The 72,089-nt window shown below is 41.3% G+C and overlaps 1 protein-coding gene across 1 annotated transcript; it reads left to right on the forward strand.

Annotated features, from left to right (window-relative positions):
* The first annotated feature begins 263 nt into the window (after window positions 1-263).
* RBM27 (RNA binding motif protein 27) lies at window positions 264-52,847 on the forward strand. The gene is made up of 21 exons (XM_048489965.1): window positions 264-449; window positions 6,330-6,448; window positions 7,367-7,491; window positions 11,171-11,262; window positions 12,528-12,739; window positions 13,458-13,715; window positions 14,502-14,732; window positions 20,034-20,168; window positions 22,519-22,668; window positions 23,777-23,924; window positions 24,172-24,325; window positions 27,744-28,004; window positions 28,123-28,266; window positions 30,535-30,657; window positions 31,636-31,710; window positions 31,831-31,995; window positions 37,068-37,172; window positions 37,570-37,758; window positions 45,016-45,102; window positions 45,605-45,715; window positions 48,967-52,847. The coding sequence occupies exons 1-21, from the start codon at window positions 391-393 to the stop codon at window positions 49,051-49,053; spliced, it is 3,030 nt and encodes a 1,009-aa protein (XP_048345922.1). The 5' UTR covers window positions 264-390; the 3' UTR covers window positions 49,054-52,847.
* The last annotated feature ends 19,242 nt before the right edge of the window (window positions 52,848-72,089 follow it).

Consider the following 72,089-nt stretch of genomic DNA (forward strand, 5'->3'; position numbering starts at 1 on the left):
AACCCGCGTGGGACATCCCTCTGCTCATCCCGAATCTTCCCCCTCTCACTTCACTGCTGTACCGAAAGGGTTTCACGCAAGCTGACTCGACCTAACCTGCTGCGGCCTTCTTACCAGTGACCCCCGCCCTTACTATCAGCAGCTTCTGATTGGCTGGAATGTCTACGTATCCTGTCATACGATTGGCTGCATCGTGAGGCCGGGCTCCCGTCCCCTGTCCGGCTCCCAGCACGTTCGGTTGCGCCTTCGGTTGGCTAGTTCCTGGTCTGATTCTAGGCCTACGCTCGGCAAGAGCGGGGAGGAGGAGTGGGGGAGGTCGCTGGTCGCGGGGCAGAAGGGTGCGCAACAAGGCGATGCGGCCCGGAGCGTAGCCGTTGCAGCGCCATCATCATGATCATAGAGAACGTGGACGCGCTTAAGTCCTGGCTGGCCAAGTTGTTGGAGCCAATGTGAGTGCGGGAGGGGGGGGGGGAAGAGGAGGAAAGCGAGGGGCTGGGGGAGGCGGGGGGGAGGGCTGCGCAGGAGGGAGGGGGAAAGGTCTGTTCAGGGGGCTCATTGGACCGAGCGCATGAGGAGGGGTGGTTGGAGTTCGTGATTACGGGCACGAGGGGGTCCCTGGCCTCTGTGGGGAGGAAAGCGCGTTTAAGGAGTTGTTGCGTTTGGAAGGTCCGGGGTTGTGGAGCAATTTGAGAATGAGCGGCGGGGGTGGGGGGGAGTGACGAGGACCACTTTGCATGAGAGGGTCCCGAGTCTGACTTGCTTACTGGGGAAGGAGAGGGGATGTGATGGGAATCTGTGGAAAAAGGTGAAAGAGGAGGTTGTGGGGCTGGAGGGCTGCTATGCACTTCCCGAAGCGAATGCTGTTCTCTTTCTTTGTGGGGCTTCATGCTGGGTCTTCCCTCTGTAGAGAGCTGTCGAGTGGCTAATTTATTAACAACACATGACTACTGTTAGATGTCAGGAGCGCTGCAAAAACTTATTGGGAATAGAAATGTTCAGGCTGATTGTGCCCCAGTGCTGGAATTATGTTGCATGGGCAGTGCGCTGCCCCATCACTTTTTCTGTGCCCTGCATAATATCAGAGCTAGTGGTAAGTAGTAGGGGACTGCAAAGTGTTCAGGAAATAGGGGGCAGTCTTTATTATTTAGCAGTTCTGAGCTTCAGGATTTTGACAGTCTTGTGCCTGGTTTTTGTGAGGCTGCATTCTGGCTGCTTGTCTCGAATTTTTCATACCCCCTCCCCCCTTCAAGGGTGCACTTTGAATCTCCATTTAAGGCGAAGAGACTTTTGGGGTATGCTTTTAGTGGACTCTTAAACCAGTTATACCTAGACTAGTACCCTACCAGTCACTGCATAATACAGGGCATTTCAAATAGTTTTGGAAAACCAAGAAACCCGCAAGGGGTTTCCTCCTTTTGCTCTGTTTCTCTTTCCCTTCTCTGAAAGCTTCTATAATCTCGCTCCTTTTCTTGCTTCCTTCTTACCCAACAGCCAATATGTCTTTATTTGCACCCCCATCTTGAACTTTCACACTGCCCCCCAAATCCTGTACCTGGGAAAACCATGGTCCAGTTGTGTGGTGCTGGCCACTGGCCCAGGCCCACTTGCATAATAAGAAACCTGTAAGGACTTGCAGAATGTACTTCACCTTACCTGTATCCCCATCCCCACACTATTTTATCTCATCCTTTGCCAGGCAACCCCTCAAATGTTCTTTCCTTGCCTCATCCTCTCCTTTTCAGCCATTCACCTGTCTACTTTTTATCTTGCTCACATCTTCATCTATGTTTATTATTTATTTACTTTGTTTATATCACACGTTTCTCCACAGTGCAGGCCAAAGCAGCTTACAACATTTTCCTCTTTTCCTTTTTATCTGCTCAACAACCTTGTGAAGTAGGTGAGGCTGAAGGTATGTAATTGGCTCAAGATCACTTAGTGAACTTCCATGGCAGACTGGTGATTTGAACCAAGGTCTCCCAGACTAGCCTGAAGGTCTGCTCACTACATCACATGGCTTTTTTAAGGTGGCTGCTGGTCAGTCATGCCAGTTAAGTGGTAGCAAGTCACACGGTGATTGCTGTTGGGCCAAAACAGACCCTGCTTTTACTGACAAAACCCTGACCTGGAATGCTGTGGTTGCCTAGCAATTGCCATTGAGGGCATCTTTCTCTTAAAGCTACAGGCACTACTTTTATCATGTTGGGTTTTTTAACTTCCCATTTTTATCTTTTAAGGTGTCAGATTTTTCTGCAAACCTAAAGTGTTTTTCAGATTTTAGCCCATTGTGGGCTCCAGTCACTCAATTTAAATATTTTCAGATTTGGCTGAGTTGAAAATTAGAATCCGCAAGCCCATAAAGACTTTTTTTTGGTGGGGGAAAATATCATTTTTTCTTCCCCCACTGTTTTTCTCTTTCTCTTTCCTGGAAGCCCCTGTAGCATTTCCCATTTTGCTGCTTCCTTCTGTCCTTCCCACCTTCCAGCCAACCTACCAGTATGGTGTAGTGGTTTAAGAGCAGGTGGATTCTAATCTGGAGAAGCGGGTTTGGTTCCCCACTCCTCCACCTGAGTGGCAGAGGCTTATCAGGTGAACTAGATGTGTTTCCACACTCCTTCATTCCTGTTGGGTTACTTTGGGCTAGTCACAGTTCTTCAGAACTCTCTCAGTTCTACTTACTTCACAAGGTGTCTGTTGTGGGGAGAGGAAGGGAAAGGAGCTTGTAAGCCACCTTGAGTCTCCTTTCAGGATAGAAAGGTGGGGTATAAATCCAAACTCTTCTACCTTTTTCTGTCCAGTCCCTTCAGCTTTTTCTCCTTCTCTTCCCCTGACAGCCCCTGTCCTGGAAAATGCCAGTCCACAGACATTGGCCATGTTGATAATTAGATACATTGATGATAATGATAAGAAAGATACCCGGTGCCTATTTTAGTCATGAGGGCCATTACTGCAAGATACCGAAGCCTCTGTGCCTTGCTTATAGACCTTCTGGTGTCATCTTATTGGCTACTGTGTGAAGCAGGATGCAAGACTGGGGTATCTATTGGTGTGATTCAGCACAGTTACTTACATTCTAGTTTTCTATTTTGATAGTTTCCAAAATAAACGAAGATCTTAGATTCTTGAATGATTGTAAAGTTATGATCAGGCATTGAATTATGTTATGGCTGTGTGGTTGTTATGGTTTCACCCTAGTGTGTACATACCCTTGCAACTAGAGTTTGTAAATTAATCTGATTATTCTGTCAGCTGGCATTTAAATGTAATAAGCATGACTGCACTGGATTTAAAGTGGCAAGTGGTTAGAAGTTCTGATTAGGATCCTTAAATTGTTGTGATTCCTAACTTCTTGGATTTGGATTGTTAAACTTTCCCTTCTGAAACTGATATTCCACTTGCTTTCAATTAGGTTCTGAGTTCAATGAAGGGCAGCGCAATCTGAGGTGGGGGGGATTCTTTTCTGAAGGTGGTGCAGACTTACACCAGTGGATTTGCGCTCTCAAGGGCACTTATACTTGCTGAGGGCAAACCCACCAGCACCCGGCCTCAGTGGGATCCTGGGGCGCCCAGCCATAGCACCCAACTTTCCAACGGCACACTTGCACTGCCCAGAGCTACATGAGCATCGTGGGGGCGTTCTGGGTGGGGCCAACCTTAGTCAACCTCCAGAGTCCTCTTGGCCCCTGTATCCCAGCAGGCCTACCGGCAGAGATAAGCTGTGTTTTTTGAAGCATTTCTCTATTCTTCCTTATGAAGGAGTTTCAGGTAGGATTTTTTAGACTCTTTTGGGGCTTCCCGCTCCACAGGAAAGTCCTTTGGAGCAGGTGGAGCTTCACTCAAGTGGTTCTGTTCTTGCCTGTCAAGCAGCTCTGGACTTAGCTGTTAGATTTTCTGCCAATAATTTTATGTCACAATGAAGTGAGTTTCCTTAGAAAAAGTGATCCTCAACAGTATTTGTATGAGCAGATAGCAATGTTTCTATTTCATTCATGGATTTTAATGTGTATTTTTCTTTCACATAGAGTTTTGGAAGATTTTCTACATGTCTGCCAAGTTCTTTGAAGATAATTTAAGTGTTATTATTCAGTCGTGTGTATTGTTGCCTTTAGTGTGCATCACATATCCACCACAATGCTAATTTATCATTCAACAATGAAGTTTTTATATATATGAGAATGATTAAAATTATAATTGGAAACTTCACCCCCAAACATCTGAATAATTTTGACACTTATTTCATAATTGCAAGGTATTGCCACAGCTAAAGAAGTCCTCACTCCTTTGTATTGTGCATAATAATCATAGAATAAAAACATGGTTAGAATCTGTACAGCAGGACATTGGGCTAAAATTGATATTTGAAAAAGTATAGTTACGGTCTTTCTGAAACCTGCTTTTGGGTCACAGTATACATGTTGGAGAAGGTGCCTATATCTCTTTTCATTTTTTGCTTTTTTTGCCAAACTGAGTTTTGAATAAAACTGAGTAAATACAAGGTTCACTTAAATATAATGTATGCATATATAAAACAGTATTTAGTTGTTCCTATTTTATGCATGCTCAAAGGAGGATGACTGGGATAGGCAATAGTGAACCAGCGCGTAGACATACTCTGCCTAGTCAACGTGGTAATATATCTCCCCATTTTTCAGTAACGACTCGGTACCTGCACAGGAGACTACCTTTACCTGAAGCAGGAAACTTGTATATTGAATCATATTATTGGTTCTTATATTGAATTTGACTGTTACTCATTACTGTATCTTCTGACTGGCAGTGGTTCTCCACTAGTTGAGGGATAGTACTTTTTGAACTGGGAGAAGGAATAATTTTAGATTGCTTGTTTAGACAACCAAGGCTAGACAAACCGTTTGGCCTGGTCCATGTATGAAAAAATATTATCAAAGTTTAGAATACTTGAAACGTGTGACCTGACAAGGGTGGAAACGCTCTATATTTATACATAGTTTGGAAGTTTGAAACTCTGTATATTTGAAATATTTGTGTGGATTATTAAAAGTCCTACATATGAACAAATTAAATTGTTAATGAGAGATTTCTTACTAGCAAAATCTTTCTCCCCATCTTTCTGTATGTGACATCTGTATTATCCTGTACTTATGAAGCAAACAGGGTTAGTATAGTATGTGAAATCACTTGAATATGTTTTGTATTTAGCTTCTGTGAGGGCAAGGAGGTCTGTTAGTATAACTTCACACAGATTGTAGCCTGAGAAGAGGCTTCAGTAGAGATAAGGAGAAAATAAAGAGGACGGAAGGAAGGAAGGAAGGAAGGAAGGAAGGAAGGAAGGAAGGAAGGAAGGAAGGAAGGAAGGAAGGAAGGAAGGAAGGAAGGAAGGAAGGAAGGAAGGAAGGAAGGAAGGAAGGAAGGAAGGAAGGAAGGAAGGAAGGAAGGAAGGACTGATTGGGAAACAGGTGAAGAATAATGCTTGAGGAAAAGACAGGAATTTAAGATCTGGGACAAGAAAGAGCTAATCAGTGAGAAGAAACATCAGTCACAAATGAGAGATTGTATACTATTGAGTGGCTAGTATTAGACAGGCTGATAAAGAATAGGGTTGCTAAATAAGCTGGATCAAAATAGGAAGAGGACTGAAAAGGTAGGATCTGAGAAAACAATAGGTGACAGAGACATCAACTTGAAAGTGGTTCTGAGGTGAAACTATGCCTGGGACCCAAGAATAGGGCGGGCTGTGCACTACTGGTAGGAACGTAGTTGGCAGGCAAGGCAGAGGGCAAAAGGGCATGAGGTTGGTATGTTTACATCCTAACAGGGAATTCTACCTGTTGTGGTTTCTGCCATGGCTCCTTCATTGCAGTAATGTGACTTTACAATCTGAATGAGTCCACAAGAGCCAAGAAGCAGTTGGGTGATAGATGCTGAATTTCATCATCCAGTTATTTGACTGTAAGGTTTTAGTCTACTTCTAACAGAGTTTAAACTCTTAGCAATTATACACTAAAAATAAAATTACAACTTCCACTATGAGTACAAAATGTGCAGATGCCACATTCTGCATTATAGCATGTAATGCTATGGATTTTTTAACGTAGTTTTCCAGTTCTATAATCTTAGTCCTGTTGTACTGGTAATTGGATATTCTATGCTGTTTGAAATGTTTTCTATATTTTGTAATCTGCTTTTAGTCTCAGCAAGAAAGTAGACCATGAATGAAACAAAATAACATAAAATGTGTGCTGGTTCTTCCACTTTGATGTCAAGCATGCACATTTAGAAATAGGTTTTACCAAAATCATGACATAAGGGAACTTAAGTTACATGTTCATAAAACTACTTTTTTTCCTTAGATGTGATGCAGATCCCTCAGCCTTGGCTAACTATGTTGTGGCGTTGGTCAAGAAAGACAAGGCAGAGAAAGAGCTGAAGGCTTTCTGTGCTGATCAGCTAGATGTCTTCCTACAAAAAGGTATTGTGTGCTATTTTGTTAATAGTAGCATTTTGTTAATATGGTAAACTAGTTATGCAGACGAATTGTAGCGTGCCAAATATAAAAAAGCTGTTTCTTCTACAAAATGACTATATTACACTTAAGAAAACTTAACTACAAGTACAGGGTTTTATATATCACAGATAGTTAAACTTAAGAACATAAGAACTAGCCTGCTGGATCAGACCAGAGTCCATCTAGTCCAGCACTCTGCTACTCTCAGTGGCCCACCAGGTGCCTTTGGGAGCTCAAGTGCAGGATGTGAAAGCAATGGCCTGCTGCTGCTGCTGCTCCTGAGCACCTGGTTTGCTAAGGCATTTGCAATCTGAGATCAAGGAGGATCAAGATTGGTAGCCATAACTTAGAAACCAAAGCAGTGAAAAGGTAAATGCCCTGTGGAGTAGCTTTGCTAATGTATGACAGCAGTAAAACAAAAAATTGCTGTTGTAAATTTAGACGTTAACTGTTATAGTTGCACACAATATCTTGTCAGCTACGTAATAAAAATACTTGCTCCTAAAAGACTCAAATTTGATTGACAAAACACTTGATTTTTTTGTACTACCGTCTGACCTGGTCTTCTTGATTTCAGGAATATTTAACTAGTATTTATGTTGCACTTGGAAGTTTAGAAAGCATTTTGAGGCAGTGAAGGGGCAACTTAAACGGGCAGTTTAAAACAATATTTTGAAAATAGTTTAATCATCATTGTAGAATACAATTATTTAATAAATGATGTTCATTTTCTTCTAAAACGTTCAGTTTTTCAAGTGGAAAAACTGATAAAATGCTCTGAGAGCAGGAAAGAAAGGAAAATAAGTGTTTCCCTTCTGTTTTCTTTCCAGACTTTCATATTTTCATTCTTGATTGATCTTTTCCATATGCTTTTTCTGCCAGAAACTTCAGGATTTGTTGATAAACTCTTTGAGAGCCTATATACTAAGGATTACTTATCTCCTAATGAACCAGCAAAACCAGAACCTAAGACTGCAGGACAAGGAAAAGAGGAGATCAAAGAGGAGGTAATATTAAATTTCTCTGTATCCTGCTTGTAAGTTAACCTGCCTTTATATATATATATATATATATATATAATGTTTTTCCACATTGTATATTAAAGCAAACAATGAATCTGTTTGAAAACAGAAAGGTTAGGTAATTAAACCTCTGTTTCCGACATATTTGAGCAACAAAATAAATAATCTGGGGGCCAGCTTGTCTACACATTAAAAAAATAATAATGCCAAGGGGGCCATTCTTGCACTTTTTTGAATCCATTTGCTAGTATTCTTCACTGTGGTGATCAATATGTGTTTGGAGACTAGGTTGTTGACAGGGTTCCTATTCATCTTGAATGAACAAAGATAAGTGGCTAAAACTAAGTCCCTTGCTGGCAGTTCTTGTCTGTGCTGCTAAGAAAGAAGCTTGACTTGCTGTATAGCTTCAGATCTGCAGTCATTCAATCCTCGCTCAGGAAACAAAAATATAATGTTGATTCTGTAGTTAGTTGTAAAAATGTAAAATTTAGGAAACTGGGGGTGAATTATTTAGAGAATTTGTATTCCTCTTCTCCAGAGCTGTCTTGAGGTAGCTTGCAGCTAATACAAGCACTGCAAGGGCATAAAAGCAGAATGAAATAACCATACATTTTAAAAATGTTCAGGCTCTGAGCAGATGATAAAGCCCCTGAGTTAAAAGCTTGGCTGTCTATCAGTTGCAGTCCTCCTCTAGAAGGATTTATTGAAGCCTGAAATACTTCCACATACTGGTATATTTTTCTGTTTGGGTGGTGTTTCAATTGTCAGGATTTCAACTGATAGTAAAGGTGTGTTTCATACTGTGTGGGTTGTCCCAGAGGTGGAGCTGGGCAAAATGGAGCCCAGGGTGGACTCCAAGTTTTCTGCCATGAACCCTCATGCCACCCCACTGATCTCGGCCCCCCGTGCCCCACTTACAGGGGAGCGAGGCATAGCTATAAGGGGGCAGGGTTGGGATCAGCCCTCACCCAAGCCTAGCTATAAGGTGGTGGGGTGGGGGCATGGCTGGTCCCCTCCCGCTCCCTTATAGCTACGCTGGGGCAGGGATTCGAGGCTGGCCCGGCAGTGGCTTCTGCTGGCTAGGGGGAGGGGTCTGGGGCTGATTTTCCATCCCCCATGTGACCCACTGGCACGTGCCCAGTGCGCCAGTCCCCACCCCATCTCCTTATAGCTACGCCTTTGGGTTGTCCTAAAATGTTTTAATTCTCCTCTGTCCTTTTACATGATATAAAGTAATAAATCCAAATAAAGTCTTTAATAATAATCGCTACTTTTGGAATAGTGCTATGAAGATGGATTGCACAGGAAAACAGTACCGTTTTGAATATCTTTATGTAATCTTCTTTATTTAAATACTTGTATCCCACTTTTCTCCCCAACCAAGAATCTAAATAGTATCTTCCAATGTTATTTTCCCTTACACTCAAGACAACCCTGTGAGATAGGTTAGATTGAGAGATGGTTACTAATCTAAGGAGGCCCAGCAAACTTTCATGTCCGAACTCGGGTATGAATTTAACCTCTCAGACATAGACTCTAGTCACTAAATGTCACTTCATTTTATGCTGTCAGAAAAAAGTGCAGAGACTTGCTGCTAACTTTCTTTACCTCTTATTCTGGCCATTACCATCTCAGGATAGGGGTTCTTTTTTAAAGATTATGTAGTGCAGAGCACAGTGGCTCAGTCAGGGAGTAAGTATACCAGAATAAAGTACAGTAGTGAGTATTCTGTTAGCTTCAGATGGCTGCTCTAGTTTAAATGATGAACACATTACTTGTAAAGAACTTTGCTATACTTAGTTAAGGTCAAATGAGAGATGATATCTTTGCTTCATGCAGTTCTGCCCCACCCCCATCTCATAGGCATGTATCTCCTGTAACGTTAAAGGAGAGTTTTTATTCTAGTTCTAAATGTTTTCCTTTACTATAAAATGATTAATTGAGGAATACTTTAGTTATGTTTAGAACAAGCTTTTGGTCTTTCTGTAGACTTATTCAGTATCCTTTATCTCTGTTTTGCTGCATTCCTTTCACAAATATTATGACTAGTATGATGACTGGCATTATGTGGTGAAAATTAAATGGCTTAGAGACAGCAAAACTAAATTTCTGCAGTTCATTCTCTACAGAATCGCTATGAGTGACTGCAACTTTTCTGATTTTGGGAATTAATAAGTTGCTATTTTTAAAACTCTGTTAAAAATAGTTTAGTTCAAAGGTCAGGGAAGTTTAGTTCAAAAGTCAGGGAAGCTGTGCACTGTGTGGGGAGCATTTTTTGTTTGGCTCTGGACAGTTGCTAGTTGAGAACAGGTTTTACTCACATAGTTGCACAGTTTCAAAATGTGATAGATTATGAAATGGGAAAAAATAAAAGATGCAATTAAGGGGAAAAAATCGCAATTTAATGTTTCGTATGCTTTTCAAAGACCTACTTTTTCATATTTGTGAAACCTGCTAAGAAGAATACCGTCTTAGTGCAAAATATGCACTCTCTGTAATTCATTATTCAATGTCATCCAAAAGAACAGGCATACCATAGTTTGAGAAGGTTCTGGAGATATTTAACATAATTCCTTATCCCCAGAGTGAAGCCAGTTTGGGCTTGGTCCGTGCCTACATGGAGAACACATTGCTACTTATTTGAGCCTACAGAAAGAATAGTTGACTCTTCGGCTTACAGAGTGTCAGTCAAATTATAGGAAGTCAGATAACATCAAAGCCATATGACTGGAAGAGGAGAACTAGAGTTATGACCTCATGGGTGTCATTATGGGCAGTAGAATAACAGAGTCATGGACAGGAAATACAAATCAAGCATCAGGATGTATGCCACAATGAGGAACAAACCAAAGGTTGGATCCATGGAAGAATCCTTTCCCCCTACTGAAAGACCTCATCTGGGTATTCTGTTGCTTTTCTCGGCATGTGTGAAAATAGAATCAAGGAGCCAGGTACCCCTGCTTTCTGTGACTGCTAGCAACAGGTCCTTGCAAAAGGCCACAAGAGAGGTAGCAACTCTACAGGTACTTTGGCCGTTTCTGCACAGGCGGAATATGGCGGCCTGGGGACGGCAAAAACGCCGTCCCCAGGCCACCATTCGCACAGGGGGTCCAGCTGCATCGCAGCTGCGCCGCCCAACCACCGTGAAGCCAGCGTTTCCCCAGTGCGCTTAGAAGCGTACTTGTTGGGGAAACACCGCCTCGGCAGCGGCTTCAAGACGCCTCCTCCCCCGCACTCCCTCCCGGCACTTACCTTGTCCCCGGGCCTCCGGCGCGTCACCGAGGCCTGGGGACACGCCCCCCTGCCCTGCGCCGCTGGAGCAGGTGCGCAGGGCGGGGGGAGCGTGTCCCCAGGCCTCGGCGACGTGCCGGAGGCCCGGGGACCCGCCAGGTCGGCCGGGCGCCAGCGCTCCGCGGCGCCGGGTCCTGGCTCTTTTCAGGACCGTCCGAAATGCGCCGACCTAGCCGTTTCCTCCTCCGTGCAGAAACGGCCTTACAATCCAATTGAGTGTCCGAGCCCAACGGCTGAAGATCACCGCTGTAACTTTTATCATATTTCTCCTGCTTGTGAATTTAAGTGTCTATTAGGGAAAATGTCCAAAGCCTTTTTTGTATTTTTGCAAGGGAGAACCAGTAGAAGAGAATGATTTGTTATTTCTCTTTAGACATTTCAGGAAACCTTTGAAGAAGAGCGAGAGGGCAAAAAGAAGAAATTCACTAGCCCACAGAAAAATCGTTCAGATATTAATGAACAAAGGTCAGTGTTATTTATTTTGATCAGACGTTCTTACTGTTTGTTTGTTTTTCTGATCCTTTTAAGAGAAATGTTATTGTGGTAATCATTTCCCCATGTGGATTTGCTGGGCACAGAGGAACAAATGGTTGCTACCTGGAGTGGGGAATGGGAGAGAAATTCCCGTACTTTGCAACCTCTCTGTGCCTTTGATAGAGCAGTTCCAGGAACATGCAGTCTTGCCTGATCTATTTTTGGTCCTTTTTTTGATGTGTTCAGTCATCTTAAATAAATTCATAAAAATATTAGAATTCAACATGCAAACCGTGCATATTACTAAGAACCAGGTGAGTAATACTGAGTAGAGAACAGCAGCCACATGAAAATCCTTAGGCCTGTCACTGGAAGCTGCATAGGGAAGTTGCTTTGAGGATCTTATTAGCTGGCAAGTTCTGCAATATAGTTGTAACATCCTTTATGCTGTCAGGATTTCTTTGAAAAGCTCTTGACACTGCTGATCTAGAATGGAGGGGATGGCCGGAGTGTACTTGGACTGAACGCAGGCTCCTTCTTTAACTGCTTCTGACACACCTGAGAGTTCATGGGAACTGCAGGTGGCTTCTTCAGTCCAACTGTGATCATTCTTTGAAATAGCAAGTGCAGGTGTCTGGTGCTTATTGTGGGGAAGCTTTTCAATTTACATGTGATGGCTATAAATACTTCTTTCACCCTGTTGTTATTTTGCATGACGCCTCACAAAAGTGTCTTTTGTACTGCCTCTGAGATTTGTAAATCTTTGTCATTCCAAATAATTCCTTGTACTTTAGGAATAGTCAAGAGAAGTACTATCTTAATTCACCATTACTGAGTTGCATTGGTTTGAACCTCTAGTGACTGTTACTTAAAATTGTTTTTTTTATGTATGAGATTGAAACCTGGGTATTTAGCATAGTTTGCTGGTTGTGCCGACATAAATTAACGTGGTTGGTTTTCGTGTTTCATTAAGCATCCTTTGGTGGTACAGAGAACTCAAGGAGTGAGTTTTAAAACTGGTTTGCCTGTCAGGCTTTGAAACAGTTTCATTTAATTCTATTTATTTTCATTTTGGTTTCAATAATTTTCCTTGATGGATCTATGCATGCATGTACAAAGAAATTCATATTTTCATATGAACAGTCTTGTTCTGTTCTGGTTGTTGATTTTGACAGTGCAAGGGCAAAGCCACAGGTATTTCAACTTCCTTGCATTGTCGAAATCCATTTTTCTTTTCTTTCATTCTCTTTGAACAGAGCAAGAGAAAGAAAAAGAGAAGATGGCAAATGGAGAGACTATGATAGATACTATGACCGGAATGACATGTACAGAGACAAATATGATTGGCGGAGGGGAAGAAGTAAGAGTCGCAGTAAAAGCAGAGGATTGAGTCGCAGCAGGAGTCGCAGCAGAGGTAGAAGCAAAGACCAGGATGCAAACAAAGAGCGGGATACAAACAGAAATGTTGGTGAGTTGCCTGAATATTATGGCTGAAGAATTTCTGATCCCAGTTGCATGGCAACTAATTTAAAAGCTGTTGGGGGAAACCCTGCATAACGCTTGCTTTTTCAGAGAAGGATGGCATCACCTGGATCCCTTAACAACTTTAGCTTCATACTGGAATTGATTTGGAAAAGTAGTGATTTCTGACTTCATTAAAGCAGACTTAACCCTGTGTTGCGCAGAGTAAGCTAGTCAAGGGACTTGCTCTGTCTCTGTCTGTGTCTCTCTTTTAATTTGTTCTCAAGAGTATTTTGGTAAAACTGAACCTTCTATTATACTTTGCCTGCTGGTGGAGACCAGTGCTGTAAGCTGCTGAGTTTTTTCAGCAGGGAAGAGGTTTTTATTTACTGGTGGATTCTGTTTTTTAAGAGTTTACCAATGCAGCAGGCTTTTGTTGGGGTGGAAATCTGTTCATTTGAAATCAATCACAAACGGGGAATCTATTTTTTCTCCTAAAGATGGTTTTGTTGGTGTGAGTATTGACAGCAGAGTGTTAACATTCTATTTTAAGAATAAGCCAAGTATACTGTTGACGCCTTGCAATAAAATAAATCAGTCAGAGCTTTTTAATATACCAAGCAGGCATATGTGGTATTCCTGTTATGTGCAGTTGTCTTGGAAAAATGTAAAAAATGCGGACAGAGCATCTAAACTTACCAAATTTGTTGCGTTTTTTTTAACAGAGCACAGAGAGAGAGCAAAATTCAAGTGTGAAAGGGGTGACATGGAAAGCTCATATAACTCGGTGTCTTTGTCTCTTGCTAAATCTACGGAGCAGTATTCCTCTGGAGCACAGTGTATTCCCAGTGCTGTTACTGTGATTGCACCTGCTCACCATCCTGAAAACACAACAGAAAGCTGGTCAAATTACTACAACAATCATTCTTCTAATTCGTTTGGCAGAAATGCTCCACCAAAAAGGCGTTGTCGAGATTATGATGGTAAGTCTTTCTCTTTCCTCCTAGTCGATCCTTCCGCCTCCAGTCTCATGTGAGGTTTTCACTTTTAATATATTTTCAAGCCATTCTTGTATTGGCAGGTGCTAATACAAATGAAATGTTGATGTCATGTTTGTTTTGTTTTTTAATTGCTACCTTATTTTATGCGAGTGGGGCTTTTTTGATCTGATTCTAGATTAGTTTTTTTCCCTTCAATGTTTCATTCTAACAAGAGTAAATGTTTGCTCATAAATTTGGCACATATCATGTAATATGTAATTTAGATAACTTTGGAGGAGTCAAATGTTTAGCTATATACAACTCTGTTTGTGCCATGCTGCAGGGTAAGCGGTTGGCATGACTTCAATTTGGTTTTTCCCTTTTTATCCACTTAATTTATTCAAATTTAAACTGTTGTGCACTTTCACAGAGTTGTGACTCCCTTTGTTCAAAAGCCAGTTTCTGACGCAAGATAACTTACTGCTAATACTTTATTTGGTCTAAAATGGTCTAAACAGTATCAGTACCATTCAGAGAATTTCAGTTGATGCTACTTAACAAGATTGTGTGCACTGGACTTAGTGCCAGTCTGCAGAAAGGTCAATTGCAGATGCTGCCTTTTTGAATTATTCTGAACTTTACCTTCTAACATAGAATCATTTGTTAATTCATGTAGCACAAGAAGAAGAAAAGTTCAGATTTATAACATCTTTTGAAGATACTCCAGCTAGTCAAAAGATTGCTTATTGCTATTAATATTAAAAGTGTTGCTTGTGCTTTGTTTTGCAGAACGAGGGTTTTGTGTGCTTGGTGACCTCTGCCAGTTTGATCATGGAAATGATCCACTGGTCGTAGATGAAGTGTCTTTGCCAAGCATGATTCCTTTCCCACCGCCACCTCCAGGACTTCCTCCGCCTGGAATGTTAATGCCACCTGCACAAGGCCCTGCTCACAACATGAGAATGCCAGGACCACAAGTACATCATCGGCCACCACCTCCTGTTAGAATTCCTATACCAAGTAATTTTTAAAAAATCAAATATAGCACTCTAAAAAGTTATCTACAAGAATTACTGTACTTGTTTACTATGTACTGTTGAAATGTTGAAAAATTTGTTATAGGAATCAAAAAATTTCTTCACTGATAAGGCTATAATCCTGCACACGTTGACTAAAAGGTTGTCACCTGTATATATTCTGCTGCTGCAGCCAAAGCTGTCTTTTGATAGTATGATAATACAGAAGTAATGAGTACTGCTGCTGAGATCAAATGGCATGATGCATTTTTGGATTTTGACTACTGCTTTTAAAGAGTTTGTAAAATGTAAGATCCTTATTTAGCAGTTCGCTTCCAAAAGAGTTTTTCTTCCCAATAAGAAGAATAAAGTAGAACTGGGTAGTCTTTAGGGTAAAGGAACATCTGAATGAGAGACTCATTGAGCTGGTGGGGGAAGGAGGGGTGGGCGGAGAATTGGCACACAGATCTCTGGTTCATAGATCATAGATGGCACCATAAGGGAGATTACAGGTTCTGACTGAAGAACAACAGGATCTGTTGAGGACAGTCTTTATATTGGCAACATTGTGATCCAAGCTCTGTGCTGAGGATGGCACTTGAGGAAGGTAAAGACACGCATAAGGAAGGTAAAGACACGCAAAAGGGAATTGTTGCAGGTGTAGTGGTGGATGAAGGGACATATCAAAAACTCATTGCACACCTAAGGCTGATAAATGGCAGTCATCAATGTGTATTCAAATAATATATAATCTTAATTACTAATATTTCAGCATTTTACTAATATTGCTGTCAAAAGTCCATTAATTTCTCACCAGTTTTGCTGTCAAAAGTCCATCAATGTCTTTCAAACAGTTTTTGCAATAGAATATTCACTATAAATGTAAATAATGATATCCAAAACCGGATCTTTCTATCTTCATAAATCTTAACAAATTCACCATACATAGTCTTTTAGTAGGCACATATACATGTAGTCCATATTTCTATCACTGTTCAATTGAATTCTTGTGGTCCAATGTAAAGGACTCCTTAAAGGTCCAACTTGGAGTTCTCTCCTACAAGTGTATGTTGAGAGAGCTCTGGTGTGATGCCTATCTGCCACCAAACTTGGAAACTTCTTCTTCAGTCAAACAACATTCTTAACCTTTAGTCAGACACCAAGGGGTTATATCTATAAAGTATAGATTCAGAAGTAATTCAGAACACAGCTTTCTATAAAAGACCTCAAATAACAGGAAGCAAAAAATGGTTACAGGAGAATGTATTGTCGAAGGCTTTCACGACCAGATTCAACTGGTTCTGGTGGGTTTTCTGGGCTGTGTGGCCATGGGCTGATGGATCTTGTTCCTAACATTTAGCCTTCATCTGTGGCTGGTATATCACAGAGGGAAGTCTGTTACACACTGTGTCCAGTGAGAGGGGAATGTTTAGTGGGGTATATATTGTCCATGTCCCAGGGTGGGGAACCAATCAGTAAGTGTTTGGGTGGAACTTGTTATGCAAAGATGTGGTTGATAGTATTGTATTGCGAGTGGAGTTTATCAGTCCAGGGAGTGATTCACATTTTCATACCCTCCAGCAGCAGCAGTATTGGTGAATGCAAATCCTGTGTTTGGGTGGAGTCCATTGTTCATGAACTTAGCATGTCCTTGGGGTTTTCTTTTGGTGTTTTTAAGTACTGGTAGCCAAGCTTTGTTAATTCTCAGAGTCTCTTCTTTCCTGTTGAAGTTGTCTTGGTGTTTGTGAATTTCAGTCGCCTCCCTGTGCAGTTTGACATAATAACCTTCTGAATTGTCCAGAATTTCAGTGTTTTCAAATAAAATGTTATGTCCAGTTTTGTTTAAGACATGTTCTGCAACTGCAGATTTTTCAGGATGGTTAAGTCGACAGTGTCTTTTGGGTTCCATAATATGAGTCAGAATGCTGCATTTTGTGGTTCCTATGTAGACCTTTCCACAACTGTAGGGTATGCGATAGACTCCTGCAGAAGTGAGGGGGTCTCTCTTGTCCTTTGCTGAACGTAGCATCTGCTGTATTTTCCTGGTAGGTTTGAAGATGGTTTGTAGGTTATATTTCTTCATCAGTTTCCCTCTTTGATCAGTGATTCCCTTGATTTACGGTAGAAATATTTGTCCTGTGGTGGGCTGTTTCTCCTCAGTCCTCTGGGTTTCTCTTGGTCTTAAAGCTCTTCTGATTTCTGTGGAGTAGCCATTAGCCTGCAGATCCCAATCTAGATGATTGATTTCATCACGGAGGAGGTGAGGTTCACAAATTCATTTTGCATGATCTGTCAGAGTTTTGATTATACCCCTTTTCTGTTGTGGGTGGTTATTGAAGTTTTTATGTAGATATCGGTCTGTGTGAGTTGGTTTTCTGTATACTGTGTGGCCCAGTTGATGGTTCGGTCTGCGACATCTAAGACATCTAAGAAAGGCAGTTTTCCTTCTTCCATGGTAAATTGGATGTTTGGGTGGATGCTGTTAAGGTGGTCCAGAAAGTTTAGCAGTTCCTCCTCACCATGGCTCCAGATTGTAAAAGTATCATCCACAAATCGGAACCAAGTTGCGGGTTTCTTGGGTGCTGTTTTGAGGGCATGTTTCTCAAAATGTTCCATGTAAAAATTGGCTATCACTGGGCTGAGGGGGCTTCCCATGGCTACCCCATCTGTCTGCTCATAGTAATCATTGTCCCATTGGAAGTAGCTGGTTGTTAGGCAGTGTTGAAACAAAGCTGTGATGTTGTCTGGAAAAATGATTCAGAAAACCTTGGCTGTTTAATATTAGCTGCTGACTATGTCAGCTTTTTTTTCTATTGCTAGTTTCCATTAAGAGTGTTATAATAGAAAAATAACTTTTCCAATTTACTGTTAAGATGGCAGTACAAATTACCTAACAGAACTGTAAAAGAGGAGAAATAAAAGCTAAGCCATTTGAGTTGGACTTGGCTAGTGATTCTGGTTCAAAAGATAAAAGCATCAAAAGATAAAAGTATCTCACTGGTCACCTGAACACATCACTGCAATTCTGCGCTAAGCATTTTTAAAAACATTTTGATTGACAGAAGGTCAGTTTTTTAACATTTTTCAAACATGGACCAACATTTCAGTATCAGTTGCTATTGTGAAACATCCAGTTGTTTCTTTTCTTCGTTAAGAAAGCCAGTATCGAGTAGTAGTTAAGAGAGTTAGACTAGGATCTGGGAGGACTCAGTTCAAATCCCTGGCAGTACCATGGAAGTTCAGTGGGTGACCTTGGGCCAGTTAAACTCTGTCAGCCTTACTTAATCCACTGAGTTGTTTAAGATAAAATGGAGAAAAGGAGAACTATGTAAGCCACTTTGGTTCCCCATTAGGGAGAAAGGTGAGACACAAATGAAATAAAATACAGTAGTAGCACTGGTTGGAATGGGTAATGGTGCTTTTTAGAAGAGGTAGGGCAGTATTTGGGACTGATTCATTTTTAATTGTCTTTTTAAAAAATCTGGCCATTTCAAAAATAATTGTTCTGGAATAGCTGTATTAGAATGTTTGATTTTGTGTTTGGAGTTTTTTTGTTCTTTTTTTAGCAATAAGGATTTTGCAGTTGGATTTTTCTCATAGATTCTTGGGCAGATTCCGCATGGGCCAAAAACAGCAGTGTGAAAATGGTGTAAACCCTTTTACACCTTTTAAAACCCTTTTACACACCGCTGTTTTTGGCCCATGTGGAATTGTTGGAACAGCAAATGCAGCTGAAAGTATTCTCATTGGTCATCTTTAAACATACTCCTTTTTTCACTCCCATGGCATGTGATGAGATTGAGAATGGCTCTCCAAGTTGATGATGATTTTCACTTTACATTCAGGGAGATTTCTGATCAAGTAGATCCCTTGGCTATTTGAATGTGGGTTTTCTTAATGTGAGGAAGCCTGCGCTAAGGCAGGACTTCCAAGTTTCCCAATCTCCTGGATTTTTTCCAAGAGGGGTTCCAGTTTCAACCCAACCAACCAGTGAGGTCAGCCAGTAGCATAACCAGTGGACTCATCAAGTCAGTAAGAACACAAGAGAGTTTAAATACAAAAATTTATTACAGGAAGGAACACACAAGACAATAACCTACCTAGCCCTGTTTTCGGGCACGAGCTAAAGCCTTCTCCAGCCACAAGACAAATGGCAGACTCAACTGGCAATTGATCAGCCATAGCTTTCCAGTCCAGGCAGTGATGTATCAGGCCTAAATGGCATCCAGGGGCATGACCGGCTCCCCGTGCCCCCCCCCCCACTTATGGGAGCCAGCAAGGAGGCTGGGAAGGGGCACCATAGCACCTGCCTGGGCCGCTCACTGCCAAGACTTTCCCTCCAGCCTCCCTGCAGGCTGGCTCCTGCCTTTCCCAGGGCCTGGGGAGGGCTGAAACCGGCCTGCAGGGAGGCCGGGGGGTGGGGCTCAGTGGTGAGCAGCCCAGGTAGATGACTCATGACAAATGGCGGGTGCCCAGGGATATGGGATACCCCATGTCCCCATGGGCAGCTCCTGAGTCCAGGTTCTGCTACGCTACAAAGATTCCTCCATACGCAGCAGTTCTACCTACTCCAAACCCACTCCACCAAATCTGTTCCTTTTATCTAAGCCATGGGCAGTCTCCTTTTCAGCTGGCTCCGTCGCCCTTTGTCTCACGGAAACATTTTAATTACTCAAGATGATACTCCTTCTTGACACTTAACTTTGAAGGTACTAAAGTGTTAGACAGGTAACAGCTTTCCAGGTCACATTTTAAGTAGTAATAGGTGCTGCTTATCCTGGACTTTATCCATCTTTGTAACTCACTGAGATTTAATCAGGCTGCAATACTTAACATTTCTTTTTGTACAGTGAGAAATTCAGATCGAAATTTTGTTTACTGTAACTATTCAGACTCTAATCGATGTACAAATCATCGTTAAAAAACCCTGAATAACCTTGACTGTCATTACCTGAGGGAACACCTTCACCCATAAAATGCCCTGCAATTTAAACTGAACTGCTTTAAAATGCTTTATGTTCCAACTCTTATTGGCACTAAACTGGTTTCCAGAGGAAGCAGGAATTTTCTGTTATAGGCCAGGAACTTTGAAATGAGCCTTTAAATAATGCCAGTTTATCTCACTGAGTACTTTTTTTCCATCAGAGCACCTCTGTGGTGCTGTTTTAAAACAACTGAAAACTATTGAAATTGGCATTTTTATTCTTACATCAAATTATTTTAAGGTTCCTGTATGCACTGCTGTGTGAACTAAATTTGGTATGGCTAAATAAATCTGACTTAGTTTTTTATCATTTCATTACAGGGCCACCTTTGCCACAGTCAAGTCTGATAAACAACCGTGACCAGCCAGGCACAACTATGGTGCCTAGCCTTGCACCCGTGGGAGCAAGACTACCTCCTCCTCTATCCCAAAACCTGTTATATACAGTATCAGAACGTAAGCAAATGTAGTTCTCTACTTGTGGTTAGTGTCGTATTTGAGACTGCTGACATTGCCCATCATTAGCTTTTCTTGCATTGTTCGTAAAGGATGAAAGGAAACTATGTACCATATATACTAACGTATAAGTCGAGTTTTTCAGCACATTTTTTGTGCTGAAAAAGCCCCCCTCGACTTATATACAAGTCAGGCTATTTTTAAAAATATTTTAGAGTTTTTACTTCGTTGGCCGCTAGGGGGCGCAATTTTTAGGCTAGCGGCACCAACATTTCAGGGTATCATCAGGTGACACTCCTGATGATACCAGCCAAGCTTGGTAAAGTTTGGTTCTGGGGGTCCATAACAAAGGGAGTGCCCCCATCCCCCATTGTTTCCAATGGGAGCTAATAGTAGATGGGGCTACATTTTGAGGGTCCATAACTTTTGACCCCTTGCACCAAACTTCACTAAACCTGGGTGGTATCATCAGGATAATCTCTTGCTGATATCAGCCAGGTTTGGTGATGTTTGGTTCAGGGGATCCAAAGTTATGGATCCCCAAAGTGGGTGCTCCCATCCCCCATTGTTTCCAATGGGAGCTAATAGTAGATGGGGCTACATTTTGAGGGTCCATAACTTTGGACTCCTTGAACCAAACTTCACTAAACCTGGGTGGTATTATCAAGAGGGTCTCCTAAAGATACTCTGAAATGTTGGTACTGCTAACATAAACATTCCTCCCCTGACAGGTTGTGTGAATGTCCCTTCTAAAATGACACCTGCCATGTGCAATTTTAAAAATATGTACACAAAAATAATGAACTATTCTTTTAAAAAGCAGGGTAGTTTGGAGTCACAGTGAACAGGCATGTTCATTCCAGTTTTTATTCTAAGATCCATTGTTTAAAACCCTTCCTTACAAAAAAGCTAAGGTTTTTGTACTTTTAACGTTATTGTTGATACCATATTGTTCTTGTTGACCCTCTTTTCCACTTACAGAGCTGGTTAACTGTTTTTCTTTGAAATAAATATTCAAAAACATTTAACATACTGATGCCTCAATTAATGTAATTTTATTGGTATCTATTTTTATTTTTGAAATTTACCAGTAGCTGCTGCATTTCCCACCCTCGACTTATTCGTGAGTCAATACGTTTTCCCAGTTTTTTGTGGTAAAATTAGGTGCCTCGACTTATATGTAGGTCGACTTATACACGAGTATATACGGTATATTATTTCTTGCTCCAAAATATTATACCCTTATTTACATATGCATTTAGCATTCATCCATTTAGGGTTTATGTCATCCCTAAACCTTAAAGTGAGTATATCATATGTTTTTTGTGTTGCAAAGATTGCTAGCAGTACATTTTTCTGTCTAAACATTTTTTAGGATGCCAGTCATCTCTGAAATGAAGTAGTGTGAAGTAAAATACCAAATACAAGTCTCCTAGTAGGTAATGGGGAAAGAATCACAATAGTTCCCAAAATTACAGTAGTGCTGCTGTAGTATGCAAATTTAACAACTTAATTTACCTCAGTTTTATTGAGTCAAAAACGAGTATACACAATTAAAACACTGCTTAAAATTTTCAACTACAATGATAAAATAGTTATTAAGATACAGTGTAGCTAAAACAATAACATTTAATCTTCAAATATTAAAACCAAGTAAATTCTTAAATAGTAATCACCCACAGAAAACTGTAAAACTATGCCTAGCTTACTTTTGTGTTTGAACTTAGCCCTTTTTAGTCTCCTGAGGTTTGACAATTTCTTCAGGCCCAAGTGTTGCTGGTCCCCTGCCTCTCTGTTGGTGGTTGAATAATAAATATTCCAAAATACTTGAAGATTCTTTCAGGTCATTAATTTTGGCTCTTTGGCACAGTCATCTTATTTCTTTGGTAATACATGAAATATTAAGGGAGAGTTATGGTCTTTATTTCTTGTGCTGAAATGAAGAGCCTACCATAGCATGCATTCATTTGAATTTTTTAAAGCTCACCACAGTTTTTTTCAATAGGAATGTGTCAAAGCTCATAGAAACCTATCAGTGTTTTCTGAAATTGAAAAGCTACTACATCCCGTAGTAGTTTTTTCTGAATCCACAATTTCGGAATTCCCATCTTCCTCCTAGATCTGCAGAAATTTGTGAAGTAGAACTTGAAACTTTGAAATAATTTTATTGTATTTATTTTAATTTTAATTAAGTTAATACCCCACCCTCCCGGCCAAGCCCAGGATTAGGACATTTAGCATGTGTTCCAGTCATGTGCTTTATCAGAAACCCTAGCCTAAGAACATAGAATTGCTTACTTTTAACTAATCAGTAATGCATCCCACATTTTTCTTCTCTCTCTAATAATAGATACATACGAACCAGACGGCTATAATCCAGAGGCTCCTAGTATTACCAGTGCTGGTAGATCACAGTATCGACAGTTCTTTTCAAGAACGCTAATGCAGCGTCCAAATCTTATTGGTCTGACTTCTGGTGAGATGGATACAAATCCAAGAGGTAAGATCTTGTCTCCTAGTTCCAGCCTTCTGGCATATGCTTTAGGAGGCAGCATTACAGTCTTGATAATTCTTGGAAGATGGACAAAGTTGTAATTGATGAATTGGGTTTTTTTCTATATACTACGCTTTTGTTTCCTACACATCTTTAATCTGACAAAGGTGGGCAACGGAATCATACTCCTTAGCCCTAGAAGAGGTAACTGCACTCAGTATTAGTTTTCAACTAAGCTGAAATAGTCCAGTATTATACTGATGTCTTCTGAGACTTTTTCATAGAAGAATGTTGTGATGGTGTATAAAATAAGTCTTCAGGGTTCTGCATCTCCAGCCATATGCTAGATCGTGTCTGTCCCCCACAGTTCAAGCTTCTCTAGGAAACGTAAAAATGGAAAACCCATTGGACCGGTCCAAAAATGTCACTTAATTTAACAGTTCTGATCTTTTTTCTTTTTAATATTTTTTCATTTTTCAATATTAACAAAATATAAAAAGAAACGCAACACAATAATTGTCTCATTAGAAAATGAGACAATAAATTAGAACTGTAAAAATCAAATAAATCTTTCCTAACCAACAATTCTGATAGTGAGTCAACACTGATATAGTTCTGATTGGTTTCGTTGGTCTGGGGTTTCAGTCCCTGGTCTAAAAAAGTGTCTAGAAGGAAGGGTGTATGTCTAGGGATTTTGCTAATATTGTATTAAATCAGAAAATATACTTTTATCTTTATTTGCATTCTTGATCTTGATATTTGTCTGTGCTTAGAATAAAGCTGTTAGAGGTTGTTTTTGCTAATTTTCCATCACTGAGCCATTCAGTTTTATTGCAGCTTTAGAGCACAGGAAATAGGTTGGGCTGTCAGTCTTCCAGAAATGAGGAGCACATCCTCCATGGTATCAGCCATTAAAGCAGTGAGTAAAGATTGTTCAAGTCATGGCAGAGTTATGATTTCAAAGGAACAGGAGCAGGAAATGTGTATGGGGTGCATGATCTTGTTTTTACGGAAGTGCATGGGTAATCAGAAAAGGTCAGTCCTATTCATTTTGCCATTGTATGAATATTCTGCTAGTCCATTACTGATAATGCACTTTTGCTTTCTCCCCCAGCTGCTAATATTATCATCCAGACTGAGCCTCCAGTTGGCATAGTGAGTAACAGCACTAACATATCTAGAGTGGTGCTTGAGCCAGACAACAGGAAGCGAGTTTCTAACACTGTAGAAGGACCATCTGTAAAGAAACCCTGGATTGGAAAGTAAGACTTTGTGTACGGAACAAGTGATACCAAGAAATTAACTTTGTTTCCTTGTAATTATTTGATTTCACTTAATGCATAGATCTGTTCTGGATAGTATGCACTTGATAAAATTGACTGTAGTTTGACATGGCAAGGCTGTTATTAGAGTAATAAACTGTTTTGCAGAAGCAAGCATTACTTTAATGCCCAAATATCGCAAAAAATGGTCTGTTTAAATTAATGAGTCTTCTTTTTATTTCTTCAGACAAGCTAATAACAATCAGAATAAGCCAGGATTCCCAAAGAAAAACCAGTATACAAACACCAAGCTGGAAGTTCGTAAAATACCCCCAGAACTGAACAATATTACTCGGCTTAATGAACACTTCAGCAAATTTGGAACAATTGTCAACATTCAGGTAAGCCAACAGTGAAATACATTATGGGAAAGGGAGCATACATCAGAAGGCTTGTCATGCAACTTGCAGCTTTTGTAAGAACATAAGAACAAGCCAGCTGGATCAGACCAGAGTCCATCTAGTCCAGCTCTCTGCTACTCGCAGTGGCCCACCAGGTGCCTTTGGGAGTTCACAACAGCCTTCTGCGGCTGTTGCTCCCGAGCACCTGGACTGTTAAGGCATTTGCAATCTCAGATCAAAGAGGATCAAGATTGGTAGCCATAAATCGACTTCTCCTCCATAAATCTGTCCAAGCCCCTTTTAAAGCTATCCAGGTTAGTGGCCATCACCACCTCCTGTGGCAGCATATTCCAAACACCAATCACACGTTGCGTGAAGAAATGTTTCCTTTTATTAGTTCGAATTCTTCCCCCCAGCATTTTCAATGAATGCCCCCTGGTTCTAGTATTGTGAGAAAGAGAGAAAAATTTCTCTCTGTCAACATTTTCTACCCCATGCATAATTTTATAGACTTCAATCATATCCCCCCTCAGACGTCTCCTCTCCAAACTAAAGAGTCCCAAACGCTGCAGCCTTTCCTCATAAGGAAGGTGCTCCAGTCCCTCAATCATCCTCGTTGCCCTTCTCTGCACTTTTTCTATCTCTTCGATATCCTTTTTGAGATGTGGCGACCAGAACTGAACACAGTACTCCAAGTGCGGTCGCACCACGGCTTTATATAAGGGCATGACAATCTTTGCAGTTTTATTATCAATTCCTTTCCTAATTATCCCCAGCATAGAGTTTGCCTTTTTCACAGCTGCCATACATTGAGTTGACATTCCCATGGAACTATCAACTAAGACGCCCAAATCCCTTTCCTGGTCTGTGACTGATAGCACTGACCCCTGTAGCGTGTATGTGAAGTTTGGATTTTTTGCCCCTATGTGCATCACTTTGCATTTTGCTACATTGAACTGCATTTGCCATTTCTTAACCCACTCACCTAATTTATCAAGGTCCGCTTGGAGCTCCTCACAATCCTTTGTGGTTCTCACCACCCTACATAATTTGGTATCATCTGCAAACTTGGCCACCACGCTACCCACCCCTACTTCCAGGTCATTTATGAATAGGTTAAAGAGCACTGGTCCCAATACGGATCCTTGGGGGACACCACTCCCGACATCTCTCCATTGTGAGAATTTCCCATTTACACCCACTCTTTGCTTCCTGTTTCTCAACCAGTTTTTAATCCATAGGAGGACTTCCCCTCTTATTCCTTCATTGCTGAGTTTTCTCAATAGTCTCTGGTGAGGAACTTTGTCAAAAGCCTTTTGGAAATCCAAGTAGACAATGTCCACTGGTTCCCCCTTATCCACATGCCTGTTTACATCCTCAAAGAACTCTAGTAAGTTTGTAAGACAGGATTTGCCTCTGCAAAAGCCATGCTGACTCTTTCTCAGCAGGTCTTGCTTTTGTACATGTTTTATAATTTTATCTTTAATGACAGATTCTACTAATTTACCAGGAACAGATGTCAAACTGACTGGCCTGTAATTTCCCGGGTCCCCCCTAGTTCCTTTCTTAAAGATTGGTGTGACATTGGCCATCTTTGTCATGCATTATGCTGTTTTATCTAGAAGCTATTTAGTCTTCATATAAAATCTTGATTGAAGACCAGTGGATATTCAAGCATCCAGTGAAATGACTCAATCCCATATTTCATTACTAATTAATAGATCAGTTAGCTCTTCAGTACTAGTCGTTATATTTGTAGGAAAGCACAGTATAATTCATGTAGGAAACCACAGTATAATTCAATTGTTAGAAGCTGAAATCCCCATCATTTTTTGGAAAATTTCTTCAAGATAACCTTGCTTGCACACACACAAATACTGGCACCACACACACAAATACTGGCACCACACACACCACATTGATCAAATATAAATCTACACAATCCACACTATGGCCAAATCTGGCAGTAATTAAATCCAGAGATTGAAGCCATGGACACACTGATCATGTCATTCTGCAGATGTGAAAAATGCTACTGAAGTCAAATAAAAATTGCAGGGTCCTTCCAAATAATGAAAGCACAAATGAATACACTCAGTTACCATTACTAGGCAACCATAATAGTATTGCCAACCTTTGAGCCTTGCTTTCTGTCTGTAAAAGTCAGGGGGATGGCCAGGTACTCTCCTGGACTGTTTTGGCCTTTCAGGGGAAGACTCATTGGGACCAGGTCCACCAGCAGGCACTGGGTGACTTGCCACGACACAAGATGCATCTCTCACCCAGGACTTGCTATTTGCTTCTGTTCAACAAAAACTCTGTCCCAAAAGCCAGTGTTGTATTGTGGTTAGAGTTTCAGACGAAGAAGCTAACAAGATGACCTTGGGCCAGTTCCACATTCTCAGCCTAACCTCCTTCGCAAAGTTATTGTGAGAATAAAATGATGGACAGGAGAAAGATGTCATCTACTTTAGATCCCCATTGTGGTAAAAGGCAGGTTGTGAAATAAATGACCATATATCAAGATAACCATGGAAGGACAAAATAAAAGATCGTATAATGGATGGGAAGGAGAGAAAGGAGGAGAGAAAATGGGAATAAGGGGGCTAGCAGGTGGAAGAAGAAAAGGAAGTGGGTCTCTAGGGGCATATGTAGGGGAAGCGAGTCCTTGCAGGTTCACCACTGGACCATAGTTTTCCCAGGTTGGTGGGGGGAGAAGAAACCCTTTTTTGGTGCCCAGGAAAAAAACAAATGGAGGTGAGGAGAAAATGAGATGCTGCCTGCAAGTAAACTTTCAGGTGACCTTGGGCCAGAGATTGAAGCCATGGACACACAGATCACTTCATTCTACAAAAGTGAAAAATGCTACTGAAGTCAAATAATTTTTTTATGTTGCTGCCACCACAAGGCAAGAATCTACACTGTGCTACTGGAGCTAAGCTGCGGCAGTCATTCTGTGGCTGGCTTTGCCTCCTGCGGCAGCCTTTTTATGGCAGCCATTTGTTGCTGTGCCCCCACCATGCCTTGTCAGAATACCAAATGTGCCCACAAGCCAAAAAAGTTAGGGATCCCTGCCTTAGAGGACTGTTTTGTTAATGACTAGCTGAATTTCTGTGTATAGGAGCTAATAGGAAAATGTATGTGGTACTTTATTAATTCTTTTTTAAAATGGGTGTTGCATTTGAAATCTGAGGTTGTTTCTGAAGTGACTCAAGCTTTCAGACATGGTGTATCTGGAAGCATGGGTGCGTCCCTCCTTCCAGGAAAGAGACTTTGAAACACATTACACAAGTTGAATTCCACATGTAGCGTCGTATATGAACTAGAGAGATGAATTTTTAAAAAAAATATGCAGGAGTGTGTCTTTGGTGTTCATTTTCTACCATTGGTGATACTAACTTTAGTGTACATTCCTTAGGTTGCCTTCAGAAATGATCCTGAAGCTGCTTTAATTCAGTACTTAACTAACGATGAAGCCAGAAAAGCCATTTCGAGCACAGAAGCAGTGTTAAACAATCGGTTTATAAGAGTCCTGTGGCACCGAGAAAACAGTGAGCAGCAGCCATTGCAACCTGCCCAGCAGCAGCAGACCTTACCACCACTTCATCACCAACTTCAGCTGCAGCAACCAATGCTGACACAGACTCCAGCTGTAACAATGCACAGCAGTGTGCCAAAGGTGTAGTGCCCATGTTCAAATTGGACACCTTTTCTCCCTCTACTCACTAAAGAATATTTTGAGTTTCTAGTCTTTACTTCAAGATACATACAATCACAATTCTTCTGTTTTCATGCAGGTAGCAAATAAACCATTGACACCGGGTTCTTACGTGATTAACAAGGTTCCAGTTAAATATCGTCTTGGAGCAACGGGTGGAAATCAACTGGATTCTCAACATTTGTTGCTTAACCAGTCCAGTGCTGCAGCAGAGGATGCCCAGGTAAGTACATGGATTCGTTAGCTATATGCCATTGAAGGTTAAAATGGAAATGGATTCGTTAGCATCTAAACAATTAGAGCATTTTGTGTCGTGCTAGTAATTGTGTGTTAGTTTGATGCTTTGTTCTGTCATTAATATTTCAGGTGGTCTTGAGCATTCATAACTCTGAAATGTAGTGTTTAGATCCCCGGACCAAATTTTTAAAACTTCCATCATAAGACATGCTTTGCAGAAAAAGGATGATTGTAGTGGTGGGGCACTGATACTGTGGTGTGATCTGTGCTTCTCACCAAGTTGAATATCTGTTGAATAATATTTATTCATCTACGATGAATAAAATGTTCAAGAAGATTCTGTTGTGAGTTTTCCAGGCTGTGTGGCTGTGGTTACGTCGTTTTTGCTCCTAACGTTTTGCCTGCATCTGTGCCTGGCATCTTCAGATGTGTGTCTCAACATTTTGGCTGGCATCTTGAGAAGTACGTCTCAACATATCTCTGAAGATGCCAACCATAGATATGGGCAAAATGTTAGAAGCAAAAACTACCAGACCATGGCCACACAGCCTTGAAAACCTTCAACAATACAATCAGCAAGAAATTTTAGATTGACCAGTTAAACTACTGTATTCCAAAATTGTCATTTGTTTATAAATGAGTTTTTTCTGTGCATGCAAGGGTGAGAGTGCATCATGATAGACATTTAAGAAACTAATTCTGATTAGATGCTAGTCAAAGAATGAAATGTTGAACCACAAAGTAGATGTGACTTAATGATAGTAATTTTGCCTTTTTCTAAAAGTTATAGTTTAAAAGATAAATATGGCGTATAGACTGTACCATTTGAGTTCTCCCCAGCCACTTGCTGAATTTCTGTGATTTCACAGAATTTTGTTGGTTGGAACTTGCCATGCACAGGTCATATTGCATTAAAGAGAATCTTGATTCTGCATCATGTTGAACAATAGCTGCACTTAACCACCTTCTCTGTCTACCCTGTGTGTCATGCAGTATTACAGAAATGCTTAATAACCCAGGGTTCAATGACATAGGTAAAGATTTTTTATGGGGAGGGTTTGTGGGGAGGGTCATGCCCTCCACGCCCCTGGGGGCATGGCCATGCCTCAAGCCCCGCCCCCGGCCTCAGTGTTTATAAAAGCAGCTTTTCAAGGCCAGGGACGGCAGCCTGCCCTCCCCCCCCCCCCCCGGCTTGGCTCGCAGCTGGCAGTCTCTTCTGCCCTCTCTTCCAGACAGAGGTGTAGCTAGGAAAAATGGAGCCCGGTGCAAAATCTGAGTTTTGCGGAGGGGGTCCCATGGGTGGCCGCTGTGATGCTGTAATCCACCCCCAAGCAGCATCACTTTCAATGTTGTTTAAACTAGGGAGCCCAGATTCTCCTTTTAAATCCGCCTTAAAGGGAGAATCTGGGGTCCCCTTTTAAACAACATTAAAAGTGATGCTGTTTGGGGGTGGATTTTCCCCCACCCTGAAACAGCACCACTTTCAATGTTTAAACTGGGGACCTCAGATTCTCCATTTAAATCTATGCTGAAGGGGGTGGATTTAAAAGGAGAATTTGGGAAAATTTGGGGGGTGCCTGCTGTCAGGGGTGCAATTGTTAAGCTAGCAGCACCAAACTTGCAGGATATCTTTAGGAGACTCTCCTGATGAAACCACCCAGGTTTGGTGAAGTTTGATTCAGGGGGTCCAAAGTTATGGACCCTTAAAGGTATAGCCCCCATCTCCTATTAGCTCCCATTGGAAACAATGGGGGATGGGGGCATCCCTTTTGGGAGTCCATAACTTTGGACCCCCTGAACCAAACCTCACCAAACCTGGGTGGTATCATCAGGAGAGTCTCCCAACAAATCCCTGCAGTTTTGGTGCTGCTAGCCTAAAACGGAGCCCCCTGCAGACCAAAAACTGAAAAACACTAAAAAATACAAAAAACACAAACAAGGGGCAGAGCTTTGGACATGTGGGGGGGGTTGAATCTGGGGGAAAAAAACCCCTTATCTATGTCCTTGGTAGGGTTAGATGTTTGCCTCTTTGTCATGATGTGTTTTTTGGCATGGACAGTATTTCCCCTTATGGCCTAAATGCAGTCTGGGCTCTAGTGAAAAAAAATCTAATCCCCACACAAACTGCAGAAAACTGGAGAGTTCTGCAGTGTGGTGTAATAGTTGTAAAGTTTTTTTAATACAGTATAGCTAGGTACTTGCAGAAGCTTCGTCATGCCATTATATATGTATTATCCTAAATTACTATTTTCAGATGTTTCCAGCCTCAACTACCCACACAAAGATGGTTTATAGTACCTCTAACCTAAAGACATCCATAAAGTCTAGTACAGGAAATAAATCCCATGATGTCCAAGAAGTTTTGAAAAAGAAGCAGGTAACTATTTAATATGCTTTCCATTTGTGCTGTATTTGATTCAATGGATTCAATTCCATGTGGTGCCAGCTGATGCTGCCATTGGAAGTGGATTTCATCACCCCTTTGAAAATGTGATCTTAGAGGGCTTGAGGATCCACATTAATGAAAAGCTGTGCAACTTAGAAGCAGAATTTGGTCAGTTGTACTTCAAGACTGCTGATGGAGGAGGCAAAAGGGGTGATTTTGTCTACTTGCCCTCCTTAGTAAAGCATCTTGTATGGCATAGGGTCTTCCAACCCTCAATATCACCTTTTTTGCAGCAAACAGATGAGGCTGGTGAGGGAAGGGGAGGATGGAAGAAATCTGCTTGCAACCTCCCACTGGTGCTGTTGAGAATTCAACCCATTATTTTGCACATTTTTTTACTGTGCTTCCCGTAGTTTGAAATGGAGTTCACCTTTGGTTTGGATTATTATTGAAGCTCGTGTTGGGCTGTTCCAAAGAGTTCAGTTGAGAAATGTTTGTTTCAGGCTTCATGAGTCTTTTTTCTTATGAAAAGTCTTCTAGAGTACAAATCAGTTTTAACATATTGGATTACTTCCCCCCCCCCCCCCCCCCCATTAGCACGTAGACTCCCCTGATTGGAGATGGGTGAGACTTAATGAAAGCCATATTATGCAGACTGTGCATCTGGATGTCAGAGGGTATTCATTTAAAATGTGTTTGACCGCAAGCACAGGACAGGGAAGCAACAGCATTTTAGGAACCATCGTCTGAGCCTTGTGGTGCCACTGACACACATTGTGTCTGAGTGTACTGAAAGTACCATAATTGTGTTCACCACTATTCAGTTATGTTACATTTGGTATGGGATTTTTTTTGCCAAATTTATAATGTTCGCAATATCAGCTGAGAGAGACAAACTGATAAATTAGTTATCTAGTTATATTAATTAGGACCTGCTTATATCACTGAAAATATTTTCTTCTTTGTTAGGAGGCAATGAAGCTGCAACAAGACATGAGGAAGAAAAAGCAAGAAATGGTAGAGAAGCAAATAGAATGTCAAAAGGTAAGCTACCGTTAATGGGCACCATCTTTGTTTCTCAGTAGGTACATTTTAAGCATTTCATGAATAACTGGGATGTAGTTAAATTAATCTAACGTGGTCTTCATATTTTCATTTGCGTAGATGTTGATCTCAAAGCTAGAAAAGAATAAAGCCATGAAGCCAGAGGAGAGAGCAGAGATCATGAAGACACTGAAGGAGCTAACAGGAAAGATCTCTCAGCTGAAAGATGAGTTGAAAACACCGTCTGCCGCTTCTACAACATCAAAACTGAAATCTAAAACTGAGGTCAGTCCTCTTCACACAGCAGTTCTAATATCTTTAGTTAAGAAAGATATTGGGTTATATTGAGTGAAATAACTCGTGGAAGGAGTATGCCATGTGTCGCATTCGCCCCTCCCCCACAGTAGACTTATTTTAAAGATTGCTCATTCTCATGGCTGTGGCCTGCATGGAGCTTTGAGGAGGGAGGAGGAGGGAACTCACTCTTTCCTCAAATCAGTTCTGAGGTAATAAAGGTGTCATTACATGAATCCCTGTATGGAAATCAGCATTTCTCCCACTGATTAGGGGACATTTGGTGGGTGTTTTCTCACCATCAATAGGGGAGGCAGGAAATGACTTTTTTCTCCTTTCTGATTGGCATGAGACCACCCAATTTCCTCAGTTCTTTTCCTGCTTAGCCAAGGGAGAGCAGTTTCTAGGTTGCCTCTGCTTCTCTCAACCTTTTGTCCTTTTTCCTACACTTGGTTTTTTCTCTCGGTTAGCCTTAATCCATCTAGCAGTCACCTCATTCTCCTTTTTTATGTGTTTCTCTTACTGACTTTTTAATCTCTTCTCCTCCGCCTCCCCCATTTCCTCTCTGTGGGTGATAGCAGGAGCTTCTCTTTCGCAGCAGCTTTTTTATTCTCTTGGACACTTTGAAAGCAACTGAGCATGTTAGCTTCTGAAGAGGAGATCATGTCAGAGGGTGATGAAGAGGCTCAGTTGACTGCTGAGCTTTCAGAGAGCCAGGGGAGCACGTCCCCATGGGCTGCTCTGTCAACGGCCAGGCAGTCAGGTGGCAAAACAGGCTCAGATGAGCCAGCAGAAAAGCATGCCAAAGTAATGTGCACAAACAGCTTGCCCCACTAGAGTTTCTTTCCCAGAAGAGGGTGCTGCCGCCAGCTCCTGAGCAAAATCCTGGTTCGGGTAAAGACAAGGTCAAGTCCCTGCCATGCAGTCTGAGGTGATGGGATAGGCGACTAATCACAACTTGTCCTTCTGTTCCAACCATACCCTTCCACATTTCAAGATGGAGCAGAATAGAGGTTACTGGTCTAACAACAAAGGCCAGTTTCAACAGGAGCAGTACAGGCGGAAGTTTGCCCCCAAGGGAAATCACATTGACCAAGACAACAAATCCAAACAAGTGTGACTACTCTCCAACTCTGGACCAAACAAGCATCCTGGTGTGGGGACAACTTCATTTCAGAAATGCTTGGATTCCCTCATCGGCTGACCAGTGAGGTTATAAAAGTTCTCCGGCTACACCATAGAATTTACTCACCTCCCCCCCCCCCAAGATCATATGATCATCTCCCCCATCAAACAACCAGCAGAAAAAGAGAAAGCTATCAGCGATCCAATACCTACTAGACATACAGGTCATCAAACCAGTACCAGTCGCAGACTGAGGCGGAATCTACATCTTTTTTCACTGTGCCCAAGAAAAATGGGGGCTGGAGGGCGATTCTTGACCTCAAGTTTCTAAATCGCTTATTCAAACTGTGGCACTTCTGCTTGGAGACCCTAAGATCTATCACAGAATCACTCCAACCCAGGGGTCCCCAAACTACGGCCCGGGGGCCAAATGTGGCCCCCTGAAGGCATTTATCCGGCCCGCCAGGCATGGCGGCGATGGCTCCATTCATGTGCAGTGGGGGCTCCAGGGAGAGGAGGAACCGGCCCCAACAGCTGTTGATTGCAATTACATGATGGCACCCCCAATTTTCTGACCCAGAGTTGGAAACCTTACACGTGGCAACTCCTGCTCCACCCTTCCCTCTTGGCTACTCCATGTGTTGCTCTCAGGCTTTCTGTTCGCCTCACTCCCATTGGCATCAGCCAGGGTGGTGAATCGCTCGCTGGCTGCTAGGGAGGAAAGAACCCAGGAAGATACCCAATCCTGGGTTAGATGGAATGCTTCATTGGGAAAGTTCTGCTTTTTTTTTTTTAACAGGGGAAGGTATTCCACAGCCTCCCCAATATTTGGAGCCCACCCTGTACTTGACATACTTTGGTCACTGTTCTAAAAATAGACCATGACAGAAAGGCTGAAAGGTGAAATCAAACATTTTACAATCATTTGTGCATAGGAATTTGTTCATAGTTTTTTTTAGTCCGGCCCTCCAACAGTCTGAGGGACAGTGAACTGGCCCCCTGTTTAAAAAGTTTGGGGACCCCTGCTCCAACCAAACGAGTTTCTGACATCACTAGATGTGATGGAGGCATACCTTTACATCCTTTCCAGGGCATAGGAAATTGCTTTGGTTCTGCATAAATCAGCAACACTGCCCTTTCAGAGCTCTTCCATTTAGGCTATCTTCAGCTCCGAGGGTGTTCTCCAAACTCTTAATCAACCTTATTGTCAGACTTGAGATGAACATTCATATATATATGGCAGTCTGTCTTTAACTGCATGGAGACTGAAAGGTGAAACTTACTATGAGATGGTCTGAGCAAGGTGGTGACCGACATTATTTATTTATTTATATATTAAAATTTTAAACCGCCCACCCCCGAAGGGCTCTAGCATGCTGGAGGAAATCTACCACCAGAATATATAACTTAACCTGTAAGGCATTTGTCCATTGGACACAGCATTAAAAAGTCGGTCTTCTCCATCCAAGCACTCTCAACATACTAGCCTTTCTTCAGGATGGACTCAGATCTGCCATGCTTTGGAGACAGATGGCAGCCTTTACCATTATCATCCCTCATTTAGATAGCTGACCAGTAATGCTATATACTCATATAGTTAAGTTCCAGAAAGGGGTCAAGGCCTTGGACCAGTCAACAATTCACAGGTTTCCAACATGGAGATTGAATGTGGTCCTTAACGCTGTCATGAAACTTCCCTCCAAACCTCTTCAGTCAGTCTCATTTAAATTCCTCTTCCTGGTTGAAATCACATCAACACAGTCTCAGTGCACTGTCAGTCCATCCAGATTTATACATTTTTCATTAAGACAAAGTGGTCCTTCATATGATATCCTCCTTCTGACCAAAAGTCAACTAGGTTTCACAGCCTCCAGAAGATATACTTACCTACGGTACATTCTGTCCTTGACCAAAACATCCTAAGGAAGTGCTGTAGCACACCCTTGACGTCCAGAGGCCCCTCAAAATACATACTCAGGTCACAGCCTATATGCAAATCTGAATGTTCATCGTCATCTCCCCACCAAATGTGGGCAAGGGCATCTCTGGAAACACCATTAGCGGATGCCTCAAGACTTGTAATAATTGAGGCAAATAAGTCTCAAAGCCTCAAAATTCCAGTGGGCACAACAGCACACACAGTTCTCAGTGTAGCAACTGACACAACCCTAATGAAAAACACAGCAGTTGAAGAAATCTGTAAAGTGGCCATATGATCATTGATCTCTCCTTTTGTTAAGCTTTATAAAATTGATGTATACACTTCTGCAGACTTGGAATTTGGCCGCAAGATTTTACAGCACGTTCATTATCTTCTCTGGGGACACTTCCCAGGGAGGTACCACAAGATGCCCTTCCACTTAGTGGCAGGACGACTGTTGGTAACTTATTGTGAATGGTCCTTTTCCTCTGAGCTTATTAGGACATCTCCCCCCCCCCCCCCCCCAGTCATCGCTTAAAATGTAGGCAACTTTCTATACTCTATGTGTACTATTGTGTCTTCCTGCTCATTGCTGTTTCTAGTTAATAGTTCATAACAAGTTATTAGTTATAGTTTTGTGCTTTGACTGCTATCCAGAATACCCAAACTGAGGAAATTGGGCAGTGTGAAGCCAATCAGGAAGGAGAAAAAAGTAATTTCCTGCCACCCCTATTGGATGGTGAGAAAACACCCACAAGATGTCCTCCTAAGCTCAGAGGAGAAGGACCGTCATAATAAGTTACCAACAATCATTCTGGGGTTGGAAAGGAGGGCTGGTGGAGAGGGGTATGCAACAAACATCCACAATCTGCCAGCGCCTTTTGCGTTGCCACCCTGCAGTGTGATCCATACAGTGAGTAAGTGAAGTGAAATCAGTAGCAACACCATTCACCAGTTTTTAAAAACTGACTATCTAGATCTGAGAATGGATGTTTCCTTTTACTGGTTGTGTAAGTGAAAGTGAACCACCCAGATAGCACAGAGTACCAGGCATAACCTTGGTTTAAAACCAAGAGGTTGGTTCGAAGTGTGGAGAAACAGATTGTAAAAATGTATGCTATTTGTTTGTAGTTTGTTTGCCTATAGAGCTAATTCAGAACTCTTCACTTGCAAAAATACAGTAACATGCTTTATTTCACTATTTCTGTAGTGCATATACCTTGTGGATTGGTTAAACCGCCTCAAGTCCAAATGCTGAGAAAATCAGGAAAGAAATGCTTAATATTAATTAACTGTGGGACAGAATTATCCATAAAAAACAAACAGACCTTATGAATGGTAGCTAACTTCAATTATACTTTTAATTTATCCACCTTGTGAAGTTCTTGTTCATTGTTAACGTAGCAGTCTAAGACCAGGAATTATAATTTTCATTTGTTCTCCCATAAAACTTTTGCACTTCATCATAGCACAGGACTCTGTTACGCTCCAGAAAGTAGACTTGCATATTTCATAGTGTCCTAATTTCTTTAAACATAGTTATTGGCTTGTTTCACTTAACTGGAGGAGATTTTTGTCCTGAATCAGTTATCATCAAGATGAATGGCTATTTTTAAACACAATAAAATTGAACTTTTTTATACATTCAGAAGTTCCATCCATCTTATTTTATCCTCTTAAAATATTTCACCATTTTATTCAATTATGTTCCTGCAACCGTGAGCATCTTTTAAATTCCTTAAAAATTGGAAGCTGAGATCTGTGGCTTTCTAACAAAAACCCTTATTCGGCAACAGGCCACCAGGGGTCGTGTAATCTGAATCAGTATTTCTTACACTTACATAATTGCTGTGAAATTTGCAGTGTCCTTTCCTTCTCCCCACCCCACTAACATGCATGCTGCAAGCACTGGGGTAGGTTGGGGTGAAAAACTATTACAAAAGGAACTGTATCAAAACCACTACTGAAAGAAAACGAAAAGTGAATATATTTTGTTATTCTTTCCTTCCCTTTCAAGGCACAAAAAGAACTTTTGGATGCAGAACTAGACTATCACAAGAGGCTGTCTTCAGGAGAAGATACAACAGAGTTAAGGAAAAAGCTCAACCAGTTACAGGTGGAGGTGAATTTGCAACTTTATTTGCTCTATTTATAATAACATTGGCTTGCATCATATGGCTCAGCTCCAGTGGCAGAAAGACGTTACTGCTGGGGAGAGTTTTCTGCTAATTTACACACAATACACACAGACAATCACACACACATATGCGCACGCACACACTGCAAACCCTGACCTACCCCTTAAGTTGTTTATGAAGGTCTTCTGACCCTCAGGAATAAAAGGGGGGCTCAGTGTAGTTAGAATAGAGGAAGGGTGAACAGAGAAGTCCTATTCTATAAGCCTCACATCACAACCTCTGTTCATCTTATGAATCTTGAAGGTACAAGTGCAATCCGTGCACTAAACAGTACAAAACACGGTGCTCACAAATGCTGAAGACGGTTCTTTTCTTGTGTAGGCTGCCCGTTTAGGTATCTTGCCTGCTGGTCGTGGAAAAGGAACATCTGCTCAAAGCAGAGGTCGAGGACGAGGTGGAGGAAGGGGGAGAGGTACAATGTACCATATGGTGGTCGATCATCGTCCCAAAGCACTATCTATCGGGGGCTTTGTGGAAGAGGAAAAAGACGAGTTGGTGCGGCATTTCGCAGTAAGTCAGCAATTTGTGACTAAGATTTAATCTAACCTTTCTACTTTCTGTATAAATTCATATCTGCCATAAAATGAACACTGTTTTGGTTGTGTTGGTGACTGACTAGTTCTATATGAATTTAGTCTGCTCCTTTAACTGGAAATAGTGATAAGATTGCATCCTGTGTCTTCATGCACTCACGGCGAACTGAGCCATTTTATAGAGTAGTTATCCATAGCTTCCAGTTGGTTATGTCTCCCTGAGCTATAATTTTCTTATCCATAGTTCCAACCATAATTCTCTAAAATGGATCATTAGGGCTGTCATAGATTGAAAGGCTACTTCTCAGTCTTGAAATCGCTCTGGAGTAACTTTTACAAGTCTGGTGAGACTGACTCAGACAATTTTCACACTATAAGTAGTGGTTCTCTAACTTTCTGAAATTGGACTCACTTTTAAATGTCTTTATCCAAAAGTTCTGTAAGCCTTTCTTGCTGCTACCCCCTACTGAAGCCCACTTGAGTCCTCAAATTTTTTCCCCTAGGTTTCAGTGACCCCTGAAGTGGAAGGCAAAAGTAATCAGAAATTGCCACTCCTCTGTTTAAGAACAGCACGGTTGGATAAATGCCACTGTGCTTTTTTATTTTTTTATTTATTTATTATTTAAATTTTAATACCGCCCCATCCCCAAGGGCTCTGGGCGGTGACCCACATACAAAGTGACCCACATACAAAGTAATTTTGTGACCCACATACAAAGTAAATCCACATTAACTAAATTACTTGATGTGTATGCTGCCTCTATGACCCACCTCAATAAAATACAGGAATGCTTTGCATATGGTTGCACAACAAATCACTTTTAAAAATGTTTACTGTAGCCTTATTTGGCAACAGACTCCTTCATGGCCATTTTGCACATTATTCCAAGGCAGTTCTAAATTTGTCATTGAGTCTCCTGGAGCCTTATCTTCTTTCTCGCTGCTAGTCCTCTTCCTTCCCCTTGTCATTGTTTACTAGTGGTTTTGTACATGGAAGTAAATTTGTAAAGGTCTCTACTTGTATGAATGCAGTTGGCTGGGAGAATGTGTTGTAGAGGCACTCTTGGTTATCTCATTGATCTGAGCTTTTTGCTGACAATTCAGGTATACTATTTAGGACAGGCGGACCTATTTTTGAGGAGTACATACATGAATACAATTTAGTTGAATCTTTTTGTGGATAAAACAATTCTGGTTGATCATTGAGAGACCTTGGCCCACTCTGCACTGGCCAACAAAGCCGGGCTGGGGGTGATATAAACACTGTTTTGGGCAGGAACTTTGCAAGGTTCCTGCCCAGAACACGTCTCTACACCGCCCCCAACCTGCTCCGCCAGCCTCAGAGAGGATTATATGAGAATCACTCAATGAGCAATGCTTTTGTTTTATGGTGGAGCACAGTCCGCGGCCGAGACAAAGTGGCCCACAGTGTCCAATGTAACTTTAAACAGGCGAATGCGGCTCATTGAAGGCTGATTCTCGCTGCATCTCCCCCAGCTCCCATTCGCAGAGCCACCGAGGGAAAGGGGGGCATCCCATGGGCCAGGGGGTTGGCCCTGCTGGCAGGCAAGGAGGAGGCGGGAGGCAGCAGGGAAGAGACCCACAGACACGCCTCCATGCGAAGGTGCGTCTGTGGTCCCCAGCAGCCGTGAGGCCACTCGCTCGCGTGCTCCACCAGGGCTCCACCGGCGTCGGGTACCCCAGTGTGAGCCCGCCTCCCCAGCCTGAGCGAAAGGGGCCCTTGTTTAATGGTCTGATTGCCCAGTAGCAGGCAAGATGAAGCTTCTCTATCATCCTCATGATCCGATTAAGTGTAGCATTACTCCTTCTATTGACTTGTTTGCCTTCTAAACAGCTACTTACTAGAATTTCCGTTACTTGGCTGCATGTGACTCACAGAAAAGATCTGGTTAATCTTTGTGGGTTCATTGTGCAGTCCCATATTGGGACCAGCATGTGTGCAATCCAGCCATGGTAGGAATAGATAGCTTTTCTTCTTCTCTAGCTAAATAAAGGCACTCACTCCCCCTTCCCTACAGCCAAAGGTGGGAAATATTCCTACCTAAACATCATGTGAGGGAAAGGGGAGGTGTGCCTTTCCTGCAGTTCTTCTTTCACTGCCACAGTGAAAGGAATCATTACTCTAGCTACCAGTCTTTGCTGACTGGAAGTTGGACTATTTCTTCTTTTAAAGAAACATTATCTTCGAGAATGGAGCCTGAGGAGGACTTGGCGCTTTTTAAGAAGTGCTTGTCGTGTGGAGCCAAAATGGCAAAATCCAGTCCTCACAGAGAGTGCCTGCTTTGTCTCAGTGAGGTCCACATTCCATCGTCCTGTAAGGTCTGCACGGCCTTGATTCCTGAAGCAGCAAGGTAGGGTCTCTCAGGTTAAGGCAGCTCTCTACAAGCGTGCCCTGGCTCCTCCAAGGGAAGGGTCCCAATCTACCTGTTCTCCCTCGTCATTTTCCACTCCTGTGGGTCCTGGGAAGTTCATCTCCTCAACCCAAACTACCAGAGCCACTTCTGAGCCACCTCTCCTGAAGGACAGTAAAACAAAGCAAACTGACAAAGGGGATCACAAAATCAAGTGACCAGGGTCCCCAGTCCTGAAAATTTCTGGGATAAAAATCCCCATCTTCCTTCACCCTCAGAGTCGCCTGTCCCAATTTCCTTGAGGGGCAGGAGTCCCAAAGGGGGTTCAACTCCTCTCCTTTGAGGCCCCATTCATCTTGTTCTCGTCAGCGCCAATCACCTGGGAGCACTCCTACTTGCCAGCACACTCCATCTCTACCGACATCATTCAACATCAGTCTTTGCCTTCTTCATAGCAACGATCTTCATCTTGGCACCAATCGATATCTGACCACCAATCGACTTCTCAGAGCCGATCTGACTTGTCTTCTGACTTAGTAAATCCATATGCGTCTCCTCTTTGTTCTATGTGCAAAAGTTGATCCCCGCTGGGGCGCAGCCGATCTTCATCCAGACTTTCTTCTGTTAAAAGTGTAAGCCCCACCTGGGCTCCTTTAGCAGAGGATCTTCAAATTCATCCTGTTTCATTTGGATGATGATGCAGTTGAGATTCCACAGTCCCCTTTCTGTGGGGAAGACTCTCAAGTCCTAGCTCTGCAGACAGTTCTTCCAAATCTGCCATCCATTGCACCTGCTGCACAATTCACTGCACCTTCTGCAGGTCCTTGGCCACAGTATCCTTATTCCTACCCACCATATGTGCAGTTTCCAGCCCATCTGTGGAAACAGTGGGAAAAGGGAGTGGTGCAAATGACGTCACCTGTGTCCTCAGCCTACACTCAGGCTAGTAGAAGAGCTAATGACTAGGGAACACTATCTTCAGTTCCAGAGGATCAGTTCTGACATCCCTAGAGTTTGATCAGTCACTCTCCATCATTTGTTCCCCATATCACTCCCCAATGCATGATCATCCTTCGATTTCAAAGCATTCTTCGGGGCACTGTTGCTCATCTCCTCATCAGTCCTATGACAGGTAGAATAGTTCCCCTTTGGCATTCACCACCCAGATCAGCCAGGCATGGTCAAGGCCTCCCTGGTCAAGGCCTCCAAGGTCAAGGCCTCCAAGGCCTCCCTGGTATTGACAGTTTTCAGAGCAGTCATTGGAACCTCTTCAGTCATTGGCAGCACGTTGTTCCCAAACAAATGCCTCTTCTCAGCATCTATCATCAACTCCAGTTGTTTCACCGAGATATTCTTATGTGTCACTGGTTTTCAATACCGAGACATTCTTATTCTAGGGACCATTCAGATTGGGTCACTTATCTGAGCCTTTGGACTCAAGAAATGAGTCTGCTGCTTTTTCATTCTCTCCAGAGGAGATCATATGTGAACTCACTGTAGTGTCTGCTATGGATGATTTCCACCTGTAATAGGTTGTACTACCAGGGTTTACGGTCCCCCTGTGAGCAATCTCCCCATATTAGGTTCCTTGAGTTAAGAGTGGTAAGGTTTGCTCTTGTTTCATTTTCAGACATCCTGGTCAGGAAGAGCATTCAAATTGGCACAGACAATATGACCACCCAGTATTATATCAACAAGCAGGGTGGGACAGTGTCAACACGTCTGTGCAGGAAAGCCAACCTGATTTGGCATTGGGCTATCCACCATCAATCATTCTAGCCATCCACATCGCTAGCCAGCACAATTTGATTGCAGATTGAGCCAAAAATGACTTCCCATCAGGACTGGCCCCTCAATCTATTTTATTTAGCAGCTGTCTTTGAGAAGTGAGAATCGATTTGTTCACTTTGCTGCAGAATTCCAAATGTGTGATGCATTGCTCCCAGGCAGGATCTGGGACAGGGTCTCTGGGCAGGCTTGTGTAGGTATGCGTAGCAGGCATCTCCTGTATGTTTTATCTTCATTTGTCCTCCTCAACAAAGTGCTAACAAAAGTGCGATCCTACGGCTTACTGGAGCAGTTGACCATGGTTTCCAGTTCTCAGGACCATGTTTGGGATCATATGCCACTCGTTTCCTCTGATACGCAACCTCCTCAAGGCTAGCCTATTATGTCACCATGACATGCCATCTCTTCAGAATGGCTCATATGTCAATTATCGATTGGTTTGAAAGATTAAGAAACGTGTTGTTGTCATCCACAAAGCCCTCTACCCAGAGGTCTTATTCTTACAAGTGGGACAGATTTGTTCACTGCTTTAAAGACAAAGGGATTGTTTCTGAATATTGTTCGTTGACTGAAGTATGAGTACCTACTGATTCTTTTGGACTCAGACCTTTCTGCAGCCTCCGTTAAAGTTCATTTATCTGCCTTTCATCTAGGTCTTGGTTCTTCCTCCTTGTTTGCCCACCCCTTCTCCAAAAGGTTCCTTAAGGGACTTCAGAACACTTGCTCTCTGTTAAGTAGCCTATGCCTCAGTGGAGTCTCATTCTAGCGTTAGCCCTGTTGATTGGCACTGTTTGAGCCCATGTCTAAACGCGGATTGCATCTGCTGTCCTATAAGACTGTCTTTCTCATGGCCATTGCAGGCTTTGCAGTGGGAAAAGTTTCACAAGAATAAGTGTGGGATACCTCCCAAAAGTTGTCTTGGCCTTTTATTTGGACCAAGATATTGTTTTATCTACCTTTTTCCCATCTCCTTCAACACCTGTGGAGATCACTCTCCATTCCCTGGACCTTCTCAGAGCACTGGTGTTTTACATAAATAGAACAGTTCAGTTCTGCAAGATCTTTTTATTTGTTTCAGTGGCCATCATAAGGACCATAAAGTTACTACGCAAACACTTTCCAGATGGATGACCAAGTCCATAACTTGGGCCTGTGAGTTAGCAAAGATCCAATGTCCATTGGGGGGTTTGCGCCCATTCCACAAAAGGGCAGACTGCATTAGCTGCGTGGAGTTCCAATATCAGTATTGTTGACATCTACAGGACAGCCATGTGCTCTTCCCCAGTGACGTTCATGAATGTTGATTCATACTGATGCTGCTGTTGGGAGAACCGTGTTGCAGACTTTGTTCAAATAGACAGCCACATACTCATCTCCAAGGTGATTAAGCTTGCTACTCTCCCAATGTGGGACTTCACTGTGAACCCACAAAGATGGAATACAGTATTGCACTTACTTGTAACTGTAATTCATCAAGAGGCTTCCTGTGTAGGCACACATCCCTCCAACCCCACCGTGGGCTGTTTTTGAATTTGGTCACTCTACATCTTGAGAGTATTTCAACTGTGGGGGCAGTGGAAAGTCTGAGGGAAGGCACTCCTCTCCCTCCTCTTGCCACATGAAGTTAAGGTGGGAATATTTCCCATCTTCAGTTATGGGGGAGAAGGAGTGAGTGTGTGCCTTTATTCAGCTAGACAAGAAGAAAAGCTTTCTATTCCTACCGTGGCTGACCTGCACACATTTGCAGTCCCAATGTATTCCTGCACAGGAACCCGCTTAATGAACTACAGTTGCAGGTAAGTGCAGCGCTGTATTTCTCTGAGGTGGGAGGAGAAAAAACAAACTAATCTGAAGCAACAATCATAAAAAGTTGGTATTCGAAAGTTACACAATCTAACATCTTGTGAGATATTCTTGATGTAACATTTATATAGTCTTAATACTATATTATTATGTTACTACTATATAGTAAAGTAATGGTCTACATGGAATACATACTTTCCTGTTTTTAGTTTGCTCTTCAATTTATATTCAGTTAACTTGTGTTATGGATCGACAAAACATGTTACTAAATGAGAAATCACCAGGGTAGGAACCAAATTATTCTAAATGCATCATTGTCACTTCTGGTCTAATTTGTAATGATATATAGTTTATAGTGGGATCAAAGATCTTCCCAGTTGAGACCATCAACTTCATTCATTTGCAAAAACCTTGTCTTGTTTCTGGTCTTCAGATATTTTGCTAAACGTTGTAGAAGCATGCTGCCGTAACTGAATATTTCCTGAAGTGCTGATTGTTGCGTTCCTGCTGTTCGCACTTGGTCCACCAGAAAGTACTGTTTTTAAGCCTCACTTCCTGCATTAAGCTTTGGGAGTTGTACCTTTCCAACAGATACCATGTGTTAAGGGCAGGAGTTCCAAATAGAGATGCCAGATCTCTTAGCTTCCCCTGCAAACCTGTAAGTGGTGAACTTTGACTAGTCTTTCAATACTTGGAATATTCAGCATAGCACATGAGTGCTGGAAGTAGTTTCCCACTAAATAACTCTGACACCAACCTCGCAAACTACTGTTTAAACTTGGAAACATAAAAGGCAATTTAGGAGTTCATTGGAAGCTGAGAAGTGTGAAGTCATATAGGATTATAATAATCTTCATTTTGTATTTCAGTCAAATAGCAACAGAATCCATGTACACGGCTTTGAATGATGAGCTTTATGGAGTCAAGACAAATACATTTGTCTCTTCATAACTACTGTTTTGGCTCACTGTACAAATTGGCCTTTTGTTTTAAAATACCTTAATGGTCAAGTAACCGGGAAATCACTGAATGGTTTCTGGAATTAATTGTGTTGGTATGCTATAATACACAAATCAGTTTTCTGGTAAAAATCCAGACCTTCTGCATACTTTTAGAATTTAGCTTTTATGAGTACAGTACTACCTGACATTTTTCTCTTTCACCAAGTCTTTCCCTTCTGCACATTCTTTTCCATCAAAACAGTCTTAAGGGAAGCATGTTACCTTTTATTACTGCTGCATAGTAAAACATGCATATGATGTGTCTTACAGCAATTTGGAGATATCGAAGGCTTTCATGAAGAAGACTCTCCTTTAAGTGTTGTTCTGACATTCAAATCCCGTACTGAAGCTGAAATTGTAAGTAACGTTATGAATAGTCAGCATGCTCCATTGGCGGAAGGTGTTAGAATGGGTTAATCTTCTCACTTGCTCTGAGCAGGCAGGTGTAGTCAGTTTTACTCAAGTTCTGAAGAGATGGTGCTGGTTTAATATTTAGGCTAAACATTCATCATACTGAATGTAGTTAAGTTACTGTCAGTTAATGGATATTATTGGATGTGTCATGGTTAATATAAGCAGTTTTCCTGTTTGGCTTCAGTACAAAGTTTTTTTAAACAACACTCGTTTAACTTGTATGATTGTGGGCTGTTTCTAAGATTATTCAAGTTTATAATTCAGCAAATGAATAATGATGCACTCAGTAATTCAGAAAGAAAGAATGTGCCAGTAACAATTGTTATAAAGATTTCTGGTGAAGAATTCGGAGCTTCTTTGAATGCTCAAACAGACAGCGTATTGTCACTGATTTTCTCACCAGATTACATGCATAGGTGTCATTTTCTGAAATATCCTATTTTAGGCTGCTAACCAGGGATTAAAGTTCAAAGACCGACAACTTCAGATATCATGGCACAAACCCAAGGTACCTTCTGTGTCTGCTGAAACTGAGGAGGAAGAGCCAAAGGAAGAGGTATTGGAATAATTTACTGGAGTAGTTTGTCATTGTTTCTGGACGGGAGGATACACAATTAAGAAAGCTTATTGACTGGTTTAGTTCTCTTATTGTTACACTATTTCTAATGTACATTTGATAGGATTACTAGAAAATTTAGCTCTAGTTTAACTCTTTGTTAAAATAGTGGAATATAGCTAAGTATCTTTTCTTGCCTGATTTACAAAATTCTCATTCCTGAAGCTCTAAAAGGAAACTTTTTTGGTCTGAAGTCACCTGCATTACCTCATACAGCCAAACAACCAATTAAAGCACAGGTGTATTTGTAAAGTGTATAGCCATTTTGTATTTTCAGGAGTTCTTAGCAGTGTGAGGCAAAAAGCATAAGACATTATGCAATCCAGAGTTATTGTTATTCTTGTATACAAAGTTAGGCCCCTTCCGCACACGCAAAATAATGCATTTTCAAACCATTTTTACAACTGTTTGCAAGTGGATTTTGCTATTCCGCACAGCTTCAAGGAGCACTGAAAGCAGTTTGAAAGTGCATTATTCTGCATGTGCGGAATGAGCCTTTATGAAATCCCCATGATTCAGTTTTGCATATATGATCCCATTCCACTTTACCAGGTATAAATAAGTATAAGTGCCAACTAATATTTGTTCCCTTAATTCTTCCCCATATGGTAGCTGCCATCAGGAATATAAGTTCCCACCCCCCAAAAAACTTTAAAAAACCCTTTATATCCTTTTGATAGTGTGTTCAAGCTTATAAGGCAGAGTGGATAGCTTATGTGGTTCTAAGGAAAATAGGGTGAGAATCCAGTGTTTCTTCAAAGTAATATTTTATTTATAATTGGTAACTTCAAGGTTTCAAGCAAAATATTTATAAAATGAAATTGAGGCAACCAATTTGAGAACTTCATTCAACATAAATTCAACATAAATTCACTCTGACACTTTATGACAGCTTCTCTTGTAGTTCTCTCAGACTCTTTCTTTATTTTGTCTAACAGTTTATCGAGGCTCTGACTTTCTCACTCTGTTACAGATCTTTGACACTCTATGACTTCTCACATAGAAACCCTGACACACTCACTAGCGTTTGCTCACACAGAGCTTTTACTGGTTCGGTCTTTCACTCAGAAGCCCCAACACATTATGCCATGCTCATACTAACTCTCTCTTTGACAATCCCAGTCCTTCCACTCTGAAATCCTGTCACCTTCTGCCAGTCCAGCACAGCCCTCCCACAAATACACACTTGAATCAACCAATCATATCACCCCCCTCTCACCCCCCTTTCTCTCTCCAACTAGTTCTCAGTTTAAAGTCACACAGACATTAAAATTATTGCAGTAATCTTATAATAACTGGAGAACAGTAAGACATCCATCTCTTGACCTCTCATTTGGATGGGTTTAAAAAAACTGCAGATGAAACTTTGTTCACATAATGGATCTTTCCCGTGTCCTACAGTGCCTGTTTTACTTGAACAGCTTCTCCTCAGGGTCTGGGTACTCAAACAGCATGGGGATGCTGCATAGGGAGAGGAGGGAAATGTTTCTCAAGTGGGACATTCACAGAAATTGCAGACATCACCATAATGCTCTCCTTCAGGAGAACTCTCATGATTTGAAAACGAAGTAAAGTACATTATGTGTCTGAACCAAAATAACAATCCATGGGGGCAGTTGCTGACGTGGGATGTACACTTCAACAAAGCTGGTAATGAACCTGGATCAGTTTAAATTGCAGCTGCATCATAGGGGAGGCATGATGAAGGTTGTTCATAGGCTAGAGAAAGTAGAGCTTTTTCATCCTCTGTCATAATACTAGAATACTAGGCTTGGGACCAGGCGCCACTCATAGGGAATTTGAGCAGCAGTGGCATAGGAGGTTAAGAGCTCATGTATCTAATCTGGAGGAACCGGGTTTGATTCTCCGCTCTGCCGCTTGAGCTGTGGAGGCTTATCTGGGGAATTCAGATTAGCCTGTGCACTCTTACACACGCCAGCTGGGTGACCTTGGGCTAGTCACAGCTTTTCGGAGCTCTCACAGCCCCACCCACCTCACAGGGTGTTTGTTGTGAGGGGGGAAGGGCAAGGAGATTGTAAGCCCCTTTGAGTCTCCTACAGGAGAGAAAGGGGGGATATAAATCCAAACTCTTCTTCTTCTTTTTAGGATTCTGTACGCTGCTATTGATTTTAAGGCTTGTAATTGTGTTTTAAATGATTGTTGGATATTATGTGTTGTGTTGTAAACTGCCTAGAACCCTCCGGGGATGAGGCGCTCTACGAAATCCAAATAAATAATAATAATAATAGAATTGTAATGAAGGCCAACAACCAGCTAAAGATCTGGCAGCTGTGAAATCTACCATAATAATAATAATCTGTCCCAAAAGACCTGGGGCAGCACTTGAAACAAATTAACATTGACAAAATCAACATCTGTCAACTTCAAAAAGCCGTGCTGCTGGGCTCCGCAAACATCCTTCGCCGATACGTCACAACATCCTAGGCCCCTGGCTGGGGCTCGATGGTGATGTAGACCAACACTGACAGTGATACCTGGCTGCCCTGTATTTATAATAATAATAATAATAATAATAATAATAATAATGTGTGACCCAATTAGCTTGATAGACAAACAAAAGGAGATGCTTCTTTACTCAATGACTAATTAAACTGTGGAATTCATTGCCAGTGGACATAATAATAGCTGTGAGCATAGATGGCTTTAAAGGGGATGAGACAGATTGATGGAGGATAGGTCTGTGAACAGCTGCTGGCCATGAGGGGAATGAAAGGAACCACCATAGTCAGAGGCAGCAAACTTCTGGGTTGGCTAGGAGAAAATATCAGGAGTTTCTCAGCCATTGACTTCTGTTGGACTTCCAGGGCTACTGGTTGACCACTGTGTGACAAAGAAAGTTGAACTAGATGGGCCATTGGTCTGATCCAGCTGGGCTTTTATTTACTCTAGAACCAATCTGTTCTGCTTGTATTCAGTAACTTGCAAGCACTGATCAATTGATGGACAAGTGTGACCACTTTACAGCATTTAGAATCAATTGCCCAACTCTGATTACCACCTACTCATTACTGTAATGTGTCATTTGATCATGGGATACCTATTTAAAACAGCTTTACCCATATGAAAATATACTGGGAAGCTTAGGTTAGACCAAAATTTTGCTTTTTGCCTACCGTATTTCATGGTACTGTAATTTTTCTGAAACTACATTATCTTTTGTCTTTACCCAGGAGACAGAAACTTCAGATTTATTTTTGCCTGAAGATGATGATGACGATGATGAAGATGAAGATGAATCTCGTTCTTGGAGAAGATGAAACTTGAAATTAAATCATATAGTTTTAGAACTGTTCAAACTAAAACTTTTTAAAATTATTTAAAGGAAGTGAGTGAGCCAAAAATCTGTTTTGTTTTGTTTTTCTTTTCTTAGAGCAAGTGTGAGTTTCATACATGAACTTGGCAAAGAAGTAGCCATTACATTAGATCAGCCAAAGGCCCAAACTTATACAGAACTATAAAGATGGTTGTGATCCTCTGATACATTTCATCTTTAGCCTTTCAAGCCCAACTTGTGTCCATTCTATTTTTAAAATATGGATTATTTTATTATCAATTACCTTTACAAGTTTTATTTAATAATACACTCTCAGATGAGAGATGTGGGTGAAATTCATTTATATATAAGCATTGCCTTGAATCTGATCATTCAACCAAGTTCTTTCATTTGGTGATGTGCTATTTACCTTTAATTCAATTCCACTTCTGTGTTTGTAAGCCATCAAGAATTGCGCGTAATGTGACTGAAGGGATTATAGGGCAAGGCTGCCCAGCCCAAGTCCACTGTGTTGTATTCCGTCTAGTTATTTTGAGCACTGTTGAGTCCTATCATAATATTTTAATAATATTCTCAATTTAATTCTCAGAATTAGGTCAATCTATTTGATTGATTTTGGGTTCAGTTGAATTTGGGTTCTGTGAATTTCACTTTTGGCAGAACAAAAGTAGGCATCTGGCACAAACGACATTGAAGTGAACCGTTTTTGGTGAAGAGCACCCACTGCCAGTATTGGGAAATGGGCTTAGACATTTTTAGTACTCCCCAGCCATTGAAACACACTGTCCTAACTCCATGATTGAATTAATTATTTTAAATGTTTTAGTCCAAGTCTGTGCAGTATTCCAAGAAAGTTACTGCCTCTAGCCCACAAAGGCCAAGTACATGGGATGATATAATGCTGAACTCTCTACTGGATGTTAAAACTGTGGTTGAAGAAAGACAAATGGGATGATGAATATCTTCGATGCCTCTTTTTGTGCATTTGATTTTATCTTCTTTTTTAAAGCACCAAATAGGACATTGTGCTGATTCTGATGGAGACTTACCAGAAGCCTAGATATTCACGCCCATTGTGTTGCCCTGAAACCTAAATGTTTTACCCAGTGGATCTTTCCCCTTCATTCTTAGTACCTCTGTACTGTACTCTATACACAGTAGCACTATGTTATGTGAGGAGGCATGCAATGCCACTTGCATTCTGAACATTAAGATGTGAAGAAATGGAGCAAAAATGGTATGAACTCTGCTGATACTAATATCCACAGTGTCACCATACCTATGCTGATATAGAAGGAAACATTTTAGCACTACTGTGACCAAAGTGTAATTTAATAAATAAGTAAACAAAGTACAAGGTCAAAATACAATATCAACAATAATCACAAATCTGCATACATCTAATGCCAATTCCTGGTACAGATCAGCCACTTCTTTATCAACTTCAGCGGTACTCTCCTCCGAATGAAATAACTTGATCAAATGTGAAGAACTTTTGTTCCATCCACCTGAGAGATGCTGCATTTCTAACTTTTCCAGGCAATAGTTTCTTTACCTCTTTATTCTCTCTTGCGATGAGCGACTTCATCCTCGGCAGCCATTTCACAAGCTCTCTTAGCCTCCCTTGGAGCCTGTGAAATGGCCAAAATTGGATCAAGTATTTAATTTGGAGCAAAGTAACACTGAAGTTTGTAAAGAAGTGACTGGTCCGTACCAGGAATTGGTGTTGAGGTATGAAGACTTGTGATTATTGTTGATATTGTATTTTGACTTTGCACTTTGTTCACTTATTTATTAAATTTTACTTTGCTCACTACAGTGCTAAAAGGTTTACTTCTATAGCAGCATAGGTGCGGTGACCCTGTGGATGTTAGCCTCTTGACACTGTACCTCCCTTTGTTTTTTGCTCTTCTGATACTAAAACATGGGCGCAAGCAAACTGGAAAAATATTAATTTCTTCCTTCAGAGGTTTTTATGTTCAGATGTAATAGCACAGCTGATACTTGATTCACTCTTACTTACCAGTAGTAGTAAATTAACAAAGTCTGGATGTGACATTACATGAATTCGGGCATATTTTTTCTGTTCTTCCTCTCCATTTGGTTTCTTTATTCTTGTGGTTTGTGAAAGCCAATCTATTATCAATTTAGGTTCTTGGAGAAAAATTTAATTTTAAGAGATTTTCCCCCCTTCACATGAAGATCTTTGTTTTCTAGATTGCTACATTCCTCCTAATGTTGAATCTCAGTGAATGAAGATTTTTTTTACAAAAAAAGCACGATTGTTGTACATCTAATATACAAAGCCTTGCTCTTCTCCTGTGGTCTGGAATGTTTTTGGAATGTCTGTGGCTCAGCTTATGATTTGAGCCATCACAGCAAAGTGGTTGGGTCTGGATGGTTTAAACACATGATAGAGGGAACAAAGGATTTCTATATATATACACACACACATATATATATACATATATATATATATATATATTGTACAGGGATTTTCTTAAAGCTGTATAATTTTGTAAATATTTTGCTTTTTTGTGTACTAAAACTACCAGCATCTAGATTTCCATAAGAATTCTTGTATTTTTGTATGCGGAAGACCTCAAGGAGTGAATGAAGATATAAGAGAAATTTCAGTAGCCTTTGACACAGATCGGATGGGATTCCTTTTCATATGGTTTTTAAAATTTTGTTAGCACACTGTTCAAAAAAGGACAAATGTCCTTGTTCATAAGTGTTGGCTTCTTTGGTTGTGGATGAAATACAGGGGCTGAGGGGAAAGGTGTTTAATGAGGGTTTTTTAAGGATATGTTGGCTTACATTAATCCTCTAGTGACATCTTAAATGTGATTTCTTTGCCCTGAAGCACAAAAATGAGTTGTGCCCCTGAACTCACATATTGAAAGCATACTATTGTGTTACTGGAAATGTAAGTGATGGGCAGTAGGGTGGTAATTCGGTTAATACAGAGGAGAAGGCAAAAACTAGTTCAAAGTGACCTTCCTTTTGACATTGCTACGGATCTCCCTGTATTAGGAGTTAGTTGGACACCATTTGTATGTTTTAGGTAGGTGATTTTGAGTAACACTTTATTTTTAGTTGCTGTGAAAATATAATTTCCACCTTCACAAGCTGTAAAGACTTAGCATAATTAAATGTCAACTATATCTTCCACGTAACTTCAGAACTATACGTCAATTTAAAATAAAATGTTACCATTCTAGAATTATGCCTTATGGACCACTGAAGAGTGTGTAGAACTGATAGAAAATGAGAAGAATTCAAGTGTCAGTTGGTCAGTGAATCACCCTCTAAAGCTTACTTGTATTACTACTGTATAAGCTGTCTGGTGTGAAATATTTTGTTTTCTTCTGTTTTATAAATCCTGGAATATTAAACATGCAGCACCTGAAAACTGGTTTGAAAATATATGGCCACATACAATAGAGATGCTTCAGTGATTTTTAACAAAATCATGTGAAAAGGAATATTAAATTCCTCTCAATGTACAGTAAACTTGTATTATAGTTTTTATAAAATTGTGAACGTGTAATAGTATATTAGGAGATATTGTTGAATTTCTAACTGTTTATACATTTAAATTCATACATGTAATGTTTGTTTTATTGATTACAATCTGAATTTCTAAGATGCATGTTGTCTTTTTGCAATAAAGAGAGAATATGGAATGGTTCAAAATTTTTAAAAAAGGCATAAATGATTTAAATTGAAATTTGGAAAAATTTAATAACCATTCCAAAAAAAATTACCACAAAAGAACTGTATCACTTGGTTTCTTTTGGTATGTATATTAGTATGAATGCTTGTACAGTCTTGTACCTTGTATATGTGTGTGTGTGGCTGGGGGGTGGGGAATATGATAGTTGAAAAGGAATTGGGAAGAAAATGTTTTTCCTATAATCACTACATGCTCAGGAGTTGGGTATCTCTATAGAAATAGATAAATAATCCAGTCTTGGATCTGAATGGACATGTATACTTCAGGAGTTTATAGCTCCCTGTGAACTTCCCTTAGAGTCCTCCATCCCCACCTCAGTAATTTGGGAGCATCCTCTCCAGGGCACTTTAAGGAAAATCCTTGTGTGCCTACAACCCTTTCAGCTCTTCCACCCCAGTTATTAGGTGCCAAAGAAGATGCTTAGCAGTGAAACCCATTTTAAAATAAAGATATGGATCCTAAGTGTGTTCTGTTGGCAAAACAGCATTGTCACCTGTAGAGGGCAGGAGAGTGATTTTTGCTGATGCACTCTCTTACTGTAAATTTCTTTGGTCTCATGTGCTGGTTCTGAGGCGTGAGGGGGGTGCAGGGAGAGTATCCAGGTTCACAGAAAGCTGCAATGGGAAGGAAAAGGTGGAAAAGTTGCCTTCCTCAAGCATGGCCTCCCTCATACTGCTTAGAATCCAAGCCCAAGCAACCTGAAATCAGTTCTGTGCTTTCTAATATAAGTTAATTGCTATGCACTTCATATTGAAACTGTAATGGCACCCCATTATTAAATAGGGAAGGGGGGGCAATTGCTATTTAAAGTAAATTATTTACAATCCATATCACTGTTGCAATTCCAATTAACACTTCAGGCATTTGGTATAGTAATTATAAGTAAACCTTATATGTACTATGATTGACCTCATAATTGCTGAAGAACTCTATTATTCTTTGGATGAAGTGAATTACTGGGATCCTTTCCAGTCTGGCTTCAGGCATGAGAATAGGACTGGAACAGCCTTGGTTCCCTGGTGCATGACCTGCCCTAGGATATTGATGGGCAAGTGCAATCCTGCTGATTCATTTGGACCTCTTAGCAGCTTTCAGAACCATTGATCATGATATTCTTTTGGATCACATTTTGGAATTTGGCTTGGGAAACATCTTTTTTTTTTTGGTGGTTTCAGCCTTATCTGGAAGGTATGTTTCAGAGAATGGTACTGGGTCTTTTGAGTCACACAGGATTCTGTTCCCCGTTCTTTTTAAAATGTACATGAGTCAGCTGGATAAGATCATCCGAAGAACTGAGCTGATCTTTCATTGATATGCTGATTACGTTCAATTCTCACCTCATGCTTCCAACATCTAAGGGAGTTTGTAGGAACTCTTAACTGATGCTTAGAGGCCATTTGGGGGGGTGGGGATGTGAGTAACTGAATCCTGACAAGACAGGAATGCTGCTGGTCCATGGAAGGATTGACCTGGGTATTAAGGAATCTCTGTTCTGGATAGCATTGCTCTCTTTTTGAGGAGCAGTTGAAGTTAATGGGCTTAGAGAGGCATTGTAAACTAGATGATAAGCCACCAGGTGATGCATCTGTTCCTGAGCTCTATAAGCTGCAGTAGAGAGAGTGAATGCTTCTCTCAAATGTCAGGAAGAAGTTTGTTAGCTTTTCCTCCTAATGTACTGTTTAGCAGGGAGATTTGGAATTGTGGTTCTTACATGATGATGTATTTAAATATTTGATCTCCCAAGTGCCAATACCATAGGCCAGCAATATGCAGGACTTCTGCTCATCTGTTCTGGCCACTGTTAGCTGCACAACTTATTGTGATCTGTAATCTATACTTTGGGGATCTATATCATGCTCGAAAAGATGCAACTCCATTTAATAGCATAATATAAAAATACTACTAATTAAAACTGTAGGTTCAATTGTTCAAGTTTCATGGCTGGATGCATTCTAGCATTTATGAGATTCATATAATTCACAGATATCATACTGTGCTTATGCTGGAAGACAACAGGTAAAATGTCTTTTGCTCCAATTAGCCCCCTTTTGTAGAAGCCTCTCTAAAAGATCTTTTCGTTTAACACTTAACCCGTGCAGTTTTCAGAAGGGCATGTTTGATCTCTTCTACACTCTCCTGGCTCTATCCCAGCCTTTTCTCTCCCCCCCCCCCCGCCACCCATGAGGCAAAATCAAATCTGAAAGTGAATGAGAGCGAATGAGAAGAAGGCTCATTTGCATGCAGGCTTTGAGGATGCTGGGGGACAGTTTGGGGAAAATATCTTTTTGGAGGGGCAGAAAGGGTTGAGGACAAATTACAAAATAGTGATTTGCAGATGCCCTGAGAATGCTGGGAAACTGTGTACAATGAAATCAAGACTCACCATAACTTGAAAGGTTTGCTGCTTGGGGAGATATAAATACCTAGCTGAGTGAAGTTTTTTTATATAGAGAGTGAAACAGAGAGCTCATGAGAGCAAGCCAGGGAGGGGAGGGGCACAATTGTGTGATTTTGCGTCCCCCACATGACTCCCATGGTGAGCGCCTGGGTCATTTGTCCCCGGACATCCCCGTGAGTGCTCCAGCTAGACTGCTTGCTTGTACATCTGGTCATACTCACATCATACTGGTCCTCAAGGAACTGCACTGGCTCCTAATTCGCTTCTGTGCCCAATTCAAAGTGCTGACATTAGCATAATAAAGCCCGAACTGGTTTGGGTCCTGCCTACTTAAAGTAATGCCTACACCCATATGTACCTGCCTGGGCACTGAGGTTTCAAGGGGATGCTATTCTTGTGGTACCTGCCCCTCCAAAGATATGGGGGGCAGACGTGTGTGGGAGGGCTTTTTCTGTGATTGCCCCCAGGCTTTGAAACAATTTCCCCATAGAGGTCTACCTGGATGTCCCCTCTATGATGCTACTAGTTGGGGGGGATAAGGTTGAGGTAGGCTTGAGATTTTAACTTTTCTATGTTGTGATGTTTTAATAAAAGGTAAAGTTTCCCCTTCAGTCGTGTCCGACCCTGGGGTACCACTGCGAGCAGTGATTTTATAGGCAAGCCGCTTTTGTGGGGTAGTTTGCCATTGCTTTCCCCCGGCTATTCTTTACCCCCTAGCTATGAGCTAGGTACTCATTTACCAACCAAGAGATGGATGGATGGATGGTTGAGTTGACCATGAGCCAGCTGCCAGGATATCTGACCCACAGGGGGCTCGAACTCCTGACCGTGTGAGTGGCAGTGCAAGCAACCACTAAACCACGCGGCTCCTTGATGTTTTAATGGGGATGTTTTAATGTGCTGCCTAGAGATCTGGTATATAGGTGGGGGTATAAATTTAAAAATAAATATCTTAATGTTGCCTAATCTAGGCCTTTTGAATAGTAATCCATTTACTGTTATATCCAGCTCCTTCAGGTTTTCCACATAAGAAAAAAATAAATGTTTATCTCTTAAATCTGAACTGATGGGAGTTATGTTAGCCACATCGGGCTCCTTGGATTCAAGAAATGTTCTGAATAGACTTGAGACAGGAGTACAGGTGAAGGTACTATGTGCTGAGAAAAAACAGGTGCCTTTCATGATCATTCCTGTTTCAAAAATGTACATACAGCTTTTTAATAATTTTTGTACTCTTTAATGAAAGAGTGAAAAGAAAGAGTGAAAATTCGGAGCCGAATGTTGGCCAGCAACAAGAAAACATGAACAAGCCCTTCATGTTATGGAAATGAGGATGCTTCGATGGATGCTAAACCTGACGCTGTTCGACCATGTGCTGAATGATGACATGCGGCAAAGACTTAAAATAACACCAATTGACCAGTACATGAAACAGGCATGGCTAAGGTGGTATGGCCACGTCATGCACCGTGAGGAAACATCCGTAGCAAAGACAGCCCTGCACCTTGAACCTGGTGGATGCCGCCCACGTGGCAGACCCAAAAAATGGTGGATGGACACAATCAATGAAGACCTGCAGGCAAAGAACCTTACCACAGAAGACACTAAAAATTGTGACCTTTGGAAGAGACAGTTACAAAACTGACCCTGCACATGCAGGAAAGCAATTCGTAAAGGAGAAGAAAAATGAAAGAGTGAAAAGCTGTTCACAGGGGGACATTTTGGGGAAGGGAAAAAAATGCACCCCTATTGCTCTGGCAAATGAACTGATAATCTTTCTGTGATTCATTTATAAACCAGTTGTGTTTATTTAGGAATGCGGACAAGGATCAAAATGCACTTATTTACCTCATTTACACCTTGCTTTTCTTCCCAGTTTGAACAAAAGCAGCTGATATCCCCCCTCCCTCCTCCATTTCACAACAGCCCTGTAAGATAGGTTAGGCTCAAAATATGTGATCACTCAGCAAGCTTTTGTGGCAGTGGGGTCTCCCAGATCCTAATCCAAAAGAATCAAAGGGTTCTTTGCCTTTGGATCTTAGCCCATATATTACATCCTATGTAATCTAGCTGTAGAACCACCCAGAATGTGTATTGTACTGTTTGTTTTTGTTTCTTTGTTCAGTTATTTTCTTTTTGATTTGCTTTAGCTGCCCACTGAATGAAAAATGAGAGCGCGGGTAAGAAAATAAAATGTAATGTGAACCCTAGATTCACTCCTAAGTACTTATAACTTGTATGTAACTATTTGCTATGGGAACTGGATTACAGTGGGCATCTCCCCACATAGCAAGCACATGAAAATGCCAGGACAACATGGCAAAGCAAGATGCATTGATCTGGTTGTTAGGTCAGTGGAGATTACTCCTTGCCCTTCCCCTTCTTTGCAGAGCGGGGAAAGCCGTGGCTGTGAACACAAGAGGAAAAGGGTAGAGGTGATTTTATGAGAAAATTCATGCATGAGATTTCTCTGAGATTTCATTATATCTGGGTAAAACCAGACAGATACCCTCATGCTTCAGTTTTTGTTCCTGCAGTCATCCTACTGCTGCTCTTCTGACTCCTTATGTTTATTCCTAAATATCACATGCTATGTACCTGATATTCACAAGTGCAGCCCTTGAAAGACTGAGGCAATAGGAAGTTACCTCACCATTTCCAGAGTGATCCTGTGGAGGGCATGTTTTTCCATGCTACAATCTAAATCAGCAAAGCAAGTAACGACTATTGTCTGCTTAACGTCTTCCCCATCACAAGACTAATGTCCTCAAAAATCACTGGACGACTGTTTTAATTTTTTAAAAACAACCTTGTCTAGTGGCATTACATATTTATATTTCCAAGTTAATTTCAGTTTGGCACATGTTTCATCTCCATCTAGTTCAGTGCTGAATTTTTATGAGGTGTTGATTTCCAAGGGTTTGAAAATAATTCCAACATAAACGTGTTGCACATTTTAAACATCTGCCCTACTATGCATTTGCAACTGTTGGTCATTTTTTTTTTTGAAGGGCTGCTTCTCTGTGAGATCACACTGTGATCAGCCAAACAGAGGTCATATAGTGAACGTGTAACCAGTCATATTTGGCTATAAGGCTCCCTCAGTGAGGAGAACTGATGCACTCCCAAAAGTCCTCATTCTGGGAGACAAGACAGGGCAAATAAAGCTGGGTCCAGGCATTTCGCCCCTACAACCTTTTTTTGAAGCAGCTCAGATCAGCAGAGAAAAGCAGGTCAAGCTTATAATCTATTTTTAAAAGTCATATTAAGGGAAAGTAGAGGGCAAAAGTAATTGGACAATTACAATTCAGCCATGCTGATCTTCCTTTGCAGGTGGAACTATCCTCTGGCCCTTAGTCTTCTAGTCCTTCTAGCCCAGTGATGGCGAACCTATGGCACGGGTGCCAGAGGTGGCACTCGGAGCCCTCTCTGTGGGCACGCGCACACAGAGTTCGTCATGTGGGGGGCGGAAAATCACCCACCCACCCACACACCCACCCACACATCTAGGCTGGCCTGGGCCACTGAGCACGACGTGCATGCACCGCGGTGAGCAAGAGGACTTGGCTGGTGGCCCTGGGACTTGCTGGAGGCTAGAGCAGGCTGGCCCCTGCTTGAGCGGGTGGGGCGGAGGAAGAGGGAGCCAACCAGTTTTTTCTAAACTAAATCCTCAGCATTCAGGTTAATTGCCGTGTTGGCACTTTGCGATAAATAAGTGGGGTTTGGGTTGCAATTTGGGCACTCGGTCTCAAAAAGGTTCGCCATCACTGTTCTAGCCCTTAGTCTTCTAGCCCTGAGCCCTTCGGGGATAGGGCGGTATATTAAATCAAATAAATAATAATAAAATAAATAAGAGCCACAGACAGAGGCCAGAATGTCCTTTCCTCAGTGTGGGACCTTCTGGCAGAAGAACATTTAGCTGAACTGAGTGGTGGGGTCCAACCCAATAAAAGCAAATGGGTTTGATCCAGGTTAAATTTTCCACTAACAGAGGGAAGACATAGTTGCTACCTGTCTCCCTTTCTGCTGCAGACCCCCCAGTTTGTGTCTTGTGCCATTCCTGAGGGTCCTCTGGTCCCCTGGGGCAGCATTTTCGGGAGATCAATTTATTGAAGTGAGAGGCTGTAGGCAGAAAAGCTCTGTTCCACAGGCCTTCTCCAGCAGAAAAGCTAGTCTGGATCTAACACAATGTAACACAATGGTTATGAGAATGCATTCTGAGCTGGGAAGTCTCTGGTGTACATCTCACCTCAACCATGAATTCCTTCTATGAAGTCTGGATATGACATTGTCTCTGAATCTTAAAAAAAACACCCTTCTACAATAAAGGGATAATAATGGTGATGTAGATTCCAGGTTTATTTAAAAGATTACTGATGTAATTATGTGAATTTGTATGCACTTTTAGGAAAAGTACAAATAACAGATATTATTTTTCTTTTGTTTTGTGTCCCCTCCAAGGAGGTATGCATAGTTATGCTATTGCCACTTCCAGCGGGCCAGTTTATTTATGTCTGTCAGGCTTAAATTCATCCATCTTCATCTGCACGTTGAATTTGAGCTCTAGTCCCCTGGGAGGAAGGTGAAACACAGAACAAATCCCTTTTATTAGAAACCACACCGAACAGTCTTTATGTTAATCTGAAGATAAACATATTTAAAAGCAATATCAGTTGTGACCTCAGCAACGTTCACCCAAGAAATTGATGCACTTCATAATGTTTGGGCTGTTTCTTATTTTATTTTCAATATCCACTGAACTACGTCTTTGCTGTAGAAAGACAGTTTATGATGATCTTTCAGTTTTTTAGACATTGACTGTTTTTTTAATATTCCTTCAGCTAGTCCTTTCTGTTAACCATGCCCTAACATGAAAATTCATAAACTTGTTTGACTTACGGAGGATTTCAGATTTTTGATGGTGGAATTCATGTGTGGCCTGAAAAGGCTGACATAGCATATTTGCGTGGGCTACCTTGACAAGGATCCTCCTGCTTCTACCACTTAGAAGGAAGACTCTGGCTAAGTGGCAGGGCTCAGGCTTTACATGTACAAGGTCCTAGGTTCAGACACTGAAATCTCCATTTAAAGGATCTCGAACAGCAACCGTTAAGAAAGAACTGACACTGCTAGAGAAGTGTTGCCAGTTTAGGAAAGGAAAAGATGCCCTTCTGGACAATTTGAAGGCATCCAACAAAATTTCCTGTTCAATCCTTGCAAGGTAACTGGGTAACCCCATACCATAAGGAGAAGGTGGGGGGGGGCAGCAGCTGACACAACAATGGCCAACGGATGAGAAGCTGGCTTAAACCATCAGTCCTTTTATCAGCTGGGTTACAGGAACCTTCAGTTCCACCCACCCACCCCCACAATCTTATATTCTATTTTGAATATGGATGTGAAGGACAGTTCCTTCCCCTGCCCCCCCTCCCCCCCCCACTATCAGGGTCTAGGAGCGCTGACCACCAGGTAGGAGCTGGAGAGCTCCTAGAATTACAACTGATCTACAAACTAAACAATTTGTTTATTAATTAATTAAGATATGTATGCTCCTTCTCCTAAAGAAAATGGCTGCGTTGGACGGGGAAATCTATGTCATTATAGTCAATAAAGGTCTCTCCCCTCCCTAAACCCCACAATCCTTGGCCCCACCTTCAAATCTACAAGTATTTCAAAATCTGGATTTGGCAACACTATCAGGGACAATGAAAGGGCATTGAACTGGGCTAAGGTAAATGCTCTGTGATGTTTAGTGTATTCCAGAATATACAAATAATTTGGTGGGACAAAGTTTTTATGTTTCCTAATATGAGAATCTGCTCCTATTATTTCAGAGTCCAATTCTTTGAAAAATGACATACCTGGCCCCAAATCTAACTTTTTAAAGATATCCCCACCAATTTATTTTCCCAAAAGGTTAGTAAGTAATGCAGAAAAACTGACAAGGGACTGTACTGACAATTGACCCTAGTCCAAAGTACAATGTTCCATTAGTTTGTGTGATTGTGGCACGTGAGGTTCAGGGTTATAAAAGAAAAAATGTTGCTGCGATTTGTTTCCTCACTTACAAAGGATTCCAGCAACCAATGCAACAGAGGAATCCTGAGATTTTAAGAAGTCCTCTGTATTTCTCAATGAGGAATCAGAGTGTCATATCCTAGACATGTTTTGGAAGAACCATATCGAATTGACCGGTAGATCGAATAATTGTTTAACATCTACCATGGTATCTGAGGCACACGATCCATTCTCATGACTTGGGGCAGGTCTGTAAGGCCACTCCTTCACACCTGTGTGAGCTGAGAAGGTAGATTACACCCAGCACTGTTCTGTTGCTGCACACTGCATGGGAAGTTTAGTACTGTCAAGCCTCAAAAGAACTTCTGGCCACAGCACAGTTTAAACCAGTGGTCTACCACCTTCACTCTTAAATCTATTTATCTTGTTTTTGTCAGAAGGGTACCCACAAAGCTATAGTACTGAAAAACATTTTAAAATAATCATAATGTGGTATTCTATGGGTCTTTCTAGAGATAACCTCAAAGCACTCCTAATTCCTGTGATTTATTTAAATGCTAATAAATTATACATTTCTGGCACTTTAGTAATTCATGTGAAAAGTATTTGGAGTCAACTCACTATAATGTACTCCTGTGTGGTCTCTTGTGGCTAAAAATGTGTCAAACAACAATTCCATCTACTCTCTGCTTTCACATTTTAGAGTGACTTTGGGTTATGTACAGGTCAGGAAAAACTAAGGAACACTTTTCAACAGAGTAGACCTTGAACATTTGAAATCCATTTGAAAAATGTTGAGGGTTAGTTTCCCCCACTCCCTGTTCCCATTGTCCTGAACTTATGCTATTCTTGTGTTCAGATAGGCAACACCTTTTTGTCTGAAAGGTTTTCTGTTTTTATTGAGGAAGTCTTCATTTATTCCCTTGTATCTTCAACTTGTGAATAACAAGTGTTATTCACTTGTATTCCAACATTCATCTAAAGAACTCAAGGCAGTCATAGGTTCAGGTGACACTTTAGGAGCAAAAGCTACCAGACCAGAGTCACAGCCTGAGTCACAGAGTCACTTTAAACAAGTGATGCTGGAATCCACCCCCAAACAGCATTATTTTCAATGGTGTTTAAACTAGGGAGCCCAGATTATCCTTTTAAATCCACCTTAAAGGGAGAATCTGGGGTCCCCAGTTTAAACAACATTGAAAGTGATGCTGTTTTGGGGTGGATTATCTCCCACCCTGAAACAGCATCACTTTCAATGTTTAAACTGGAGACCTCAGATTCTCCCTTTAAATCCATGCTGAAGGGGGTGGATTTAATAATAATCATCATCATCATCATCATCATCATCATCATCATCATCATCATCATCATCATCATCATCATCTTTATTAGGCATTGAGAGAATAAAATAAAGAAAGAAAACAAGCATTGGCAGGAAGGGGGTGGATTTAAAAGGAAAATCTGGGGAAATGCCTGCTGTCAGGGGTGCTCTTTGCTGTCAGGGGTGCAATTATTAAGATAGCAGCACAAATTTCAGAGTATCTTCATGAGACCCTACTGATAATACCACCCAGGTTTGGTGAAGTTTGGTTCAGGGGGTCCAAAGTTATGGACCCTCAAAGGTGTAGCCCCATCTCCTATTAGCTCCCATTGGAAACAATGGGGGATGGGGGCACTCCCTTTGGGAGTCTATCACTTTGGACTCCCTGAACCAAACCTCACCAAACCTGGGTGATATCATCAGGACAGTCTCCCGAAAAATCCCTGAAATTTTGGTGCTGCTAGCCTAAAAACTGCGCCCTCTGCAGGCCAAAACAGAAAAACACTGAAAATATAAAAAATCCCACAAATGAACCTGCAGTTTTTGCGCCCCCTACAAGGCGGCGCCCAGGGCAACTGTCCACTTTGCCCAATGGGAGGAACGCCTCTGCGGGAAAGTCTGTGAAATGGTATAGTTTTGGTTGCTCAGACTGAGTAGCCTGAGAGTTGTAACTTCACTCAGACTCGTTTCCTCTTGAAACCTTGACAAGTCTGTGCTGAATTCCATTTCTATTTAGCTTGATCTTGTTGTCTCTTGCTCACTTACTAACAAGGTTTTTTTAACTGTTGGAAGCTGCATTGAATTTAGTCCTGGGGTCTCACCACTTGTTGCAACATTGTCTATCTTCAGGCATAGGATTCTGTAAATAAATGTGACATAGTGGTTAAGCGCGGCGTATTCTAATCTGGAGAACTGGGTTCAATTCCCCACTTTTCCACATGAAACTTGCTGAGTGTCCTTGGGCCCATCACAGTTCTCTCAGAATTCTCTCAGCCCATGGCAAACTGTCTCCAAACTTCTCTTATTCTGAAAACTCTACAGGGTCATGAAAAGTCAGTTGTGACTTGATGGTACACACACACTGGGCACATAAACCGTTAGCAGAGTTCGAGAAATAAGCCAGTCCCATACTTTGAAGTCTTTCTTTCAGTTACTTTTACTGCAGCAGGATTTGCAAAAAGACAATAACTGACTCAAGGTCACTAATATAACAGAGAGGCTTTAGAGTATAAACACTAACTTCAGTGGAAATGTACTGAACTGAACAACCTGACCAGCTCACTAACTCTGAACTACTGGGTTCCTCCATGTTTTCCAATTCACAGTGTGTGGTATCTCACATTTAAAAAATGAGAACAAATTTGCTCAGTGTCCCCTTTTGACTCGAGGTCTTAAATCTATTGGGCAGCTTTAAACATTTCCCCTTTAGTTTCTTCCAGTCATACCATGTGTGACTTATAAGCATCTTGCTTCTTTATGTAAAGTTGTCCAGTTGACATATTAATATGACAAAATCTAAAACTTCTCTGCTTACTCCAAGTATTAAAAGTCACACACAACAACAACAACCTACAATTCTGAGAGATATTTGGCAGAAGATGGCACACAGGCATTCTAAAAATATCATGTAATGCATACAGTCAGAGACTGTCGGAGACAGCAGGGGAAATCCAGCTGGTGTATGAGAAGGAAGCTGTGCCAGCTACAAGGCCCAACAGATTCTAGTCCTTAATAAAACATAGTTAAATGGCACAAGAAGCTCTGGCTTGTCAGTACAGACAACATACAAGGGATTTGTAACAAGCACACAATGAACAATACACATCTTTTTGACCAATGAGCGACTGTTTATTTTTTTATTCTGGCACATTACAGTGTATTATTTGGCCTTTTAAAATTAATTAAAAGTCAAGAATGCAAATGTGAAAGAGATGGTTTTAATTCAGGTGACTAGGATTTGTTCCCACTTTGATTGTTACATTTCATTTCAAATTTTAATGAAGGTTTGAGTGAGCATTAATTTCACATTTCTAAGATCTATATGTCAACGCAAAGATGATTTAAAAATATTTTAGTGAACAATTTATTTTTTATTTTATTTATCTATATATATAAAAAGCAAACTGTGAGTTTGTTCCTGATGATCTAGGAACTGCTGGGCCAATTCCTCTGAAAATTCCCAGCCACTGTAGTCAGCCAGGCGAGAGTGTTTTTAGATGTTCACATACCTGAACTTTCACACCTGGCCCAGGTAAAATGCCTTTTTCCTGTTGCTCCATGGTGAAGGACATGCAGCTGCCTGTGTTTAACTGTCAGCCTTAGAATGTTCGTGCAGCTTAGAATGTTTGCTCAGTTGGCCAGATATGAGCAGTGAAAACAGTACATAGGTAATGACTCGAGTAGAAGTGAAACACATACACACGTTGCCGTGTGAGACATCAGGTGGGGTTCTCCACCCCCTCACACACAGGTACTTTTCACTCTGTGTGCCTCACCCACTACTACCACACGACACACATACTCTCATACACATTCAGCTCATCCTCACACTCCTCACTCTGTCCTCCCTCACATCCAACCACCACTTAACTACTTCCTCACCCATATTCCACACCCATATTGAACAAGCTTGAATGTAAACGACAGCTGGAGGGAGGGAGAGGGAAGAGATGCAGGGGGAGGCATGCAAGGGAAGAGAAGTGAGGGAGGGGAGAGAGGGAGGGGTGGCATGCAAGGGAGGGGAGGGAGGGAGAGGGAAGAGACAGAGGGGGAGGCATGCAAGGGAAGAGAAGTGAGGGAGGGGAGAGAGGGAGGGGTGACATGCAAGGTAGGGGAGGGAGGGGGCCCAGCATCTCAATACGACCCACCCACCCTAGAGGAGGGAGAGGGAAGGGAGGGAGGGGGAGCAGTGGCATGCAAGGGAAGAGAAGTGAGTGAGGGGAGAGAGTGAGGGGTGGCATGCAAGGGAGGGGCCAGCCAGCCTACATACCCTGAATACTGTGGTTACAGTTCAGAAAGCCAGGCACACGTTACTCAGGAGTACGCTCGGTAAAGCAACCGTGACATACTTTGAATGGCTGCGTCGCGCCCCTCAGAGGGTTTACTCAGAAGCGACACCCATTGCCACCAGGTAAAGGATTGTGACCAGCCAGCCTAGATGTGAGGGAGGGGTGCCTTTCTATTCCCCCCCCCAAGGAATGCAGTCACACACATCAATGACATCACACAGTATCAGGCTGCGCGTTTCCATGAGCACGTACTGCTGGCCTCTGCAATTGATTTGCTGCTACTGTTCCTTTCCCACTTCACCACAATAACCCACAGCAACGCATGGCCAGGTACTGCTAGTTTTATTGTTAAATTTATATACCACCCCTCCGCTGAAGGGCTCTGGGTGGCGCAAGTGGTGTACCAGTAGCTTTTCAAGGACTAGATTTACACAGACATTCTGCTTGTGGCTAGACACTTCCATTTTAGTGTCTACAATTACTATGTTTGGCCAGCCAAATAATTGGCCGTAATCATATCTTGCAATTTGACCAGCCATCACCAGCTTTTAAATTGTGGCTTTTAATAGTTTTTTTAATCATTGTTGTTTTCATTGTTTTTTAAAATCATATTTTATATATAACGTAAGCTGCCTTGAGTTCCACAAGAGAGAAAGGTGGCTAACAAATGTTTTAAATAAATGCATAGATCCACTTTCAGATGTTTGGAAGTAGCATGTAAAAATGATTGGGAGAAGCAAAGTCAAAAGTGGATAAGACACATCTGTAGTAGAGAGCTATTTTCATTTGTTTGAACCCATAATTGGACTTAACTGGCAGCTCATATAGTGATTACGTTTATCTCGTGATCTTTCTTGACTGATCAGTTGCACAGCTTGGCAAACAGCAAGGAGGTGGGTGTTTCTAGAATTTCAGCCAATTCCTTGAGAGGTATAGTATTGGCTTCCAATTTTCCCGATGACCATTTTTTAAATTTTATTTTTCTCCGGGGGGGGGGGTGGTGGTGGTGGTGGTGGAAAACTTTATTCAAAGGAATATCTTGTGATACCCTTATCTGACCAGATCTCAGTAGTGGTATATGAATTTGACTGTGTGACATTCTCTGAAACAATTCTGGAGGGGTAGGGGACATACCTTGTATTCTCTCGAAACTGATGGACGTGAACAAATGGAAGATCCGTTATGCAAGGACTTTGATTCAAATTCCCACTCAGCTATGAATCTCACTGGATGTCCTTGGGTGTCAATCTCTCTGAACTTAAATTACCTCACTGGATTATTGCAAGGATGACATGAAGGCCTGGTGATTTGGCATCCCAAATTCCTACCGTTCTTCTTATTACTTTTTCAATTCAGATTCATGCTGTGATCTAGAAAGGATAATGCTGTTGTTGAAGATGATGAAATATGTAACTTGTTATGTCTCCCCTCTCAGAACCTGTCTTCACTTTGTAAATGTTCTTGTAGCAACTTGTTTGGTACCCATTCCAGAGACCCCTGGCACTGAGGAGACTGTAACAATTGAGGAGACTGTTTTTTTTCTTTTTTAAAATATTTCTCTGTGAGGTTGTAAACATTTATTATGCACTGTCACCATCAGCTTGTGTTATGTATCATTGAAACTGGCAGTGCCATTCTAAGCAGAGTTATACTCTTCCAAGCTCACTGACTTAAAGGGTGTAATTTTGCTTGGGATGGCACTATAAATGTTGTGTTGTTGTCTACCATCAAATGCATCATAATTGTTCCTGGTGCTTTGGAATTGACAGTGAATATAGATTATGATCATTTAAGGAACTGAGCCAATGGTGGATGTAACCATAATGTTAAGAATGTTCACTTGATGCATACCTCTGAAGAACCTCAGCTCAAGAAGACAATGCTGGAAACAACTGCGATATGAGACCTCTTTGTTTAAGCCTGACTTCCTATTCCTGAACACCTAATCAAATCCTTAGGTGTTTCCTCAAAGTAACACCTGTATTCTAATGCCATCTTCTCATGGAATCCTGCCTACTTTGTATAGTTTCCTGTCCATGATGTTTTTTAAAAAGCCTCTGTTGACTCTATTGTAGTATTTACAATGTGACTCCATAGCATTTCATAATGAATGACCCTAAACATGTACATGTCCACTTATTTAGTGCTGCATTTTATTTACCTGACATCAAAAGGCTGCTTGACATCAAAATTAAAAAAAAAGAGAGAGGGCTGATGAGTACTGAGGAGTTCACTGAATTTTAATGTGCCATTAGCATCTTAAGATTCAAACATCTTAACAAACTGAAGTTTGCTTCTCACCGATCAGTTGGGATTCCAAACGTCATCTTGGAGGATGAAGAGTGGAGGATGGACTTGAGCCCCAGAATAAACACAGATTTCTGACTTCTAAATATGACCATGAACAGCAGAAGGTTCAGTGAATGGAATGCAGACTCCAAGAGTGATGTTAATTCTGGTTTGGTTTGTGGCCTTGCTGTTAGAGTAGCAATTGTGCAGTTTTTTTCAGGGTGTTCTAGCTTTACAACTTTTCAATGTGCATGGAAGATGAAAATAAAATACCTAAAAACAAGCCACCAGAGAATGCAGTTCTGACCAATCAGTTGCAGTAAGTGCAACTGGAGTCTATGTAGCCATTTTGTCACTCACAAGAAAGCAAATTATGGCCAAGCTGCTCTCACAGTTAGAGAGAATAAAGTAGCACTCAATCACAGGTAAAGAGCTGCAACTGCCTAGACTACCATTTATCTGTTTCAGCAAGAATAGCTGAGTGTGTATGCATGTGGGGTGGGGGGTGGATCCCACATAGGTTTCCACAGGTACAAGAAAAGGGAATAATTTTCACTTATCCCCATCCTCAGCAAGAGACTTCAAGAGACCTGCGATCACCCCAAAGCTATTTCTGGGGATCCACCTTCCCCAGGGGCAGCACTGGGGAGTGATTTAGTTTGCTATGAGAGGAGAAATCAGTGAAAATAATCCCCCATGCACCTGTGGAAATCTAGGCAGGGTCTACCCCTACATTATGTGAGCTGTTTTATGGATTTTTAAGTTGAAGAGTGGGATACAAATATTTTGTTGATGATGATGATGATGATGATGATGATGATGATGATGATGATGATGATGATGATGATGATTGAAAGGAATGTAATTTAGGGATAAATATTTGCATAATTTATTTATTTGCTTAATTTATATCTCACCTTTCTCTCCAATGAGGGCCCAAAGTGGATTATATCACTCTCCTCTCCTCCAGAGTTTTGAGAGTTTTCTCACTGAGCAGACACACTCCATTAGAATTTTGTTCCATTCCTTGCCTGCACAGTCAATGTGTAGTGAGTCTGAGCCAGACATAGGTAAGACACACTGAAGCCCAAAATTGTCATTTAAAAGGCCCAGTAGCCTCATGTATTTACTTCATTTGTAGTCTGCCTTTCTCACTGAGATAAAAATATGTAGAAGCCCTCAACTGTAGCTTGCTTAGTTTGTGCATAAATGCTCTGGTCTCAGCAGCAGCACTCAGGGACTTTTTTGTGATGCTCTTCTGGTAACAGTAACAACAAGCCTTGGCAGTCCAGGTGCTCAGTAATGACAAGCCTTACATTAGCAGAGCAGGTGCTCAAGAGTAGCAGCAGCAGGCCACTGCTTTCACTTCCTGCATGTGAGCTCCCAAAGGCACCTGGTGGGCCACTGCGAGTAGCAGAGTGCTGGACTAGATGGACTCTGGTCTGATCCAGCAGGCTAGTTCTTATGTTCTTAAGCCTAAAAACAGCAAGAGTAGCAGAGGTGCCCAAAGGAATATCATTCTTCCCTGTGGATATTATGCAGGGAAATGAATGGTATAAGTGTTCTTTAAAACAAATGTTATGTTTATCAAATATCATTTTTATTTTACTCTTTTCTGGTTTCCTTTATCTCTCAAACTACTTAATTGTTTAGATTGAGAGTGCTTAAGGGAGGGAAATATTTCACTATGGAAAACCTCAATGTAAGCCAGAGCAGGTTATAACTTATAACCGTGGTGGGAAGGGTGAACCTCAATGAAAAGCTGCCATTTCTTCTGAAACCTGGTTGTATCTGTATTTAATTTTCAGTGGGGATTCAGCCAGAGAGAGAGAGAGAGAGAGAGAGAGAGACCGACCGACCGACCGACCGACCGACCGACCAACAAATGTGGTACTAACATGCATATAGCACATAATTCCAGGCCATGTGGATTTAAAATGTGACATCCACATTAGAAATATGACTTGTTTAGTTTTGTTGCCTTTTCATAGTTAACAGATCTGTGCAGCTGTAGAAGAAACTGCCAAAAAAGATCATGGAATCACCTGCTGGATTTGCCTGAACATTTTACATGGCTATTTTGTCAAGAGTCACTTAAACCATCTTCTCTCACCATTGGACTTAACAGTGGCAAAGGCCTGAGAAGAGCCTTCCAGGTGGCTAGCAGCATATTAGTACCAGCTGGGCTGCAGGTCCTTAAGTCTGGGTGTGGCCACAGATGAACTCTTGAGCACAAGCTAAAAAGCCAGAGTCAAAGGACTCATGTTTCATGGCTATTAGTACATGAGTAAAAGACTGGGATCTGCAACAGCTTGCCTGATCTGACCAGGACATGTCTGTGGTATTTGTGTTCCTTTAGGGAGAAAATTGGCATAGATAGAGAAATAGATAGAATGATAGAGTGATATAAAGTGAAGAGGGTCCTGAAAAAGCACCCCCAGAGTTGTTACATAATTAATGGACTTCTCTTTAGTATCTCTCATGCTCCAAACAATACTTCAGTACGCATAACAATTTCATACTTGTTTTTTCCTGATTTGCTTTGCCTCAATTTTAAGGAACAGTATTCAAGCTGATCACAATTTGATTGATGGTAGATGGTGTCTGAGTCACAGGTGTTCCCAAGATTCCACACACAAGGTCCCAGACTTTTCCTGATTTTCCTTTTCTGAACCTAGAAAGTTTCATGTGCATGCAGCTTGGCCAGAGAACCTCTGTAACTTAGCAACTTTCCTTTGGCTTTGTTAAATTGGGCTGTTCAATCTCCTTAATGAATAAGAGAATCAAGCCAGGTAATTGATGCTTGGCTGTTTAGCTGATGAATAATTGACAGTCTAGGTAACACTAGACATTTCCTCGATCAGATTGTACAATGGAATAGCCATGTCATCTCTCGTGCGGAGTTTCTCTCTGTTTTCTAATGTCAAGAAAATCTACTTTCAGAACCAACAGGAGCATTGTAAAGATCAAAACCAAAAATTAGCTATTCCTTAAAGGCATCCTTTCATTTGAAATTAAATACATTTGTCCAAGATGTAGTAAAACATAGTACTAATTTCACTGGACCTCAAGATTTCACCGTTTTCTACTAAACTGAAGGATGACTTGAAGAAATCCACCACCCAAACTGCATAATATTTGTTGCTGATAGTCAAATGATTCAGAAGAACAAAGGCATGCTATTATGTTTAGAATTTATCTGAAGTAAAGCAGATTTTGATTTGCCTTCATTCCAAATGTAGGCATATTGTTTTCATTCCAAAAGCAAGCATGTTAATCTGAGTTCAAATTAACAAGACACATACACAAATTTAGTACAATTTACTTGAAAAAAACAAAAAATGGATTTTTTAAAACATATATATGTGTGTGTGTGTATACACACACACACACACACACACATACTATACTGTACTATATATACTATACTATATATACTATATGTACTATACTATATATACTATATATATATACTATATATACTATATATATATACTATATATATATATACTATATATATATAACACACACACACTCCTATTATAAGCATAATTCTTAAGATGCCTTAGAATCTAAATACCATTTTATCGTCAACATTTCTGCTTGTCTTTTTGCATTGTACCAGAGAAAACTTTTTTTAAAAAGTAAGAACCGTAATAGCAATAGTGTTGACAATCATCAAGTTTGTTCATATTCTACTGAAAAAAACAAGTTTTTATTAACTAAGACTCATCTTCTGCACAATATTTTAATCTCTTTCCCAGCTGACATCCATGATGGATGGATCCGTATATGGTAGTAGAGCTGTATGTGCTTCACATCTAAAAGAGGAAAGACATGCAGTGAACCCCCCCCCCGCCCCAAAATTGTATTCTCTGACATTCTCTGCAATCCCACAGTGTAATGAATACTTATGAGTTCTTGCTGATGGTCAGGCATTAGGATGCCCAGCTACTGAAAATATCTGAGAACATCCACCACTTATTGGAAGCATAAATGGGAGGATGGCATTCCAGAAGGATTGTTGGTTAGGGGGAAAGTATAGATTAGGCACAAGCACTGATAAAAATTATCCGTACATTTCTCATTTGGGGTTTTTTTAACCCAGAAATTTTTGGTTAAACCTATTACTGAAGATAATTTGGCTAGTACTGAAAATATTCAAGTTTAAAAACCCCAATTTTTCTCTGTTGGAAAGCACTAGCACCGGGGAACAGATCCTCCATGCTATGCTGATCTTGCTCAG

The sequence above is a fragment of the Sphaerodactylus townsendi genome, linkage group LG03 (assembly GCF_021028975.2).
Source record: "Sphaerodactylus townsendi isolate TG3544 linkage group LG03, MPM_Stown_v2.3, whole genome shotgun sequence".
In the NCBI taxonomy this organism is placed as follows: Eukaryota; Metazoa; Chordata; class Lepidosauria; order Squamata; family Sphaerodactylidae; genus Sphaerodactylus; species Sphaerodactylus townsendi.

Bases quoted from the DNA above. Each gene is read 5' to 3' on its own strand.
- RBM27 (XM_048489965.1), top strand. From the start codon at position 391: ATGATCATAGAGAACGTGGACGCGCTTAAGTCCTGGCTGGCCAAGTTG. The intron at 14,733-20,033 runs GTAATTTTTAAA...ATTTCATTACAG, and splicing joins TGTTAGAATTCCTATACCAA to GGCCACCTTTGCCACAGTCA. The intron at 20,169-22,518 runs GTAAGCAAATGT...CTCTAATAATAG, and splicing joins GTTATATACAGTATCAGAAC to ATACATACGAACCAGACGGC.